Here is a 68,250-nt window from a genome sequence, read left to right on the forward strand (position 1 = left end):
TGGAACTATGGCTTTCATATTTCACAGATGTATTCTTCCTTGTTATAAGACCTTTCCGTGGACTACATTTTTTTAACCAGTGAGCTACATATCTTTTTCAAGTTTTCCCAAAGAGTACTCATTAATATGCTGTTTAGCACATTTTAAACTGGAAGTTTCGATAAAACTTTTATACTGAAATTAACTATCATACTGATTTTAATCACACTGCGTAAAGAAGATGGGTGAACAAGGCGTGTAGAATGCCTATAGCATCAGATGAAATATATTCAGCTTGTGAATTAAGTATTTAGAGTAAAGTTCTAATAGATTATGCTCAAAACTTTTTTCTGAGTAAAAAAAAAACAATTAAAGAAGCCTCTCTTTGATATTTTTTCCGCAGTCAAGAGTAGTCAAGAGTCCAACTCACCCTTGCTTACATGACAAAAGATAAAACACAAATAAAAGAGTTTCTTGTACTTTATTCCATTAAAATTCTCCTTGGAGAACCCGACATATTTACAAGTCTGTATTCTGGCGGATCCAGCTCAGATAGTTAGACACACGGGTGTAGACGGTGGGGCTAGAGGTGGGGCAGTTCTGAAGACCCCAGGAAGTGGCGCCCGCTAATTCCCAGACACCGTTGACGTCACAGACAAGGGGGCCACCAGAGTCGCCCTGAACAGAAAACACAACATTTAATTCACTCAACTCAGAAAGGTTTTAAAAAATTAACTCAAACATAAATAGAAAATAAATTGCAAACTTAAACACGTCCTAAATTTTTCTTGTATCGTTTCTGAATCTTAATTGTACACATGATATATATTTAAAATATATATATATATTATACTGAGGAAACATAGGAAACAATTAATATGTTCTGTTGGAAGCAATTTAAGGGAGACAACCAAACAATCGACATTTTTTGTCCCCCCGCCCAAAAAAAAAATATGTATGTTGGGGTGGGGTAAAACCTGAAACTGTACGTGATGACCCCTCCCCCCCCCAGTTACACACTTACATTACATGCTCCATTGCTACCGGTGTAGACGCAAACATGTGGTCCCTCCTGGAGGTAGAGGAGTCCCGACATACCAAGGGCGCTACGACAGTTACTGTGGGAGATAACTGTGGTCTGGGCTTCCTGCAGAGTGTCGGGGAGAGAGCCACCTTAAGATATAACATTCTGGATTAATTTATTTAATTTATTGCTAAATAATAAAATGTAATAAATCAGAGAAAAATATCGAGAAAAATTGCATGGACAATCACAGAAGTTCCCCATAACTGCTTATATGATATTTATCACACACTGTCTTTATCCCCTTAAAGTTTACTTTCCACGACCCCTCTCCCTCTTACAATGACAAATTCATGCGCGGATCTAGAAGGTGGGGGGGGGGGGGGGGGGGGCGGACCCCTCCTGGAATCTGCCGAGTTACAAAATACATACATGTATACTAAATCAATTAAAAAGTGACCTTGGACCCCCTCCCCACCCCAAAAAACGATGATCCCTGCTCTAAAAAAAGTGGATCCATGTGATTTTGGCATGAAAAGTCCTAGGTATGACGCTTTATGCAAGTCAATCAAAGTCAAATTCGAACCCCCCCCCCCCCCCACACACACACACACACAACCCCCGTAATAGGTTTTTGGCAAATGGGAAATAAGTACGTTTTTGTTCCTTTTTTGTCTGTTTTGGAAATATTATTGAACTGGGTGGAACCACCCCACCCTGGAAAAAAAATCCTTATATCAGCGCCTGAAATTGGTACCTCCGCTGAGACGTCCCCATCCGGTGATGTAACAAGTTCTTCCGTTGTAGAAGGAAGTACTGGTGGAGGTGGGTAGGGTGGCTACTTTCACGAATTCATTCAGTTTGGCGGGGGAGGACAGTCTAAGGATGGCAATGTCATGCGGGAATCCTCCGGCGCTATCACTGTATTGCGGATGCTAAGTGGAAGAAATGAATCCATCTATTATTGCACTGTGTTGAATTAACCAGCCGAGGACTAATTTATCATTTGTAAAGATATATATGCTTTAGAGTATTTCTGCAATGTTAAAGAATGTTTTCTTTTAGAATTTTACTTGTTTAGAATAAAATATTTTTGAGAGAGAGAGAGAGAGAGAGAGAGAGAGAGAGAGAGAGAGAGAGACCATTAAAATGTTGGACAGAGTAATTGTCTGTTCGGTTCCTGCAGTGACACTGAACTGGTGTTCCCCCAGAAGCAGTCTGTATTTGGAGACGGTGGGACTGAAATAAGAAAACGAGAATAATTTGATTCTTCTATAAACCTGGGTAACATCTAAATCCGCCAGTGATTCTGACAAATGCTAGTGATCAGTTGTATATATTTCAATTTCACCACTGGTTTATACCAATAATTTTTACCCAGAAGTAGAGGACTGTATATCTACACAAGCATTATACTTTGAACCTTAAGATTTTTTTTAATACTTCATACTGAATATGAAGTTATGTGCATTTAATTATTTGTATAGAAATAATATATTTTTTCAAAGAATCAATAGTAGGAAAGCAAAATTAACAGAGAATGATCAATCTTTAATCTTAGGGAAGCTGAGATTATAAAAACAAACTCAAGTTTGTGGTTTTTATTTCCTGATTAAAATTTTTAATATTTTTACGTTTTTTTTATTGGCATGCAGTCTGAAAGTAAAAGATAGAGAACGGATAAAAATGGAATTTGAAAATCTGTTTTTAAAAACTAAGATACTGATACGTACTCGTGAGACACGCAATGTGCGGCGGTCAAGGCGTAATTTTCGGAGATGAGGGAGGCGCCACAAATGTGTCCGTAGCCCCCAGTGGAACCCTGGAACTGCAGGGAAATCTGCCAGGGCCAGTCGTTAGGGGTAGCATTGGATCCCCCAACAATCTTGCTCATGGGTGCGGCGGAACAAACTAAAAAAGACGTTCTGACCCTTTGAAGAATATTTAGGATTCTTAATGGATGAATACAATTCATTTTATATATGGTACATTATGGGCCACTAAAATAAACGTATATGCCCCTTGACCGGGCCCTTGATTGGTGAATAAACAAACTATGGACCATTTAAATAATTGTCCAATTTTAGTAACTGGATTTAGAATATGAACATGCATGTATAATATTTGTGCATACTCGTAAAATGCAAATATAAATTTCATTTTTTTCTGGTTGAAAAAAAATCTTTACATTAATTTTATAAGTATGTTAAATCTAATTTTCAATAAACATAGGAAAATTAAATTAACCAACCTCCGACAAGAAGAAGAGCCAATGTCCACATGTCTGTCTGTGTACTGTCTCTAGAGGATAGCTAAATAGCGTTGCGGACCAGGCATTTTATAGTTCTCTGGTGAGCACAATATGCACCTTTTCTCATGCAATAATTACAAAAATACATCTTATACATTCTTTATCGTGTCAACTTGACCACTTTAATTGAGCAATATAAAAGTTTGTGAAGCGTCTACGTGTTATTCTTATTAGGGAGCGGATTATTTATAACCTATCAATAAAATTTGTAAACTTTTAAAACGTGTAATTTAATCGTTCTCAATATTGTTCATAAAAATTTACTGGATTATTATGATTATCATTTTTTTTTCTGAAATGGTACGTGGAAGCGGTACATATCAACCGGTTTCATTATGTAGCATCGATGGATGAAGAGAGGACAAAAAATATAGAACTTCAAATTCATGCTTCAAGCCTTTATCTGGATATATGGGGTCAGAATTATATAAAATCACACAGGACCACACTCAGAAATCATTCTATTCTTTCGGAAATTAAGCGGGCATACTGTTAACATGATAATGATGAGCAAGAAGCTATTAACCGAAATTGTTAACTTAATGTCCCGTGGATCTATAAGGTTTAGACCCTAAAGGGGGGGGGGGTCATCTAAAATATCCCAGTTAGGGCAGCTTAGGAAATGTTGGAAGGGTTGTCGGCCTCCAACTATTTGTTAAAACATAATTATCGAAACCAGAGACGTTATAGTAAATATATAATGAAAAAGGATATTTAATCGTTTTCTTTGTCAGAAAAGTTGAAACCTAATTACTATATTAACCTGAAATAGGATTTTTATATTTTAATTTGATAATTTATTTATTAATTTTGAGTGATATATATCTTTAAAAAATTTGGAATATACCAATATAAAAGGATTTCTTCGTATGACCTTTATCCAGGGACCATAGATATAAACATGTACCAACATATAGGTCCCAGGAGCTCTGCTTTATCTAAGTATTCATGTATTGTAAATTTATTAATATTTTTCTGTACAAATACAATATAACATAATCTTTATTTTATCTTAAAGCGTTAAAATGTAAAGATCAATATAATCAATATTAGAATAATGTTCTCAATAAACTAGAACTGAACTGAAAAAGGCACCGTAAACTCACACAAAAATAAAAATGAGCGAATTAGCGGGAAAAAAAGAAAGAAAAATGCTAGTAAGATCCAGTATCTGTTGTATATACATTTTGTCACCAGGTGAAAAAGAATGCGGATAGAACGCCACATTCAATGGAATAAGGCTATGAACGAACTATCTAAAATTTATTGCTGAATACTTTCACTTTCAGTTTCAACATGTGGCGACATTGTCGACAATCTCTTGTGTTATGCAATGCTTGTAGCAGATTTAACCAAGGTAATGTGATAAAAATGTTCTCAAGAGATAGTTGCAAAATATATACTTGTCAAACTTTTGTACTGAAAAGATGTTCATGTTGTATTGAAAGATATACCTGCATCCCGAATTACCTCAATCAGCGTAAAAATCTCATGTCATGTTCCTGACAGACTGAGAGTCATAAATAGAATGTTATTTATATTGATGAGGAGTTAAAACAATTTCTGTGTGTAATAATTTTTTTATTGATAGTTTCCCAACGCCATTTTCTATCCAGAGAATATGCAATGCAAGATATTTGGGAGAACAGGTGGCCATCTACAGTGGAAAATGTTCCATTTGGTAGGTTCTGAATCATTGTACAGTGTATGCGATTATTGTGCAAGACTATAATAACATTTATACAGATCAATAATCCCTTTAAAAAAAAAACATGTGTGTCATATCATGATTTCCCCTTCTTCTGTCTGTCTGTCTCTTCATATATCTGCTTAACTGTCATTTTTGTTGCAAGAAATTTTTTTAAAAATGCAATTGCATTATTTTTTAGGTCGATTATCAGTGAAAATGGTTGAAAACTTTGAGAAGTTTGGTCGAAGTAGCCTAATTGACATGGAAATGGTAAATAAAATAAAAGTCTGTCAAAAACATTTATATATTTTATTATTTTTGTATTAAGGAGATCATACAAAAGAGGAATTCAGTGTTATTTTTCATTAGATAAGAGATCTTATAAGTTGTTAATATACTTTTTTCAGTTTGTAAACAGCTTGAAGAATATATCTCAAGAAAATATGGAGCTTGTAGAAGACATCATGTACAGGTGGGTATGAGGGAGGGGAGAAGTGGGGGACAAAAGGGGGCAATCAAAGGAGACTGATTTTATTTGTTTGTTTTAATAGGTTAAAAATACTGTAAATCACTTTTTATTCTGGAGAACTTTATTTTCACGTAATTACGCGAGACAGTGTGCTTGCGAAAATTTAATTCTTGCATATAATAGTATTCCTTAGGATTATATAGAGCAAAAACACAATTGAAGAAAATTTTGTTTCGCTTATTAAGAGTCAATTACGCCAAAATAAGGTGTTGTGAAAGTTTAGTGATCTACAGTAAAGTAAGTTGTTAGGGTAATCATACATTATGCCAAAAATTACTGAAATTGAATTGCCCCAAGCTTATATGCACATGTATATATATATGCAATCCCCTCATTTCCGGGTCCTCGGAATCCATGGAAAATTACTCGGATGTAATAAATGTACCTTATTTATAAACAATAAACAATCTGTTTTAAAACGCAAAATGTTCATTGTGCTTGTAAACAAACATCATGGCTGTTATCGCCTTTGGCTGTGTATATAGTAATTATTGACCAAGCACCTGCTACCTGGCCTTTCAAATCACTTCCCATTATTTTTGATTTGCGTTGTTTGTTTTCATTGAACATCGTTTAAGGTAAATTGTGTTTAAAAAAAGCAACACAATTTTACATCAAAAGTTGTTTAAGTGCGATTGTTGATATGGTTTTGTTGAATTACACGCCAATACAAATGGTTGAAGGCAAAGGCTTTTAAAATCTTATGTCCATCCTTGCACTAAACTAAAAAATACCGTCCCGAAATAAAATATAATAATGGAGTAAAAAGGTGTGCGAAAATCGTAAATCCGCTCTGTTATGAGAACTCAAGGTCAAGTTGATACTGCTGCACGTAGCTCTGACGACTGATACCTGGACGTCAAACGCAACAAGGAGTTACAATTTACGGAACGAGTATTTTTTCAAAAACAAAAACAGTGTGAACCTCTTATGATTTTATTTCTTGTGTTTATCTGATATTTAAAAAAAATGTTATATTAAATTTCGTCGGACACTAAGTGCTTATCATTGTTACATCAGAAATATGTTACGGGTAAACCTCCTATCAAAGCATGTGGTTTTAACAAGAGTTTACAATGTTTTATATGTCATCAATTTACTTGTTTACTTTACCTCTCATTTTTGACATCCCTAATATATATATATTCAAAAAACTTTTTTAAAAATCCAATTGCATTATTTTTTAGGTCGATTATCAGTGAAAATGGTTGAAAACTTTGAGAAGTAAACATAATGACTGTGACGTAATAGTAATCACAGTTAATAGACATAAAGGAAAAGGTAAATAAAATAGACATTTTATATAAAATGTACATAAAAAATAATTTGATATATATTTTTGTCAATTTTGGTTTAAACAGATTTATAAAAAGAGAAATTGTTCATTTTCCTCTTTTATTTTGTAATAAACCAAGTTGTCTTGTTAATTGTAAATGTCATTTTTCTGTTCAGTTTGTAAACAGCTTGAAGAATATTTCACAAGAGAACATGGAGCTTGTAGAAGATATCATGTACAGGTGGGTATGAGGGAGATGGGCGGTAGGGGACAAAAGGGAGCAATCAAGAGATACTCAGAGGAGGATTTTATTATTTTGTTTTATAAGGTTTAATAAAATCTGTTGTTAGTATAATCATACATAGGAGTTACATGTATGCTCAAAGTCCTGAAATTGAAATCCTCCAAGCTGTTAAAAAATTTATATATTTCGAGAAAGGGTTAACTACTGATTAACAAAATAAATAAAGACAGAATCACCTGTGTAATGTTTAATCTGTAATTTGTCTCAGGTTTAGACATTCAGACGATGCTTTCCCAGTTCGAGACTCCATCGTCAATGCTATTGTAAGATCCTACATAGATTTAGACATTGCACAACGGCTCGTACCTCTGATCAAAGACAAGGTGAGAATCCTCTTTCAAGAAATATTGATTGTAATTTACCAAGAACCAAGGTTTTAAGATTACAATTTAAATTTGAGATAGGCTAATAGGTTAGGGAAGATATTGTGCTTTCATCAATATTCATTGAGCACCAGTTTTGAGGATTTTGTTATTAAGTAGATCAGAGGAATTAAATGTTCATTGAATTAACAAATATGATATTCATTTGTATCTATAGACAATGCTTTTGTCCACGAAATTATGTATCTTTGAAAAAGTCTGTTTTACAAAATACATGTATATGAAAATTGATGTCAACGAAAATTGATGAAACCACAGTATATGTTTAATTTGTGGGAGGAAGGGGTATTCATTCTATACAATAAATGTATTTTCCCTTTCTCTGACAGCTAGGCTATGGCTTACTTCTAGATTTCTACACAGCAAACCTGTTGATGAGCCATTTTCTTCAGAAGAATTTAATACAAGGTATTAAGGGCTTTATACATTTTTCTTCCAATAGAATTTCTTTCAACTTTGCAGTCAAATGCACTGATAGCCGAGAGAATTTGCTTCATAATAAATGTATTTCACAAATTTTCATTAAGTTAGCATGAACAATTTGATTTACAACCTTGGTAATAAAAATTATCACTTCATGGTAAAGGGCAATTCATTTTATGTGTATATTTTTCTGTAATCCGTGCACAAAAGAATTTTAAAAGATTCTAAGATATAATTTTTGTCGACAGAGGCAGCCGAAGTTGCTTATGAAATGATTTTCCAAGAAGACACGAGTCACACTCTTACAAACTGCCTGTCATTATACTGCTGTTTAAAACGTTTACAAGACATCACAAACATTCAACCAGAAGAAGACCCCCCAATTATCCCTGCTGAGGTAGTTAGAAACAGAAATATGTATGGTTTCTTATTTGTGATTCTACTGTTTGGTATTTTGGTTATCACTGACACTGTATGTCAGTTTTACTTAAGTCATGCGGATGGGATATAAAATAGTGCCCTCTTCTGTGTCAAAGATAACAACCTCCCTTGGTACAATTTTTAGCCGGGCTTATTGCTCAAAGAGCAATTGCCGGCTTATGTGATCCTGTTCAAGGCAGGATGTTGACCCCATAGTCGCCATTTTAAAGTTACGTGCAAAAATATAGTTCTATACTCTCAACCGCTTTTGAGATAATAAAAACGCTAAATAAAGCAACAAAAATAAAACGAAGTTTTATATATATAAATAAACATTAGTAGTAATGACTTTGAAAACTTCAGTACGAAGTCAAAGAACATAGTTCATTAGCGTAAGGATTTTTGATAATCACTGTTATCGTAGTTTTCTACACATACGAGGTAAAGCAGGAGAGGGAACCAGACTGGCCTGTTTGTTTACATTAAGCTGCGGTACCAGATTAATTCTGATTCTGACAAAATCGGACCGTGGTATTAGGATTGAAAAACTCACTGTCAATGTCTTATCATTTATATTGATGGTTTTAAAATAAATTTTTCATCAGAATATAAACGTGATTCGTGTAGGAAATTCATTCTACTCTGTAAATGAGCCCGGCTCTCTGTACTTCTGAGTACTTTGATTTTTCCAGGTATTTTAAAAAGAGGAGGCTTTTTTTCAAAACTGTTCATACAACATCAATTTTTAAGATACGAAAAAAGTCTGAGCATTGTTAGATTCAATCATTAATTATCCCAATATGCAAATTTGCTGGTGAAAAAAATTTGTATTACATGATGAACAGGAATATGAATATCCTTAACAAAGAATTTGAATACCTTAATTAACAAGGCATACAAATACCCTAAAATGTAAATGTGCTTAGAATATTTTTGTATAAAAAGATCACTTCTCTTTAGGATGAAGAATGGGTGAGAGTGAAAATTGTGCACTACCCTGTGTATGACGATCATTTTGATATCCAAAAAGAACATTTCAGACTAGGAAAATCTTTGTATTTTCTTGGAAAAGCAAATGTGATACGTGATGAAAACTCCACTAAGAAAGACTTAGTGAGTCGCTCTCTACAGTTCGTGGGTTTAGGTCTGTATAACAAGTTCAACAAAGCCCTGGATTTACTGGAAAGCTGGATAGCAGAGGGAAAATCATCTAAAGCACCTGTTTTATGCCAAAGTCAGGTAAATAAATTTCCTTGGCAATCATGGGAATTTAATACCGTAGCTTTTCAGATGACAAGATAATACAAATAAAGTAATGCATTTCATTTAATTTTAGATTAAGATATTTAGAAACCATTTTCTGAACTAATCTTGGTAAATAATTTTGTCATAGAAAGTCTAAGAAAAAAAATTTGATATGTATCAATTGTCTTCATATCAGATTGATATAGATTTAGAAACCATTTTCTATACAAATTAAGGCAAAAAATTATAGAAAGTGTGCAGAACAGCTTTGTTATAATTGACTTGATTTTAGAATGACACATTGAGAAACCATTTTCTAAACAAATTTAGGGAAATAATTTTGTAATAGAAAGTGGATGTAACAGCTGTATATTAATGTATAATACTTGGTTTTAGATTGAGACATTCAGAAATCACTTAAACTGGAGTCCCACCAGAGATCCAGAGGAGGAAGAATTAGATCTGGGACAACAGACCATGGAATACCAGGCCAGGAAACTTTACCTGACAGAGGACGAGAAGGCGGCCTGTATAGAGAGGTTTGAAGTAAGTCTTAGAATATAGCAAATTTATTACTGTAAATCAGCTTTTATTCATGACAACTTTATTTTGCGATTTACCACGGGTAAACTATTTTTCGCCGATTAATTTTGCAATCAAGCTTTTTTTTGATCTGTTGTTAATAGAAACAGAGACTTTAAGGACCGGTTCGCAGCGAGAACTATTCGCAATGACGAAGCTCTCAGGAACCTCACAAAAATATGTGGTATTCAAATAAAAGTTGGTTTACAGTCCATGTACGTGCTTTCAAGGTTATACATGTACACATGTTTTTATTTGATGTCAAAAATTGCAGAGTGTATACTGTATACTGGCAAATTATGACTAGTTTTTGCAATGAGTGTAATTTTTTGTGACATATAAAAAGTGCACCCTGGTGAATAGCCAACTGAACTAAAATTACATTTAATTATAAATTTGTTATTTCAAATATCAGGAAAATGATTTTACAGTCCCAACCCGCTTTGTTCATGACTTCTCTATTTCTTAATCTTGAAGTTTAATCTCAGTATCATCAATATGGAGATAATGTTTGACTGTACATCCTTTGATGAGCCTCACATACTAAAACGAGAATCTAACAACATTCTCTTTGGTTCAGCTCAGATAAGCCTTTTCCATCCTCTTGGGTAGTGATCTACATGCACCAATTCAAAGGATTTAATTTTATTATACTGCATGGTCAAAAGCTTTATTGTAAACTCAGTGAAGGACTTGGAGAATATTTATTTGATAAATTTTTTCATCCTTTCCAGAAACTTGTTGAGGAACTCAAATCCTTTAATGGGATAGCAGACGAAGATATATACACCTACACAATGGATAACATTAAAGCACAAATCCCAGATTTACAGAAGCAAGATATTGATACCCAGAAACAGAAATATCAGATATGGAAAACAGAGATGGCAGATCTGTATAAAAAAGAATTGAGGGAAGAAGAAAGAAGAAAAAAACAGGAGGAAATTCAGGTGAAGATGGCGGAATTAGCCGAGAAGGAGGAGTTGATATTGTCACATGAGAGGAAGAGGCATATACTGTTAGCTCGACACAGAGTTCCCAAGGAGAGGGTGCTGAAGAAGAAGGTGGAGCTAGATGAAGATGAATTAGAAGACAGGATGAAGGCCAGCAGGGCACTCATCAAGAAGAAGAAGTAAGCAAAGTCCTGTGGTCAGAAAATTGAAGAGGCTTGTGCAGAACTGGTAGGAAAATCTTTAGATGAAGTATTTCATCAACAGAGGAAACATATACAGAAGAGAGTGCTTGTGACATTTCACTTTAAATTTGAAAATACTATGTATCTCACGCCTAGGAAGAAAGTAAATGTTAACTTGTATGACACAATCAAGTTTCTGAAGAACTTAGTTTTTTTTACGGCATACACTAATAAATAAATGCCGGAAACTGGTTGTATTTTTAGTTATTTTGCACTGCATGGTGAATAAAAAGATTTGTAAATGAGATATGAATTGAAATTTTCAAAACTTCCTTAAACAGAAAACATGGAGGTGAATTGGATTCAGTTACAAGTGGTTGAAATCATTAACAATAATTATTGTTTGAAAGCTCAGAATTTTTATTCTTTAGTAATGTCAATTACAAAGCTTGATTGCACTAGGCTTCTTCTTTGAGCTCTCTGATTTGACTTAAAAATGTTGAACTTTTCTGCATGGTCATGTTGACTTTGGAACAAACATCCCCTTGTCAACCTCTTTAATGATTTTCTCGGTCTAAAAAAAAGCATAGGGTTAAAAATGTGATCAAATATGATGATTTTATGTAATGTAAAGACAACGAAAAGTAATCTTGCTCAAAAATCCAATTAAACCATACATATTATGAACAGGGCAAACGTGGACCTCTGAAAATTGAAGTAGGATAAGGTGCCATGGATAAAATAAATCCCTTTGCTCCTACACATACCCACTGATAAAAGACGGCAGCCCCAGCACTAGCGTTCCGCACGGCCTTGAAGCTGACCTTGGACAAAATCTTCTTGGCTTTGATGACGTTGCTGTGTTGTACGTCACCAGTATAGTCAGCAATCCTCGAAATGATGCTGTCTGCCTTCTGTTTATAAAGTAGCTTTTGGACTTCTGGCCAGTTCTAAAAGAAATTCCTTGCTTTATATAAAGAATGGATAATCAGTCCGTTTTAACTGAAAAAAGTTGTGGCTGCTTTAGAGAAAAATTCAACTAATTTTTGTGCATTTCTTTTAATTCCCCCAAATAATTCATTGTTGATTTTTATTAATGCAAAACATTTCAAATCCTCAGTATATGCCATGCTGACCTTAAGGTTTCTATGACTCTCCCCTAAAACAAGATACGTGGCCACCATTGTGTCATAAACCTCTTGTGGAGGATTGGCGTATGTATGTAGCTCAATTATTGTTGCTGGTTTTAATTCTAGCACGGCATGCCGAAACTGCTTCAGTTTGATGAGGTTATTTCTAAGCGCCTCTGCTCGCTTTAAATGGAGCGTCAATGCATGCCTATAATCACTGTTTTCTACTTCTTCTATAGCCTTTGTCAAGGTTTGTTGATGCCTTCTCAATATTGCATCGCGAAGAACTGAAATAAAAAAATCTAAAACCATCGAAGAAAAATAACAGACACCAGGATTCGTGTAAAGTGCATCTACTTTATATACATGTAGTTGTAATGGACTTTCAAAATCATAATGACGTCTTACTCGTGTGATTTCGGAGATATCCCAGTCGCCTGGTAGCTCTCTCCAAATCTTCGTCTGGGTCAGTTATTTTCTCTCTCTTGGCCTTTTCAATGGCATCCTCTAGATCGCCAATATTTGCAGAAAATGCGGATTTTACGAGTAAATCTCTAGCTTTTCTCTGTTGTACATTCTAAGAGGAAATACATTTCATATAATATACACAATACATGTATATAGAAAACTAAAAAATCGAACACTTCTCTAAAAAGCATTTCTTTATAATCTTACCTCTCTAACTCTTATTCCATCTTCGTAATTGCGAGGGTCTTTTGAAGTTAAAAGATAATTTACTGCGTTCACATAATATAATTTTTCTGGATCAAGAATATATATCTGTAATGCAAATTCAAAGTTAAACTCAGTCTCTTGACAGTCTGGAATAGCCACCGTTAGGTCAAGTTCCTCTCCATTTGCTTCATACTTCACCAACTTTGAGAGGTCGTCCTTTTGCATTTGTCGATGGCGGAGCCTCACTCGCATGTCAATTTTCCTGACTAGAATAAACTTTATCAGTTGAACACCTCCCTTTTTAATCAGAATTACTCCCCAACGGTGGGATGGCTCGGTTAAACCGAGTCGCTCTGTGTGAGCTTTTGGTCCCCATAGGTACACCCCAGGGAAGGTTGGAAGAGGGCAGCACCGGTCCCTTACTGAAGAACATTCTAATCTAAAATCTGCCATCCATTCAGAGTCTTCGCCATCTTGGCTTCCAAACAAAGAAAACCGGAAAGTTCCTGGCGAAGGAACCCGGATTTGGATGTACCACGTTTTGTAATACTTGTCAAGGTAAACAAAAGCACCATCTTCGTCATTATTTCGAGGAGTCCCCTTATACTGATACAAGTCGTAAGCCATGACAACATCGCGAGTTTCTTCCGGTTCTTGTATCTCTACGTGAAATATCCCGGAATCGGAACGAAGAACAGCGACCCGGTCTGTCGTAAGTTCAAATTTGTTCATGAAGAAATAAGGACGAAGATTCGGAAGATACCGAAATTGTTCGAAGGGAATTTCATCATTCACAAGTTGCCAGATATCTATCTCTGGAAAACATAAATTTAACATATCAGTTGGATATGGAAGAAAAAAGTTTTCGTTGAACACGCGAATCTCTGGTTTCTCGTGAATCCTCCTTTTATCGTTTTCTCTTTCTTTGCTTCCAAAATCTTTAGACTTCCTCTTGCCCAAAGGTAAAGATTTTTCGGGGGCTATTTCACGTTTAAATCTCATAGGTGTTAAGGACCTGGATTTCAAAGATTTGGGATTTCTCTTTTTGGGTTCATCACCTGGTCTAAACAAGGGCATCATCTGGCCTCCGGACTCAATCAAGGCCCATTCTGGATTCTCGGCGGGCCATTTGGCCACAGGTGTACATATCAGAAAGGGATGTACCAATCGCCATTGCTTTTCAATGTACACGGCATTCCAACTACATCGGCACTTTTCTCGGTCAATCTCATCTCCCGTTATGTAGTGAGCAGTTTTGTAAAAACCATGGATAATGACACAGTGTATGCCTGCTTGTCTGAAAAAATATTTATATGTATAAAAAATCTGTTTTTATAAAATGTTTTTTGATTTTCTTTAAATTTAATTCCTTCAGCGATACTGTTCTGTAAAAGTCAATTGGTTATGTTTGCTAATTCTCACCTGCACAAAAGAGCAAAGAATGCAGCGAAAGTCCCCTTTTTATTGTATATCAAATTCATGTATCCAGCCGGTGTGTTCGAAGATGTTGCAGGAAGTTTCTTGGTCCTCAACTTTTGTCCACTCATCCACACTAGAATAGAACGTACCTTCAAGATGGGGTCGTCGAAAGGTTTTGTCAGATACTTCACCAGACCAAGGTAGCTGATGAAGAGCTCAGATGGCGCCTATGATACAATTTGGAAAACGTTTCGGTAAACTTTTTTTCATCTATATTTATTCCTTTGCAGAAGATTATATAATTTGATCAATTTGTAACTTGCACTTATTGCACAGAGCATTTCTAAAATGTGTGTATACCTGAAGGGCGTATTCATCAACAGAAGCAAAATCATAAAGGCTAATGTCCAATGGTACCGGTTGAAATGGTGCTTCATAATTATCGAACGCCTCTGGTATGCCAAGCTTAAAATGTAAGAACTAGATACATGTATTTATCAGGTACATTTGTGTGGCATAAAGCATATCATGCTCTCACTAATGTGGATAAATTTTAAACACTCTAAAATTAGTAAAAAGAATCTCAAAATTTAAGAATTCAAGAATTATTTGACGTAGTACCTACAGAATCTGTATTGTCTTCGTGCTCCCAATCTCCTTCTAGATCTAGTCCCTCATAGACATTAGCCTCCTCCAAAGACGCAACGCATCCCATTTGAAGTGAGCTAGACCCGACAGGAAACAGCACACCGATAGAGTCATCAAACACGACTTACGAGTTCAAACTTGGCACATGTACTGGAACTACATGCATCCAATGGAAAGGATGCCCGAAAGGATACCGCGAGGATAACAAGTAAGGGAAGCGTTCAAATACAGAATTTTAATCATGTTTACAAAAGATTCTAAGATCATGCCAAAGTACTTTGCATCAGGTTTAAACGTATGGAACTGCAGCAAATTTTTGTGTTAAATTGTAACATTGTACCTTAATTAAGCGGAGATCTCTGCAAATGACCACTCGGTAGAATCAAAAAACCAACGTTAAACGTCACACATCTTTAAGATCACGCAGTTTTCAAAAGTTTAAAAAATCATAGTCGAGAAAGCAATACCGTTGTACGTTATTTCCAAAGACCATTTAGTTTCTTGTAAAAAATGGCCCGAGACGACCATTATTAAGAAATTTTATACCCGTAGAAGATCTGCATTTAAAAAATTAAATTGATAGACTTTTTTGTAAGAAATTGCCAAAAGTATTACTATACATGTATCTTTATGGATCAATTGAGTGTAAAAAGAACCGTTTTAAACTTTAATTCGATACGAACCTGTTATGACGATAGTCTGATCATACTGAAATTTGAGCGAAGGGAAACAATGAATGTATTAACCGCATCGAAGATTTTCTGTCCCAAAGTGTTTAAAAATAATTTTCTGTCACTTCTATTGTCTTTTGTAGTCAAGGAAAATTTAATGGATTAAGTTTAAATCTTCTATTATTGACACTCGACTTCTTCAATAATTAAGCGGTAAACATTCTCTGTCAAGCAGAGTTTTAAAGTTTTCCCGTAATGGTTTCACAATACAAGCAGTACCAAGAAATATTATTATGGGGGAAAATAGTAATGAAAACATATTTTAAAATATTTACATTTTCCAATGTCTTTCTCCGAGATTAAATTACAAATAGTTAATGTACTTTATTTCTTCATGAATGCACTCGTTCATCGATAGGCGCAGTTAAGAAAAATCACGTGCGGGGCGGGACAATGTAGAGACAGACGCTGGGCTTAGAGCACGTGGATTGGCGGAATCGATAGCATGCAAATATAAGGAATAACTGTAAGATTTTTCAATTTCATGAACAAGCCAATCGATTTATCACATCATGAAATCGAAAAATAAGACAGTTATTCCTTAAATAATCATTTCACTTAGGATACTACTAAGTAGTACATTTATTGGCTAGGTCCGAGGGCAACGTGATTCATCGGACCCAGGAACCAAACTGAAACTTCAACCAAAAACAAACAGTTTGGTTCCAAAGGTCAACAAATGTATTTTACCCGAGAACACAATTAGGCAATCAATTCTTTTTTCATGTTTCGTGATTTTTCCTTTTATACTCATTATAGATAATAACATTTATTTATTTTTAGGCCATCTTTAAAAAAAAATGTTTAGTTGCCCTTTCCTGACCTACTAAAATTGGCCGACTCTTAACTTTTTTTTTAACATTCTAGGACATGATTTTTTTTTATTACTCTTATTCCGTCAACAAATATGTTAAAAGTTTTCTGGAAAAAAGATTTTCTCACCTACCTACCAACCCAATAATTTTACCCTGAGTCGAGAGAGGGCAACCAAACATTATTTTAAAGATGGCCTTATGTACTGCAAAGTGAAATTTACTGAGATAATAATCAGTATTCATGCTCAAAAGTCCATTAAACATTACAAAATAGGAGCAGAGCAAACACGAACCTCCGAACCATCAGAGTTGGGAACAGGTGCCATTCAAATATGTACATGTATAATCATTTCACCTTTATTGTGAAATACTTATATGTAACTGTCAGCACTGTGTGTGATTAACTAGTTGCAATTAGATACTTTATTTAGTTTTAGTTTTATTGGTAACTGAAAAAAGTTTTGTAGTTAAATAACTAGAAGCAGTTTATGAATAACTAAATTAAGTTTTCTTGTTAATAACGTTTTCCTTTCCTCTTTTGAAGGGCGCGAAGTGTATCTCCCTCCTGTTCTCTGGCCATCTGCATGAGCGCTCTTTTCTCTTGAACGATACTGGTCGACTGAAATAGTAAATATAAGTCAAATTAAATCATAAGTATTTATTTGTTTTAGAAAATTTGAAAATCAAACTGTCCAAAACATGTGACAGGTTTAAATATGAAACGGAAATCATAAGAACAATCCACATTAAAGTCCATATTCACTGGTTAAGTGTTATACTTAAAGTGTGCTCTTTTTCCTTTGTTCAGTATGTCATTATTATTTACCAAAAATATAAAGAGTCATACCCATACATAGAAGGCAGCAACACCCGAGCTTTTATTGTGAATCATTTTGATGTCGTATTTCTCCAGAATAGATCCAACTTGTTCCGTTACTGTTTCCGTCAAGTCCACCATATTGAATGTCTTTATCCTGAACATCAAACTCTTTTTCTTCTCAGTTTTCCCCATTAAATAACGTATATCTTCCCAATCCTGCGTGTTTTAGTTTTAATTTAAGCAAATTCATTTGAATGCATATCATGAATAAAGAGGAATTTTATCGTGAACTAAGTTTACCTCCATGCTTTCGATTTTTTCACCCAGCAGCATGTAGGTAGCTGCCATGACGTCTTGAATTTCCGGTAAAACTTGTCGGTAGCCATGAATCTCGGCAATGGTTGACAAACTTAGCGAGAGAACTGGATGTGCAAATTCTTCCAACTTCTTTAAATTCTTCACAATCTTTTTTGCCTCCTTCACTAGCCTCTGGATGGTACTATTCGTTGCAAACTTAGATTGCTCAGCTTTCTGAATTACTGGATTCAAAACTTTGATAAACCTGCGGTTCATTGCGTCTCTTAGCTCTAGAATATAATGCATGATTAGATATATATGGTAGAGAGGTTGCTTTATAATAGTTAAATTAGACCATTTTCAGCAAGAACAGTAACGAAACTCTGATGTATCTCCACTTTTTCCAAAAATAATTAATCATCTTTGCCAACGAAATACGAATAAGTGAAGTGTATAACTTTTATAGCATCTGTGCTTATACTTACTAACGGGGATCACTTTCAGTGTAAACAGTGTATGAGTCTTTACTTTGGTATTCTTTTTGCATGTGCTCTATCTGACTAAAAAAGTTTAAGACCCTACCTGCTTGAAGTTTTAAGAAGTCTCGTTTATCCTGTGCTAAAGTCAGATCGCCATCATCTTCCAGACTCAGTTTGTTGAAGGCCTTGATGGCCTCGTCCAGTTCTTTGTGTGACGTCGCCACCTCAGTGACGTATTTTAGGTTGGTTCTCACCATGGTCTCGGTAGGATTCTACAAAATCACCAGATTATTATTCTATCGATTAAATTTTAGTGTAAATAAAATAAAATTTAAAAAAAATTTCCAACCTCTTTCGAACTTTCGTGGATATATTTCTTCTTGCTTTCTATGGACGTTAGAAGATAGTTGCATACGTTGTCTACTTTCGCTCCTTTCTTTAGATATATACAGAGTGCGTACTCGCTTTCATGTGGAACGGTCACCCAGATGTTCAGCTGATGGTTGGCAGCTCTGAAATTCATACAACCTTCCAGTTCACTTGGATTTATTGTTTTGTTCAACAGATCAACATGAATTTTTTCCTTAGTGTCTAAATCAAATCCTATTAAAGTTGGAATATGTATCTTGACTGAAATAATACCCGTTTTGTGTGTGGCATTAAGAAGACCTGATTTCACTGTATGTAGACTAGGTCCCCATCCTATAAAAGAGGGTTCAAAGGGCAGTTCTATAGGTTTTTTCACAACATTATCACATTGTATCTTGAAATCACAAAACTTAAGCATATAATTCTGAGATTTTCCACCTTTAATGCGCATTAGGTATGTTCCTGATGTTGGGAAACGAATGACGAATGTCCACGTGGTGCGATTACGACACATGATGACATATTTCGTAAACTGTGCGAAATCAGCGAGTAATTGACCTGTTTTCTCATCTAACGTGGACAACTCGAACATTAACAAACCGTCCCAAGCCTCATTCTTAGACTGGATCACAATTTCTGTCTTGCCTTGCAGTGCCTTAAGTTTGCCCCTAAAAGCGGAGACAATATGCATATTGTCACGAAAGAAGGGGTTGTACAAATAGGGAATCTTTACGAACTTCTCCAAACCGAAAGGCACATTAAGTAGCTGCCATTTTGGGTCATCTGGAAGGGCAAAGAAAGCAAACTTATTCGGATCGGTAAGGAACCAGAACTCATTGATAGTTCCTCCTCTTCTCTTCATTTTTACTTTTGGAAGTGTTATGTCCGTTTCCTCTAAGAAAGAAAGTGAAATGGAGTAGAGAATGCATTCTTAAGAGAAAACCCCTGTTTAAACATTACAAACCTGTATTTTTTTTTAGCAAAAGCTGATACCTTCTTCCCTTGTGCTGCCTCGTCTTGGGGTAAATGCCCATTTTGGGAAAATGATCCGCCAATCTCCTTCAACGTACACAGCAACCCATGCATTTCTTAAACGAATTATTTTCTCCATAGGATCACCGACCATATAAGCCTGACTTTTGGCAATCCCTCTGATGAAAACGCACTTCAGATCACACGCCCTGCAACAGAACTGACCACCGTTCTCATCAAAGTCAACTGTAAACGTTTCAGGAATTACATCATTTCTTAGACTTTATTACCTGCACAACTTCAGCAGGAACATAGCATAGGACATCTTTCCCCGTTGAATGTGCCTGATGTCGTTGTATGGTGTGTCTGGCTCCTTGCCTTCAATGGGAGGGAGAATTCGTTGTGGGATGTCCTGCGCACCCATCCATACAAACAAAGTTCTTAACTTGTCCATCGGGGATCGGAATCCCCATACAAGATACTGAATCAGTGTACCCCAACTGTAGCTAACATCTATAGGAGCCTGAACACATATACAAAAAAACAGATGTGGAACACGGGATAAAAACGTGTGCAAAACTAAAAAAAAATACATGTCCACTCTCTTACCAAACTGGAAGGACGGAGAGGAAATCAAACAAATTGATGATTCATCATATATGAAAATATGTAAAACATTTTTACAAGAAAACCTACCATATGCCCTCTCTCGTCACATTCATAGAACCCATCTGGGGCAAAGACATCCTCCTTCCTGTTGCGGGGAGGCCTTGGAGAAGGGTAACCAGGCTGTAAACACAAGAGTTCATTTTCATCCTCTTCCGGTTCACGTAGGGAGTCTGCCATCGACGATTTCTGTCGACTGCTGTGATTGGCGGACGCCCCGTTACCCATACTTTCAATGAGTTTTAATTACACGGCATATTCTCCTTCCAAATATTAGGCCAACAGTCCTTTATCGTCCATCTTCTGAAGATCCCGTTTCTCTTATGAATCTTTCTGAAACTTTTTTGAGGCCAAAAGTCAGAATTTTCATCATTAAGTTAAAAATAAAACTTAGGCTCTCACTCTCTTTGATCATTGTTTTTATTGACTGATAAAACAAATAAGGAATAGAAAGCCACCCTTGCATGACGCCATTAGAAACCATTGTAAACCTTTGTCTAAGTTAAATGTCTTTTTTCGCATTAATAGTTTTGCTGATTTCTACCTTTCGAATGCCTCATGCACTTTACATTAACTGTAGAAATTTTACAATTCTGAAAATATGTTTTCTAATCTCACAAATAGATAATATATCTTTTTCAATTAAATAATATAAAAACGACAACGATTGGAAAAAATATATTTTACTGTCAGGTTTACCTTAGTACAATGGACCCCAAGAATGACATCATTATTTTTTTTACAATAGAAAATTATTTCTAAACAGTCCTTTCTAAAACAGCATACCTACAGTTATTCAAATAAATACCATCTTTTCAAGCAATGCAAATTCAATTTAGTTCGTTTTGACCCCTAAATACGATGGAGGAAGGAGTGGCATTTACGTACATTTAGGACCAAATATCTTTGAAAACAAACAAGTACTAGTATCATTTACCGGTGGAGAGTTGCAAATTTTGTCTTACCATCGGCACTAAGAGCCATTGTGCAGTGGGGGAACTTTTTCGTGCCATCATTTACTGTGATACGAGACCTCGGTTTACATGGTCTCATCCGAAGGACTGGTCTCCACGTCCCAGAGTGGGATTCAAACCCACGACGTAAGGATCAACTCCAGAGCAGACGCTCTAATCACTGCGCCACGTGGGCGACAAGTAATAAGTAATTCAGTATTAAGATTACTTTGGAAATTTTCTAGGGATTATCCCCAATTAGTGTCTAAAAACTACTTAACAGATTGAAAAAAAATTCCTTAGACTTTGTTAATTTCATTAAAATCAAGAAATGAGTTTAATAAATTTGACCTTTTTTGAAAAACAAAGATAGAGATAATTGTCAGAATGGTAAGTTTTTTGTTAAAAACTTATTTTACCTTTTCATCAAAATAAACGGCCACTCATTTCAATATTTATTATAAATAAAAAGAAAAGAAAAAAATATGAGTATTTATTTGTTTATTCTATTAGCTCATAATTTTGATAATATTAAACCACCTACATGTACAATTGTACATAATTTTCAAAGCTTTTTTTGGGATATATTGACAGTCTTTATTAACACAGATCTACATTGTAAAATAAACGTTTTATTTCTTGACTTTCTGTGGCTTTCCGGCTCCTGATTTGTTGCTAGCTTTGGATACCGTGCTTTTACTCTTCTTGTTTCCAATAATTTGTGTAGCTATATTCTTTGCCTTCAAAAACAAAAGAAAAATAAAATAAAATAAATATGATTTATTTGTTCTTTTACCATTTTAAACATTACCTTATATGAGTATATAATAAACATTACCCAATTATAAAAGGTTCCGGCACCAGCGCTGGCAGTGGACACTTGTTCAGCCGTGTACGGTTCTAAAATTTCTAGAACTTCCGTGGCTAATTCCTTATCCGTACCCAGCGTATCAAACTTCCGGACTCTGTATAATAAACTTTGTCTTCCGGTCTGTCTCATAAGGGTCTGAATGTCCTCCCATATCTGTAAACATTAAACGATGAAACTGTTCTTTTTGGGAGAATTCAATATATGACGTTATAAAATAAAATTTAGAATTACAAAGGATAGACAACATGCACTTTGAAGAAATCGTTATATTTCTTCGTAAAAAATAAAACAAAAACGATTGATGGATTCATACCTGAAGATTACGGGAGGGTTCGCCAAGGAGAAGATATGTCGCCTTCATGATACTGAAAACCAGTGGAGGTGGTATAGCATAACGATGAAGCTCCGATATCGTCGTCTGTCTCATCTCAAGCACATCGTGAGCAAATCTTTTCAAGGTCAGGAGGTGTTCTCGGAGCTCCTCGGCCTCTTTTATGCGATCCATTAATTTGTATTCATGCTCTGAAGATTTGGCTGCATTTATAGCTGGTATAAGGACGTCTATATTCCTTCTGTTAATTCCATCAAGCAGTCCTGGAATAGAAGATTTATGTTTTTAATTTGTTGCTCTCTAAAACATCTTAATCAGTCAACAGCAAGTGTAAGAAAAGGCTTTTTACCCTTTTGTAACTGGAGAAAGTCCAAGCGTTCATGAGCGACCTTAATATCCCCCTTGTCCAACAGACAGAGCGTGTCGGCCTTTTCAATCGCATGCTGAAGTTCCTCGGCATTTTTGGAAGTCGCTGAAAACGTCTTTGTTCTAAGGTCCAGTCTTGCAACTTTTTCTCGTGCATTCTAAAGCATGAAAAGAAAGTATTGGAGTTTGTAATACTAGTGTTCTTGATTATAAACAGGCTGCAGACATAAAGTCCTACCTCCCAAGTTCTCATTCTCTTAATATCCGTATTTAGAAGGTAGTTGCAGACATTTTTGAATCCACCGGTCGATCCCTTTTCTTTACAGTTGATGTGAAGTGTGTATTCACCTTCTTCCGGTGGTGTGACGTAGATACGCAGATTGTCATTTTGTACATGTTGTGTGACGTACTTCGCAAGACTGTCGCTGGAAATGACAAAACTGTAAAGCGTGGTTTGAACTGTGACAAATTTTGTCAATGCAAATTCTATTCCACAAGCCCTATTTCTGTGAACTTGTACCAAACCAGATTTATGAGATATTGGTTGTAAACCCGCATCCTGGGTCAGTTTCTGTGGTCCAAATCCAATCTCTGGTACACTGGGGTATGGATTAGTTTGCTCCTTTACATCTGTGCACGTGATTCTACTTGAAAGTAGCCATTGATTCATGCCATTGACTACTCCATTTATCCTAAGTTTATAGATCCCTTGAACAGGAAATCTCATGACAAACGTAACCTTACAATCTTGGTGAACCATTGCAACGTAATTTTGAAGTTGTATATTCGAGGGCAGAGTAGAACCCGATTCCTTACTATTAAAAAATAAGTCATAAGACAACGTTATTGACAGATCTTCTGGAATTTTTATGGCCACATCACACTCTCCTTGTAAAGATTCGAGTCTACACGAGTAAGTGCTCAGTAACTTTAATTTATTTTTGAAGAAGTCTTGTCTAAGATACGGAAGATCAAGAAATCTTTCTTTGGAAATGACCTTTGGTATTAGCTGCCATTTTGGTTCATTTGGAAAACAATGGTAAAGAAAAACATCCGGGTCAGTCAGAAAGTAAAATTCATTCAACTGGTTTATCACAGTTCCACCCGAAACCTTCGACTCTTGTCGTTTTCCAGCACCTTGTAATAAAAATGGAAACGATATTCACAAGCTGGTAAAACACTTTATAATGATACGTATATGTTGCCCATATTAAGATATATTTCATCATTACCTGTCGACTCTATCAAGGTCCACTTGCCCGTACTGTGGCCCACAACACATCTACACGCCCACAATGGAAAGATTATGCGCCATGATCCCCCTACATAGACGGCATTCCAGGAATTGGTCAGATTCTCAGTTTTCTTATCCCCGACCTCATAAGCAACACTTTTAGCAATGCCCTGTATTGTGACACACTGAATATCAACAGCCCTGTAAAAAGCGATTAAGACTGCTCAAGTCAAAGCTTAATGAAGTAGACATTCGAACACTAGAGTTTGAAATTTCTCATATGCCTGAGTTTTTAATCAATTTTAATTCAGTAGCAAAGTAACATACCTACACAGCATGGCAAAAAGCGTAGTGTATGACGTCTCTCCCCTTTTCATCATTCCAAGGATCCCTTCTGGGGAATCAGCAGCGGCTTTAGGGGACCACTTCCGGCTGAAAATTGGCTGAGCTGACATCCATACGAACAAAGCACGGACCTTAAGCAGCGCCTTTGGATATGCTACCGTAAGCCGCTCGGCCAACTCTTTTATTGTCTTATAATCATCGGGAAGGACCTAAAATATGTTTAATGTCAATTTGAAAGTTTTTTTTAAATCTTACAAATGTTTGATCAATATACATACGCGCTAGCTGAATATAAAGCATGAATGAATTACGGTTTTGGCTTCGGCGTCCACTGCATCGAAGTCAAAGAACTGTAGAAGTTCCAACGTCCGGTTGTGCGGCGGCTTAGGGACGTGGTATTCTGGTAAAGTGTGTGGGATCGGGTTCTGTGGATAAAAGCCACAAATATATGGGCACAATTTTAAATGCATTGCAACTCATAGCCAGATCGAGACGCTTCAATGTTTTAGCACAGATTTAAGTCCTTTGCTTTTTGTAGATCAAATCTTGAAATAAAGGAAACCTAACATGAAGGTGAATATGATAAAAGAATTCAATTAATGAAATGATATATTATTATACTTTCATGTTAAATACTAGAATCTGATTGGTTTAGACGCAGTTAACAATCCGTTCTATTACCCTCAGGCTTAGCAACACACGTGACAACGGTTAACACAACAGTAATGTTACATGCGTGGAAATTATGCGCGTACGGTTCACCGTAGAATTCTCAAAACGTCAGTTGTGCGTTTGAAAGAACCGGAATAAACTTGACGTCAATGAAAGCTTGCGTCCGATGTAGCTTACTTGAAAACAACAAACGACAGACGAAACATGCTTATGCAGAAATAACGAAACTTTAGATGATAAAGGACTCTTAGAGTATCAAATAAACAATAAAGAGGTCAGTAAATCTTTTTCGAAGTAGCGTGGAGTTTGAAAGCTATCTAAACGTGAACGTAACGACGATTTTTTTTTCTGACATCCTAAATCAAGAAGACATTCAGTATAATAAAATAAATAGTGCCTGTTTTGGAGGGTAACAGTTGAAATTGACACCCCTCGGAAAACCATTGCCAACCTCCGCTGACGCGTCGGTTGACAAATGAATGGTTTTCCTTGGGGTGTCAATTTCAACTGTTACCCTCCAAAACAGGCACCATTTATATAATATTAAATCTGGGTCACACTCAAAACAGTTATAAGAACTTGCTCTAAGCAGTGCATCTTACAAGTTCTACCGCGGGCTCCTGGAGGGGGTCAGCTGTACGTATTATTGGGTCCACGTGTACAGAGGAGGATCCGCACCCCATCCTTATACTCAAGGGACGTCACTCCATCGAGAAGCTACCTTAAATTTTATTAAAAAGAAGACATTGATTGAAACCTTACAATAATTTAATAATATAATATTTTAAAGAAATTAAGTTCTGCATATACTAGTAGGCAGTGCAAATGATTTCTACGAATTCTGGCAGAATTACATTTCATGGTAATTAATTTTACTGTAAAGAATAATCTCTATTCATGGACATATGTTACTCATTTGCATTTGATAGATAAATCAATTTGAAGTGATTAGTTAAGAATTTTTTGAATTATATTATAGCTAATAAAAGAAAACTTACGATTTGTTACATGTTTTGATTTTCTTCTTTTTATGTGGAAGTTCTCCATTGTGTTGAAATTAAATGTTTGTGTAGTTATTTTTACTTGGTTTCCATACTAAAACAAAGGCAAATAAAAACGAAGGTAAGTATTCATAAGCATTCATGCAGTTCGTTCTATTTAAAGAGGATAAAAATAGACAGTGATAGGGGACAAAACAATAGAGGGCTTTAATTAAACCTAAACTGAGAATTCGCTCTTAAACTAGAGTTAACTTTCCTTTATCGTAAAGTTCATTTTACGATAATGCTAATTTGTAATTTCACTTGATCAAACTTATTTATCAATACAAGAGACATTTCAAGGACCATCTATATACAGTGATGATTTTTTTTATAGTCAGGAAATATTGTATAGGCTAATTATGTAAATATTGAGTATATTTATTTTCATTCTGATAGTAATCAGTTACCCCCCCCCTTTTTTTTTCTTATACATATGCACACACGCTCCTAACCGAAAACAAAATGGTCAAAGAGAACAAAGAATAGATGAACAAAGATCACTAATGCTTACTTGAAGTTAAGGGGGGGGGGGGTAATATGCAAATAAAGTTTAATTAGCAATACACCTCAAATTTGATCTAGACCTGTACATGTGTGCTGTGTATATCTCCGGGACCATAAAACTAAGATGAGCTCACTTTTGATCTAAGTCTCACTTTTCCACAACGAATCTCTTTTGAAAAAGTGAGACTGAGACCAAAAAAGTGAAAAACTATTGAAATTGACATAGGAGGACTCGTTTATACATTTCATCTATTAGACATCTTTTTTTAAAATTTATATATAATTTTTTTTTTGAACATATAGACTAAATGTAAATATATGTATTCACTGTCTAGTCTGTTGGATATGCCAGGTACAGATGCGTGCCAAAAATGAAGATACTTTTATTTTTTCTCTATGTATTTCATTGAAAACAACGTTTTGTAAAATCACTGGCGAATGGTAAATTTTTGTCCAATTTCATTATTTATTTTCAAAATTGTCTCTCTCCCAAGCAAGTACCACATAAAAAAATTACAGTGCGATGTAAAATTTCGGCATGATTCCAAAACTATATATTCAGAGTTTGAAGCACAATTATTATAAAATCCGCAAAATGAAGGCATCTATAACGTGAAAAAAGACAAACAGGTTGTTCCCCGTAATCTGAAAAAAACTTACCTTTAGTTAAAGTTCCAAGTAAAGCAAAATCCAGAATAATTATGATGTGTTATAAAACAACCGAATTAATTTCAGAAATTATGACGTCATAAAAAGCGTTTGGTGTCAATGACGTCACAATTTTTCCGAATGAAAAAAAAATTTTCTTCGTTCCTTATAATATTCATTTATTTACATTACACAGTATATCTTGGTATTTATATAGCACAGACACTTAAAAATTTTTTTTACCTAATAGTAATATTGGTAAAAAAAAATATTACCAAACACAAGTGCCTGTACTAAATAGGCCAATATTACTTAAGAGTATCTAAACTTAAAATCAGAGGAATTGTGAGTTGTTATGAACAGAAAACTCATAAACTTATTGTTTACCGAGTGGTGAATTTTAATTCATACGTTGGTGATCAACTTTGTTATCATAAAAGACCGCTTTATATTCAACAGATATATATTGATAAACTGCGAAAGTCTTTTTTTCTATTATATATATGTATTAATTTTTTATGACTAAATTGTAATCAATTATTTGGTGGAAAATATCTTTATCAAATAAAAAATGACAGTGGTGAAATTTTAGTTTTTATTAAAAGATTTTTTGTGAAAGGGGTCACAGATTTGTTTCTAGAGGAAAAGAAGGATTTCTTTTTCAATGTACAAGTATGATTTTATACCCCGAGAATATTCTTGACCATCAAACCCTAAATGGAACAATAAAGCTCGCCATTTGAACCTTCAGTTTTATCTGCTGCATCACAAAGCCAAGTTAGTAAGTATTTTACCTTTCTAAGAAAACCATATGCAAATCAAATCTGGGACAATATATTTTCATGGGTATATATAATAAAAAGCTTAGTTTTAAAATGTTTATTGTTTTCACTATTTAATGTATCAGTAAAAAATCATGAATGCATCATAGATGTATATTTGTACATGAATATATATTGCAAAAGAAAATATCACAGTATAAAACATATAAATAAAGGTATCTTAAGTAATAAAAAAAATCATTTTTCCCCTTGGACTGCCATGGAAACATTCGATCCAACGATGTTTGAAAATCTGCCTAGGTCGAGTCTGTTACAATATTTGATGCCTGGAATGTAGAATTCAAACAAAATAACAAATTACTTACGATATTCAAATATGATATTTTTCATATATTTGTTAAATCCATTCGTTAACATTTTTGACTACTCACCCATTTGTAGAAGGTCCCAAGGCCTGCGCTTGCTGTCGCCGCTGTTTCCTTGTCGTAGGGACGTAGAAGTTGTGCTGCATTGTTCACCATGTTTTCCGTCACGTGGATCGTGTCAAACTCGCGCACGCGCCGTAAGAGCCCCTGTTTCCCCGTTTTCCTCATCAGACCTTGAATTTGCTCCCATTCCTACAAAGTTCATTATGATCAAATTCATTTGTTACAGCTGATTTTAAGTTTTTTTTTTTACATGCGATTATAATGATTCAAAATATTTTTCGATCTATTTATTTTTGATTAATAAAGTAGTAAAATTTAGATCATGTACACAAAAAACCATTGTGCATTAATAAAAATATAGGTGTACGCTGTGAAATTGCCTCATAAACTGTATACGTACCTCTAAATGACTTTCTTTTTCTCCTAGAAGAACATATGTGGCCTTCATAATATCGTAAGCCAGGGGCTTGGGGTGTTTGTAGGTGTGGATCTCGGAAATTGTTGACTGCTTCATCTGCAGAACTTCGTGTGCAAACCTTTTGATTTTCCTTAGCTCTGCTAATAGTTGCTCCCCTTCCTTTATCTGATTTTGTAAGTTAGACGAAAATTCGGACGACTTAGCATTATCTAGTGCAGTCTCTAATATATCTACATTTCTTCTTGCAATAGCCTCCTTCAATTCTAGAAAAAAGATTGAAAGAACTTTATTTTGTAATAAGCAATATTTGCCCCCAAAAATCAAACTTTGACGGAGAAATATTTAATTATGTTCTTAAACAGGGGAATATATGCTGACTTCAAAACAGTGAATATATTTTCATTAGCAATGACGTCACATGTTTGAAATGACGTAACGAAAATGACGTAAATTTAAAATTTCCGATTTGCACAAAAAATGTATATTTTACGTCGATATTTTGGGTAAAAGTCACCGAGCGCAGATCTGATCAGGCTCAATATTTTGATATTATGTGAAGAATGATAATATAAATGAAATATGTAAACATTGTTCCTGAGCAAACTTGCGCTCTATAAATTTTAAAGCTAATATTGTTGAAATTTTGTCCATTTTGTCTTCTTTCTAAAAAATGATGTAAAATCGAACTAGTTTGTGACGTCAAAAAAATAAAAATTGTCAATAAACTGCTTTGAAACTATAATATGACCTGTCAATTTATATTTCTCATACAATATATAAAATTCAGCACATTTCAAGAATTTTTCAATTTGACTTTTGTAGGGGCAAAGATATGCAATATACGGCATATAGTTCTTTCATGTAAATGCTTTATTATCATGTACTGAAAACAGACGTAAGTACATAGTTCAACAGAAATGGTGAATACTCCGTAGATTTTAACAATGTTTGAAAATAGTCCTTAATAATTTGATGAACTAGTACAGTAACTATCTGATTAAAGATTTATGAATCAATATATTGACGAAAGTTTGTTCTTGCAGACTCTCAATGAAGTTAATTTTTCTTTTTAAGGTGTACTTTGTCATTGTCGTTAAAATGCATTATAATAAATGTTAAAATAAATAAATAAATATGGCCATTAACCTTTTTGCAATACAAGGAAATTCTTTTTTCTTTCTGCCTTTTCTCTCTTTCCATTGTCGTCCAAATCGAATTGGTCAAACTTGTCTAAAGCTTTCTGAATCGACTCTGGGTCGTTCGACTTGAGACATTCGTTCAGATTGTTTCGAGCCTTCTTTTCTGCTGCGTTCTGGCAAGATACATACATTATACATATATAAACATTGATTTCACATGTACTTCCTAAATATTTTAGAGGAAGATTTTTTTCAAGAAAATATTTAGATAAGAAATTACTTTTCTTAGTCCCACGCCAAATTCAAAAGCAAATTGAATGTTCAAAGTAAAAATTAATAGAAAGATTACAATTTTCAAAATTACCGATGAAAAAAATTACCTCGTATGATCTTTTCTTTTTATTCATGTCTTCCGATGCTAATAAATAATTACAGGTGTTTTTAAAGGGCTCTGACGACCCCTTTGTTTTTGTGTTGATTTGTAGTGCGTATTCGCCTTGTTGTGGGACGTTCACATTAATGTCGAGTTCTTTACCTTTGACCTTATGCGTGACGTGTTGGCTTAGCACTTCCTCCTTAATATTATTGTGAACCAAGACTGTCTGCACTGTAACATTTTTAGAAAGATTAAATTTAATATTAACGTTTTTGCTCTTTTTTATGTTGATGAATCCTGATTTGTGAGATTCTGCTTCTAATCCCGCGGACGTTGTAACTAAATTTGGTCCAAACCCTGCCTCTGGGTTACACGGGAACGGCTTCACATTACTCACATCTTCATTACAATCCAATCGAAAAGAACAAATTAGAGGAAACCCGGTCGGTGATCCGCCATAGAGTTCCATTTTGTATATCCCTGCGCCCGGAAATCGAATCCGAAAGTTTACAGCAGATTTATTGTTCATAACTGCGACATACCTATCTAACTGAATTTCTTTCGATAATTTAGTGTTTGATTTTTCATGATTAAAGTAAAGTTTGTACAAGTGTTTAAATTCTTCTCCATTTGTCTTCTTTATACCAATATCGCAAACACCGTTTTCAGACGTGTACAGACATTCGAGCTTAGTTGTGATTTGGATATGATTTTCGAAGTAAGCTTGTTCACAATTGGCTATTTCAATGAATTTCTGCTTTGTAAAAGGTTTTGCAAGTAACTGCCACTCGGGGTCTCGAGGTAAACAAAAATAGATGAACTCTTCTGGGTCAGTGAGGAAATAATAGTCATTGAAGTTACTGACGGTTGTTCCCGAAGACTTCTCTGCCGTTTCTCTCGCTCCTTTACCTAATAAGAAAGTTACAGGGTATTAGATATAATATTTATCAAAAGCATAATAATTATGTTCTACCATAAACAATTTATTTTTAAAACTAGGCCAGTTTTTGACAAAGAACTTGATAAAACAAGAACATCAGGCGTCTTCTATAATATTTTTAAGTCAACAGTTCGAAATTTCTGTATGGTCAATACAATAACCGTATGATAAAATCTATCATTCAACTGAATGTTTGCGGTCATTTTTCATACAAATTGTTAGTCCATTATTCTCACACTGAATTGGCTACGGATTTTTTCGTTTGTTTGGCCGATCATGACGGGGAGCATTCCGCTAGTGTTACAGGTCGACAGGGGATGCTCTCTCCTCCATGACCCCTGATCCAACCTCTTATATTTAAGAGTTTCGTGTTTGCTCAGATTTTTTTTTTATGTTTCAAAGAAATGAAAAATATCTTTCATCAACATTGCAGAGTTAACACGAGATATAGAATATTTTTATATTTTAATTTTGTTATTTCTCATGATCAAGTTAAAGTTGTTTTAGATATTTATTTATTATCTCAAAATCCCACCATCAGATTCCACAAGTGTCCATGTTCCGGTGCTGTGACCAACAATAGCTGAAAACGCCCACAGCGGAAACACTAAGCGCCACCCACCGGACACAAACACGGCAGTCCAGGAATTACCCAGTTTGTCTACTGTTCTATCACCAACTTCGTAGGCCGCACTCTTCGCAAAGCCACGGATGAAAACACAGGGTATTTTTACAGCTCTAAAAAATAGAAAATCAGAATATGTTTGTTATGATTCAATTACAATGAAATGTGTCCCTAAATTTCAATTTAAAAATACGTGTACATGTACATGTATATATATTAGGGATGTCAAATCGGTCAATTTTCAATACTCGGTTACTCGGACGTTTTTCGATCGAGTACGGTAAAAGTGTAAATAAATATGAACAAGTAAATTGAAACTGTAAAACATTGTAAACTCTTGTAGAAATAAAACCAGATGCACTGATGGAGGCTTATCCGTAAATGTATTTCTGTTGTAATAATAATGATGAAAGCGAAATTTAACATACCGGTACCAATTTTTAAATTCAATTCATTTATCAGATAAACACAAGAAATAAAATCATAAGTTGTTCACATTGTTTTTGTTTAAAAAAAAAAAAAAATTGCTCCGTAATTGTAATGTAACTCTTTGTCGCGTTTGACGACCAGGTATCAGTCGTCAGAGCTATGTACGGTATCAACTTGAACAAGTGCAGATACACGATTTTGTTCAATCCGAGATTTATATGTCTTACGGGACGGTATTTTGTACATGAAGTTTGATGCAACGATGGACAGCAGTTTTTTTAAAGCCTTTTTCAAAGTTGTATTGGCATGTAATCAAACACAAACATATCAACAATCGCACGTGTAATCAGAGACATATATATATATGTCTCTGGTGTAATAACAGAATTTACGGCTTCTCGGAGAATTGACAAAATTAGTTAATTTATCTAAACATAATGGATCTTAAACGATGTTCAGTGAAAACAAATAATTAAAGCCAAACAAAAAATAAGGAAGAAGGCAGCCGAAGGTGAGAAAAGCCAGGTACCCCAGGTCACGATAATTACTGTAACGTATAAACACTGCCACAGGCGATCACGGTCATTTAGAGTCGTAGTAAACCCTAATTACTGTATGTACAAGTGCAATGAGCATTTTACGTTTTTAAACAGATTGTTTAATGCATTAATAAATAAGATTAGAAATATTCCAAAATATACATCCGAGTTACCGATTTTAGTATTCGATACTCGGAGCGAGTACCCGGTTAACCGGGTACTCGTTGACATCCCTAATATATATTATAGTTTTAATAACAGTATGGAAGGTTTTGTATTTTGTGAAGAGCATACCGTGGACAACGTTATCACTAGGATGGGAGAATTTTAAATTGATTGAGCTGAAGGCTGACTGTGACTATGATCTTTTTTTCAATTAAATTTTCAATCTTTTTTCCCTTTAAAAAATCTTGAAAATTTAGGAACAGTTTTTGTCTTCAAATTGGAATCGTTTACGAAAAATGTTTTAAATCAAAGCAGTTAAAATATTTTACTTTATATACCCGTATAACAGTCTTTTCTGAAGGGTACTTGATGTGGTTTACTGCTTGAATAATGCTAGATATTACCTTTTTAGTATCAATGTCGATAGATCTGTGTTTACAATGTGTTTCATATCACTATTTATTCTGAAATATGTTCAGTATAAATCGATCAACTGCCTTTTATTTAAAGCTCTACCTGCAGAGTTCTGTTTTTTAGAGATACAGAAAAAGGCGACACTTTGAGAGAACGATAATAATAATATAACAATTTTCGAAAGAGACATGTACAGTGTGTATATGAAAAACGCGAAAAATCTATTTGATGAAGTGAGGTGTTATGGCGAGAAAAGTGCCACCATTCGCGTTTGAGCTTTGTATACCCTCTTCTTTGCTTTCGTTCGCCATGTCACATTGAAACCTTCCTAAGAAGTAAACATACATGTAGATATAGTGACTGTTCCCGCTTCACGGTACATGTAAGCGTTTGGCACCTTAAGGAGGCTAGGGGGTCAACAAATTATTTTTTTATTAACCACCAGATATAACTTAAATTTAAGGGATATGATAACTTAAGGTAAGACACAATAGATAGGCCAAATTTTTCCTTTAATTCAATTTTTCTGAAACTTTGATATTTTGTTCTAGGATACAAAATCTCTCTTAATATATAATATGAAAGAAATTCAACCACACATATTTTGCCCACATAGTCTTAAATATGGCCTATCAGACCCCTGTAAGAAGATAGTGAAATCAGACACTCGACTTAAGAATGAGCCTTATTTTAGAATTATCCGTTGATCTATTGCAAGTTTGTGCTATAATTTTGATAAAGATAACCTTTTTGTTACTTTAACTTAGTAAGTCATATTGATACTGGACCATTTGAGAAAAATATTAAGTAAAAATAGAACATACATAGCGTCGGAATTGAAAATACACATGTAAATATCCTACACTTAAAGTTTTCTAAAGAAAAAATGTATGATTCAATTTTTGCAAAAAATTAACAGAATGATTAAAATGGGTCCCAAAATAAAATGTGTAAAAATAAAGAAAATTGAACCAGTAGTTTCTGATATTTTGGCGATTAAAAAAATTTAAATGGCAAAAAAAAATAAAAGATTCAGTAGGTGACGTCACAATATTTGACCTTTGACCTCTTAATATGACCTTGACCTTTAAAGTAGACTCCTTATATGTGTGTCCAAATATCAGCCCTCTACTATTTATTAAATAAAAGTTACACTGCATTATATATCAGACTGTTACATGCTTGTTTATTGCACTTAGATAGTGTAAACACATTCCAAAATGTAAGCTCACAAGTGACAAATATATAGGATTCTCTGATTTTTTCACAAAATATGACGCAATCGTGCAAAAACTTGTTATTTTTCTTACAGGGGTTATTCATTGTTGTCAATATAGTAATATTATTCTTTTTGCTCCAGTATTTTTCAAGAAATTAGTAAAAATAGAATCCAGGGGTGTTTTGTACTACCTTAAGCTGTCAACTATCATTTGACAAAGAAAAATTTCATAAATTTTAGTTTTAAAATTTTATCATTTTATTATATCTTTATATGGAGCTCTTCTTCTAAAGGAGATCAAAATAGTCTAAAAATGGCCATAAGCACCCAGCCCCTTTAAAGAACCCTCACTCCTCAATTGCCAAGACTGCCGAATAAAGGTCTAATTTGTAGCCCTTCACCGGTATATGGTGACGTCTTTATGTGAGTGAAAATTCAAGTCAAATGGGACGTTAAACAATATACAATTTTTACTTTTTTCCTCTCACGATCTCCCTGTTACGCCTTTAGAATGATGTAATGAGTAACCCTATTTTGTTAATAGTGAACTGTTTTATTTTATTTTACCTTACCTACATAACGAAACAAATAAAAGGTTGTAGGAGGCTTTTCTCTGGGTAACTAATTGCACAATATGTTGAGGTGACAGGGGCTCTACGTTGTTCTTTGAATTATGTCCCTTTGATCCTTGAAGGCCGATCCATGTAAAGAGCGCGCGCACTTTTTGCACGTCCTTCCATAATCCCTCAGTAAGCGCACGAGACAGCGCCTCAAAGGACTGATAATCCTCTACTCTTATCTAAAGTTTAAAGAGAAATAAAGTTCATTTAACAGTTTTATCTACTACAGAGGTCTAATACCTGCTATTCGCAGTCAGAGCAAAGCGCACCATCTGGTGAAGACTAGGGGGTGTTCTACATGTATTGGTGTCACAAAGAATTTTATTATTAAAATCCAGCTTTTATCGTATGTGGGTCAAGGAGTTCAATGGGGTATGGTCAAAACCGTACAAATTTTTGAAATTTAACTAGATTTTAGATAAAAATACAGGTACAATTGTTTTTCATTCTTCTTTTTTGTTCGGACTTGGGGTGCTACTTACTTGACTGGCCCTGCTATCAGCCACCGCTTTATCCTCTGTAGTAAAAATATGTCTCTTTTTGTCCAGGACCGGTTTCGGAGGCGGGTATCCCTCAACAAAATCGTCCAAATTCATCTGAAATAGAATTTTTGATTTTAAAAAAGCGTATCAAATGTGAAGGTTTTTAAGTATAAATATCTAGCGTCATTACAGGATGGGAACATTTAGTCTATGTAGTTTTAAAAATGTATCAAATGTCAAAGTGTTCATTAGTTTAAATATCTCATGTTTCTTACAAGATTCCGTCATTGCAAGATTGAATATTCATTACCATATAGTTTACATACTTACACTGAAAACTCTGAATATATGTAAAGTATTATTTTTTTGGGGGGGGGGGGGGGTAAAAAATATATTATTTTCTTACTGGATCCTCGTCCGTTTCTTTCAGAATGTCTGTTTTTGGGCCGCTGGAAGCTTTGGCCTTGGAACCCCCGCTCCCCATTTTTGATCACCGAATCAGTTCTGCAATATACAATTATAATGGCCTGATTAAAAACTGAATTAGGAAATAGATCAACTACGATATCGAAACTACGTTTATTCCCAAATATGAAAATAAAACATACCTCTATTTCAAACCTCAGCTACAATGTCCATTTAGAAACAGATATTGAGTTTATCGAATTTAAAAATGGACAAACTCCGAGTAAATTCGATAATTCATTTATTGCAGAATTAAAATATTAAATGATCAAAGAAAGCGATAAATTCGCATCAAAAGTATATCGCCTGTGTAAGATCGTAAAATAAAAGTCTGTAATGGATTTGTAAACAAGAGAACTTTTGAAATCTAGTTCTGGGATAATGAAACCTAAGGATTGTTCCTGATCTGTGAACTATCTTTAACAAAGCACATGTCTGTACTCTGCGCGCGTTAAATAACCCAATAAAATTATATTTGCTCAATCCCATAACTAAATCAATACACACGAATCGTTAATTTTTGCAGTTTTACGTGCCACTACTGGATTGGTCTTGAAAGTTTTATATGAAGGCGCATTCTCTTTTATGTTGAGCTTTTCACCAGTTTAGATTTCCAAGGGATAGAACAATATCGACTAATTATAATTATCTAAAATTCATCGTTTAAAAATGTTCATTGAAATTCAATATACTTTTCACTACAAGAAAAATTTTAATTCCAGTTATTGTTCTTCTATAAAAAGAACTTGCCTGACAATTAAACAATCGTTAAAACTTGCCTCTATTTCATGGCTCTGTTTTTGTCCGAAGAACACAGCTTTTAGCTGATAACGAAAAAAAAACCCATTGTTAAATGTTCAGTAAACGTGCATAGGACAAAATGATCTGATTGGGTAGCAAACAAAACTCTTTTTACTTGGGTGTATCCTTTTTTCTGGTTAATAAGTTGATCTAGATTTTCATAATAAATATGACTTTTGTTTGCATTATTTTATACTTTTCATTTTGATAGATAGACCTTGCATTTCCTATGCATACATTATAGACGATACATTGTACAAAATTAAAAAAGTACGTTTTTTTAAATCTACAGAGGAATATACATTCGAGAAAATAAGAATCGTGGAATTGCTTTGAGATTTTCTTCTTCGGTCACCACAGAAATTAAAATGTTCTATAATACAGAATTGTGTTTAACACATCGAAGGCAAGCTAAAACATAATCTTTTTTTTTTTTAGTTTTGCAAAAAATATATTTAGAGAAAACGCAAATCATTATTACACTCGTTTATGTAACATTCAATTTTTTTTAAAATCTCAAATCTTGCTTCTTGCTTGAAAATTGATGCAATATTAAAAACAATTTACCTGTTCGAATTTTTGCTCCCAACCACTCAAGTCTTTACATGGTTTTGCTAAAATTCCTTGAATTTGTTTAAAACACACTCTGATCTGTTTAACCAAATACGAGTAGGCGAAGCTACCATTGAAAATCGAATTCCAAGAATCATCTACACCAGGCTGATGTTCACTTCCTTATTAAGGAATGACAAATGGCTCTGAACTTTCGCAAACATCTTCGGTGCGTTCATAACGATTTCAGAATATGATTTAAAAGTTTGGTGGTTTACTTAATGAGAGAAATCGATGTCAGATTTTGATATGTTTTTATCTTGAATGGCGGTCTTTGTCGCGCGCCGTTTCCCGGAGTCTAAATTGCCTGCTCTTTTGTACCTAGTATGTACACACACTGATACATTACAGGCACTATCAGCGCACAAACAAATTGAAAAATTTAATCTTCTGCGTTTATGAACAGACAACATTTAGCCTCCACGTGATGGCATTTATATCTGTATTTTCTTCAAATAATATTTCAGAATATAATTTTTTTTTTAAAAGTCTGCAAAAGGATAAAATTGCAAAAGGAAACGTTTTTAATACTCTTCTACACTTGCTATTATCACTATATCATAAAGCATATTTATTTTAGGAGGGAGGCAGATTATTACACTGACTATTCGGCTCTCTGCTTACCAAATTACCCACACAAATTAAACGACAGGAACTATAAAGAACTTTTAAAAAAATAGTCAACAAAAATATAGAACTAATTTTGTTATGTAGTATTCTATATTATTTGAAGAAGAACAGATAAGAAAATAAACTGAGTTTAATAACATTTTAAAATCATATATTAAATAAAATGTATGAAATTTGATATCCAAGTAATAATGTATAAAGACAAAGATTTTAAGATTGAATAAAACAACCGGTTTATTTGAGTGCATACTTTGAACTCACAGTTATATCACGTGCACAAAAATATTTTGTGACAAGCAAATTATTAATGGGTTTAGTAAAATTAAACATCGAACATTTGGTTTTCCTTATCTATGAATATTTAAATTTTCCAAAATAAATACCATAAAATTTTGACTTTTCAATACTCTGTATATTCCCCAAGATGAATGAAAGACCAGGCGTATTGAAATTATAGACAGTTACTTTTTTTTTTATCTCTGATTTCTCTGGTTCTGCTTACAAGTATTCTGAAAATTATATCATCTAGATTTTCAATGTCATTATGTACTCTTTTGAGACCAACAATCAGTTCAGTAGGAATTCCCATGGGTACCACATGAGCCTCTTTTCTAGTTTACCAATTGGTATCCTACAGAGGCAAATATTAATAAAAATATTTTTATATGAAATGAGATATGCTATTATGGCCTTTAATTTTACATTAAGACCACGTTTTAACATGAATTCAAGATCATTCAGTACGCCATTGTACTCGAAATAAACCTGCAGTAAGGGCTGGGCAAATATATCATTATTTCGGTTCATTGCAATACATTGACAAAAATGTATTGCAATACAGTTTTTGTAATACCGATATATAGCAAATTGCTAGGACTTAGGAATTCTATCATCAATCAAAAGAAAGCTGTTAGAAAAGTTTGTACTTGTAATGAAGCCAAAAAGTAAACAGGTTTATTTCCATTTATAACTGTAATGAAATCAACATTTCTTTTATCTTTTTATTACTTATCATGGTTGTGCGGATTCCGCATGTAAATTAAAGTTAATATAATGAGAAAAAAAAATCATTTTAATAGCATAGAAAGTATTGCAATACATATCACAATACAGTTAAAAATATCACAATATATCGCAATACGAAATCTTTGGCCAATACCCAGTCCTACCGGCAGGAGATGTTTGCTCCTATACGGCACCTGATTCCATCTCTGATGTTTTCAGGGGTCTGTGGTGGCTTTTCTCTCAGTTTTTCTTTGTTTGGTTGGTTCTTTACGTTTGTTTGTTTTTAACTTTGGGCATGATAACTTTGTTATGTTCCCCAAACGAAGTTGGGGAACATATTGTTTTTACTCTGTTTCTTATTAAGGTCTTCCGTCTTCACGGAAGACCTTATAGTGATTGTATTGTTTCTTATTATTCTTATTATTCTTTTTTTTGACAAAATTTTGTGCAGGCGATTTCTCGAAAACTATTCAGCAATTTTTCATGAAACTTTCAAAAAATATGTGTCATTATATGAAGTTGTTACATCCGAAGAGAAATTTGGAAAATTCGCTTCTGGTGCTAAGTTATGGACGATTTCCTGATTTTAAAATGCGATTTTGTCGCCCCTTTTTTTCGAAAATGGCTAACGATATGATATGGAGACTTACTGAAGACGATAGTACATGACTTTGTGGTTTGCAGAATCACCTTTTCGTTCGCCGTCAGTACTTCCGGTCGTTACCAGATGCGAATTTTAAAAAATCGTTTTTTCTAACTTTTTTGTTTTCCAATATTTTTCATTTATTTTTGGAATGCTAACAGTAACCCTTCTCATAATGCTTACTATATGATTTGTTTGTAAATTGATAAATCCAAACTCTAAATATAAGCATTTAAAAATCTGAAGCGGGTCCAATATGGCGGCTGTCTCTGTCAACTCCGACATTTCGCAATGGGGGTTTACGGATGCAGCCGAGCGTTTGCTTGAACGAAGGTAACATAAGGATAAATGAAATGTAAAGGAATACTTGGATTGCCACGTCGTATTTACGTTGCAATTCTGTGTCAAACTAAGTTCTTCTTAAACGTCTTCTATAATTGGTTTTGGCTGGTTCTCAAAGTAGAAAAAGAAAAGACTAAATGTGCAAATGAAATTCGATACCTATTATCTTCTGATTTGCACCACGGAAAAACAGATCTTAAATCATAGTTATAAATAATAGTTTTTCAAGAAAGAATATCAATGAATACAGTTAGTATAAAACTTGTGTCATAATACAAAATAAGATAACTATTTTTAAAAGGTCGCTTAATGGGGTTTATATGAAAATTATTGTCTCGAAGATCTGATTCAAGTTATTGAGCACAAATGGTATCCAATTCCCTGACTGTCGAAAGGCGAGACATGTTTTTCGGCGAAACAGTACAACTTTTTCATGAAAGTTTAACTAATCGGGAGAGTTCACTTTGGGGATAAAAAGGAAATTAAAAAAAGTCAAAAATCCATAGCCGTATCACTGCTTTAGTCTTACTTGCTTACATACGATATGGAATTTGTAAAATTAAATGTGTTGAATATGCTTTCTTATCCTCGACTTTAAGGCTATAGGAACATTTTTTTATTTCATTGAAGCTATCATACCTATTAGATAAAACATTCCAAAGAAAAGGCGCTAAGATTAATTTGTGGCGTTTCGCGCGAAATTATGAATAGTGACTCGCCTTTCATCATTCTAAGACAAAATCACTGTTATACAGAGGTATATAAAAGAAAATTGAGCAGAGGTCACAAAAGCGTAATATTTGGATTTTCATGCTGGATTTTGATGCTGACGACTCAATCCCCCTTATGTGCAATTTTTGTTTACTTTTTCAGCTCGATTTAACGTTTTCTTTCCGGAATCGGACGGAAGACCTCTCGTTGCTCGCAACGAGCTTCACATCTAGTTATTATTATTATTTTTCTTCTTCTTCCTGGGTACTTTTTTGTCCGGGAGTGATCTTGTAAACTGTTCATCCGATGTAGGTAAAACCTTTTTAGGGTCAGTAGACATGTTATGTAGATTTGCGGAATCAAGGTCATTTTGCGTGCACGTGCTTGCAAGAGCGTGCACGTGCAACACGTGAAATGGCCAATATAATAGATATAGCCGTAACTTTTCTATTTTTTGATGAAATGATTTGAAACTTATAATAAGAAGATATATTAGTTGTATAGACATGCTGACATGGTCAAAATAGCAAGATCTCGCGCGCATGCACGTGCGCTTCGCTCTGATTGGCTGAAACTAAAGTCTCAATATCTTTCTTGTTTTTTGACAAAATCCTTTGAAATTTTGAAATTAGTCATACACTATGAAGATCTACAGCATGATATATAAGAATTATCATAAAAGCATGCGCATGCACATGTGCTGCAATCTGATTGGCTGAAACTTTAAATGGCTATAACTCCTCTGGTTATCAACCAAACAGGATGGGATTTAGAACATAGATAGACATAATGGATCCTTACAAGAAGGTATGGTCATCATGCACATGCATGCACGTGCGTGCACGTGAAATGAGTATATTTAAAATTACTTTTGAATTAGCGTATTTTTAAAAAAACTTTTGAATTAAATGCTATAATATTTAGTATATTGAAATATATAGATAGTGTAGACAAGTTGATATGGTCATTACGCACATGCATTCACATGCACACGCATGCAAAGCTGAAATTTGAAGATACTTGGTATACTTCTGGGAAAACGTTGTTAAAGTCTAAAATGCATAGAGTTTGTCTTATTTAATGAAGCTTACAGGGAATGTGGCACCAAAAGGAAGTTGGGGAGCGTTTGGGGAACATCTGTAACGGTCCCCGTTACAATTAGCACTAGTTATCTTTAGTTTTCCTTCACCATCATAAAGAAATAAAGAAAGTGGTCCGAAAATGGGATGGAACATTGAAAAATGTTTGTTTTTTAATTTATTATATTGATATTACTGAGAGTACGAATTTAGGAATGTGTGTTAAAAAGAATTATACAAGTTGAATACAGATAGATAGCATACTGATTGCAGTTCTTTATCTCTAGGAGGAATGATCATTAATCAAGACCTGCATGGTGGTGACAAATATTCATAAAATTTAATGAAAAGTAAGTCCTCAAAACTCCCCGTTCGCTTTTATTAAATATCGGGAGAAATAATATCTATGTAGACTAGAAGTTTAAATTTATTGATGTGTCGCGATTATGTTTATTGTTGCATTTTTATTTATACACCTTTTTATCAAATAATCGTGCATACCTTGCTTCTTGAATGTGTACCCATGTGGCTTTAAGAAAATATGCTAAATTGTGCTCTCATTGAAAACCTCCAGTCAATAAAGTTTAAAGAGATCACCATTGATGGAAACCAACAAATGCGCCGAAATCACTCAACGCATTTTAATGAACTTCCATAAGATAAGAAGAATCCATTGAACACACTTCAATCTTAATATAAAATCTTTTTTTATTTCTAAGAAGAAAAAGGAGAAATGATTTTATTTAAAAAAGAATACAAATCAGCGTTAATAAATTGAAAGATAAAAAAAATAAAAAGATTTGTAGAGAAAGTTTTTTTCACACTGAATTGTCTCCGGACAAGGCTCACAAGGCATGCGTGACAGGTATGCTTACTTCTCAATGTCACCTGATCCTACTTCTGATGTTGTAGATGTCCGAGTTTTCTCTTAGTTATGTTCCCCAAACGGAGTTTGGGAACATATTGTTTTTACTCGGTTTCTTATTATTATGTTCCCCAAACGGAGTTTGGGAACATATTGTTTTTACTCGGTTTCTTATTATTATGTTCCCCAAACGGAGTTTGGGAACATATTGTTTTTACTCTGTTTCTTATTATTATTATTATTCTTTTTTCTTCTTATTTCTTCTCCGGTACTTTTTTGTCCGGAAGTGTTCTCAGAAACTGTTCACCAAACTAAGTTAAAACCTTTTTAGGGTTAATGGGTGTGTAGTGTAGGTGTGCGGAACTAAGGTCATTTTGCGCGCATACGCCTGCACGTGCGGGCGCGTGAAGTGAGTGAAATGACTGATATACTTATTATGGCCATAACTTTTACATTTTTTGATAAAATGCTTTGAAATTCATTACATAAAGATATATTAATAGTGTTAAGTATAATGACACTGTCAAATTAGCACGAACTCACGCGCATGCACGTGAGCTTCGCTCTGATTGGCTGAAATAAAAATCTCAATATCTCTTTTGTTTTTTGACGAAATGCTTTGAAAGTTTAAACATAGTAATGAACTAGGATATTCTACAATATGATATCAAAAAAAAATTCAAAAAATCACGCGCATGCACGTGTGCTGCAATCTGATTGGCTGAAACTTTAAAAGGCTATATCTCCTTTGTTTTTTGATGAAATGCTTTGAAATTTAAAACATAGCCATACTTTAGAATACCCTGCAATATGATATACAGAAAAATTAAAGAAATCACGCGCATGCACGTGTGCTGCATTCTGATTGGCTGAAACTTTAAATGGCTAAATCACCTTTGTTTTTTGACGAAATGCTTTGAAATTTAAAACACAGTTTTACATTAGGATATCCTGCAATATGATAAACAAAAAAAATTCATGAAATCACGAGCATGCACGTGTGCTGCAATCTGATTGGCTGAAACTTGAAATGGCTATAACTCTCTTGTTTTTCAACCAAACAGGATGGGATTCAGAACATAGATAAGTATAAGGAACTCCTACAAGAAGGTATGGTCATCATGCACGTGCACGCACGTGCGTGCATTTGGAACGATTGAAATAAAAAAGTACACTTAAATGAGTGATTTTTAATACTTTTGGACTGAATTCTTTGATATGTAGTATATTTAAATATATAGATAGTGTAGACAAGATGATATGGTCATAACGCACATGCATTCACATGCGCACGGGTGCAATGCTAAAATTTGAATATAATTGGTATCCTTCTGGGTAAATTTTGTTAAATTCTAAATTACCAGAATTTGTCTTATTTAATGAAGCTTACAGGGAATATGGCACCAAAAGGGAGTTGGGGAGCGTTTGGGGAACATCTGTAACGGTTCCCGTTACAATTAGCACTAGTTATTAAGGTCTTCCGTCTTCAGCGGAAGACCTTATTGTTTTTCTTAGGTTTCTTTTCCACTATTTTTCTTATTATTATTTTTTTTCTTACCGATTTTGTGCACGCGAGTTCTCGGAAACGGCTGGATGGATTTTCATGAAACTTTCAGGTCTGATAGAACATCAAAAAATCTAGAAATAAAATTTTTTATTTTGATGACGTCACTTCCGGTTCGGAGATTTTCGCGATTTTGTCATTTTTAGAGGGTCACTTTGTCCGGCAATGTTCTCAAAAACTGCTGAAGATAGAAGTATGAAATTTTCAGTGATGATAGAGCAACCTTTGGAGAAGTGAATTGAGTATATTACAACTTCCGGAAATACGAAGCGCCGACGCTCGCTATGGCGCGAAAATAGTCCTATGAAGAATTTCAAAAATTTTGACACCTTTTCAAAGATAACTTTTTACCTAGAAATATTTTGTTAAGACATGTAGAACAAAAGAAAAGTAGAATTACAAGATCTTTCAAATGATATCTCGAAAAAAGGGCTGGCCCCTAACATTAAGGGCCTAGAGGGGCCAAAAGTATTTTCTTTATATCTCAAAAAGTATTGAGAATTTGTAATACTTCAAAGAAGCAAAGTTGTTCAAAATATCAAGCTTCATCTAATGGCGTCGTCAAAAAACGTCCGGCGACGTCACTTCCGGTCAAACCGGAAGTAGTCATAAATTGCATATTTTGCTGTTCTTGACTGGTTTTTGGATATTATATGTCACTGGAAGCTTAAATCTTAATTTCCCGTCCGTCGTCGTCACTTCCGGTCAAACCGGAAGTTGCCGAAAATGGCTTAATTTTGCAATAATTAACGTAGATTTGAAGGATTAAACCATTTTGTGACTTCATCACTCTTTTTTTTAAAAATGAAAGTTACTTCCGGTCAAACAGGACGGAAGACCTACTCGTTGCTTTGCAACGAGCTCGGCTCTAGTTATTATTATTATTATTCTTTTTTTTCTTATTTGTTCTCCGGTACTTTTTTGTCCGGAAGTGTTCTCAGAAACTGTTCACCCAACTGACCTAAAACCTTTTTAGGGTTAATGGGTGTGTAGTGTAGGTGTGCGGAACGAAGGTCATTTTGCGCGCATACGCGTGCACGTGCGTGCGCGTGATATTAGTGAAATGACTGATATACTTATTATAGCTATAACTTTTACATTTTTGAATGAATTGACTTGAAACTCATTATATAATGATATATTAATAGTGTAGATAAGATGACACTGTCAAATTAGCACTAACTCACGCGCATGCACGTGCGCTTTGCTCTGATTGGCTGAAACAAAAATCTCAATATCTTCTCTGTTTTTTGACGAAATGCTTTGAAATTTAAAACTTAGGCATGCTTTAGGATGTACTACAAAATGATATATAACAATTGTCATGAAAGCACGCGCATGCACATGCGCTGCAATCTGATTGGCTAAAACTTTAAATAGCGATAACTCCCTTGTTTTTAAACCAAACAGGATGGGATTCAGAACATAGATAGACATTATAGACTCCTACAAAAGGGTATGGTCATCATGCACATGCATGTACGTGCATGAACGTGCGCTTTGCTCTGATTGGCTGAAACAAAATTTTCAATATCTTTATTGTTTTTTGAAGAAATGCTTTGAAATTTAAATCATAGGCATGCTTTAGGATGTCCTACAATATGATATATAATAATTTTCATGAAATCACGCGCATGCACGTTCGCTGCAATTTGATTGGCTGAAACTTTAAATGGCTATAATTCCCTTATTTTTCAACCAAAAAGGATGGGATTCAGAACATAGATAGACATTATGGGCTCCTACAATAGTGTATGATCATGATGCACATGCATGCACGTGCGTGCACGTGAAATGAGTAAAATTACAAATACACTGGATTAAACATATTTTTAAATACGTATGGAATAAATGTTGTAATATTTAGTATATCAAAATATACGAAGAGTGTAGACAAGATGATATGGTCATTACGCACATGCATTCAAATGCGCATGCGTGCAATGCTGAAATTTGAATAAACTTGATATACTTCTGGGTAAATAATGTTAAAGTCTAAAATGCATCGTGTTTGTCTTATTTAATGAAGCGCACAGAGAATGTGCCACAAAAGGGAGTTGGGGAGCGTTTGGGGAACATCTGTAACGGTTCCCGTTACAATTAGCCCTAGTTATTATTATTATTATGTTCCCCAAACGAAGTTGGGGAACATATTGTTTTTACTCTGTTTCTTATTATTATTATTATTATTATTTTTCTTCTTCTTCCTGGGTACTTTTTTGTCCGGGAATGATCTCGTAAACTATACATCCGACTAAGGTGAAATGTTTTTAGGGTCAGTAGACATGTTATATAGATTTGCGGAACGAAGGTCATTTTGCGCGCACGTGCTTGCAAGAGCGTGCACGTGCAACACGTGAAATGACCGATTTAATTGATATAGGCGTAACTTTTAAAATTTTTGATGAAATGCTTTGAAACTTATAATATAAGGATATATTTGAAGCATAGACAATATGACATGGTCAAAATACCAAGATCTCAAGCGCATGCACGTGCGCTTTGTTCTGATTGGCTGAAACTAAAGTCTCAATATCATTCTTGTTTTTTGACGAAATCCTTTGAAATTTTTAAAATAGCCATGCATTAGTATATCCTACAACATGATATATAGCAATTATCATGAAAACACGTGCATGCACGTGCGCTGCAATCTGATTGGCTTAAACTTTAAATAGCTATAACTCCCTTGTATTTCAACCAAACAAGATGGGATTTGGAACATAGATAGATATACTGGACTACTACAAGAAAATATGGTCACCATGCACATGCATACACGTGCATGTACGTGCGCTGCAATCTGATTGGCTGAAACTTTAACAACTATAACTCCCTTGGTTTTCAACCAAACGGGGTGAGATTTAGAACATAGATAGATGTAACGGACATCTACAAGAAGATATGATTACCATGCTCATGTATGCACGTGCGTGCATGTGAAATGAGCAAAATCAAAAAAACACTTGAATGAGCGTATCTTTTTAATACTTTTGGATTAAATACTTTAATATTTAGTATATTTAAATATATAGACTGTGTAGACAAGATGATATGGTCATTACGCACATGCATTCACATGCGCACGCGTGCAATGCTAAAATTTGAATGAACTTTGTACACTTCTGGGTAAACGTTGTTAAAGTCTCAAATGCATCGAGTTTGTCTTATTTAATGAAGCTTACAGGGAATATGGCACCAAAAGGGAGTTGGGGAGCGTTTGGGGAACATCTGTAACGGTCCCCGTTACAATTAGCACTAGTTATTCTTTTTTTTCTTATTTGTTCTCCGGTACTTTTTTGTCCGGAAGTGTTCTCAGAAACTGTTCACCCAACTGACCTAAAACCTTTTTAGGGTTAATGGGTGTGTAGTTTAGGTGTGCGGAACGAAGGTCATTTTGCGCGCATACGCCTGCACGTGCGTGCGCGTGCAACACGTGAAATGACTGATATACTTAATATAGCTATAACTTTTACATTTTTTAATGAAATGATTTGAAACTCATTATATAAAGATATATTAATAATGTAGATAATGTAACACTGTCAAATTAGCACGAACTCACGCGCATGCACGTGCGCTTCGCTCTGATTGGCTGAAACAAAAATCTCGGTATCTTCTCTGTTTTTTGACGAAATGCTTTGAAATTTAAAACATAGTCATGACTTAGGATATCCTACAATATAATATAGAAAAAATTTCATGAAATCACGTGCATGCACGTGTGCTGCAATCTGATTGGCTGACACTTTAAATGACTATATCGCCTTTGTTTTTTGACGAAATGCTTTGAAATTTAAAACATAATCATACATTAGGATGTCCTGCAATATTATATACAAAAAATTTCAAGAAATTACGCGCATGCACGTGTGCTGCGATCTGATTGGCTGAAACTTAAAATGACTATATCTCCTTTGTTTTTTTGACGAAATGCTTTGAAATTTAAAACATAGTCATTCATTAGGATATTCTACAATGCGATTTAGAAAAAAAATCATGAAATCACGCGCATGCACGTGTGCTGCAATCTGATTGGCTGAAACTTGAAATGGCTATAACTCCCTTGTTTTTCAACCAAACAGGATGGGATTCAGAACATAGATAAATATAAGGGACTCCTACAAGAAGGTATGGTCATCATGCACGTGCACGCACGTGCGTGCATTTGGAACGAATGAAATAAGAAATACACTTGAATGAGTGATTTTTAATACTTTTGGACTGAATGCTTTCCTATATAGTATATTACAGGGAATATGGCACTAAAAGGGAGTTGGGGAGCATTTGGGGAACATCTGTAACGGTTCCCGTTACAATTAGCTCTAGTTTGTATTGTTTTGATCGACTTGTGGGACTGATAACTGTTTTATTGAGTGCATTTATTTAGAAAAAAAAAATCATAGCATTTAAATTGAGAGAAAAGGATGCATTATCATCAACAATTTATTCAAGAATGATTTTTTAAAAATCAGGTAAATTATATTCAAAATTCCTTATCATAAATGTACAGATATATATGAAAATTAAAATTTGCAGAAACTTTCGACGTGGTAAGATCTTTGTTATCTGATAATGTCCATGTATTGAGAAACAAACAATGTGTAATTCAAACAAAATATCCAATTTTAACCATTACTTAATTTTTGTTCTTTAAGTCACAAGGAGTAGTTTATATAATTTATATTCTACACCTCTGTTCTGGATACTACTTCAGGTAAAATCATGTATTGACAATAAATAATAAAAAAATTTTTTAAAGAAAAAAGTATACAATTTCATATAAAGCCATTTAAAAAAATCCATAAAGTTTATGTACAAAATCAACGAGAAATTATTCAATCTTCTCCTTCCATGTGTACTTTTTAATATAATTGCTCCTGATGTCGAAATTGTATGAAAGGATAAATGTTATGTAATTCAGTTCTGAAGACTAAAGGTAAATGTTTCAAAAACAAGCTTACATGCTTGTGTATATCTCAAATGATTCTGAACATTTATTCTTTTTCTATGGAATAGTTCTTAGATACGTTGCCTCACAAGAAAAGTGTCATCGAACAAAGCTTTCACTATCTAAATCTCTAAATCTAGTCTACATGTATGCCTTTGTCAGTAGATCATTAGACTTTGGATTTTCATTTGTTCCCTTTCTTGGAAGTAAATAGGTTTAATGCGTATTCCTAGATTCATTAGCATGCTTTTAAACTCCTCATAAATTCTAAGTAGTGTAGTTAAACAGTTTTTAAAAAGTAAATTCAACTCTGTTTTGCGATTATGTTCCTAAGCGTTTGGGACTCTAGCAAAAATCTTCTGATTTTGTCGTTTCTTCGATAACATGTGTTGCCTGCAATTGTGATAAAAACATAAAACATTAATTATAATTAATAAATCCATGACCAAAAAAGAAAAAAGAAAAAAGAAAAAAAAAACCAAGATGATAAATCTTTTAAAATAAAAAAAAATCATTGCAAAGATCCCCAAAAGAGTCCTAGTTACCCATTTGTAAAATGTACCGAGACCCACACTGGATGCTCGTATCGTCTCTTCATCGTAAAGTCGAAGTATTTGAGAGGAGTGATTAACCATTTCTTTGGTCACGTGGGTAATGTTGAACTGACGCACGCGCCTCAACAGACCTTCTTTTCCAGTCCTTCGCATCAATGCCTGTATCTGTTCCCAGTTCTATAAGACAATATTACATTTTAAAAACCTTTAAAAACATACCTCTATCAATATTTTATGCAGAAAGCAAAAGAAGTATATTTTGTTTATTGCTCCGACCTCGACCCGCGTTTCTTCTTCCCCTAGAAGAATATATGTAGCTCTCATGACGTCATAAGCCATATGATTTGGGTGTTTATAGGTTTGGATTTCAGCGACTGTCGTTTGTTGCATTTGAAGTATATCGTGAGTAAATCCCCTTAGCCTTTGCAACTGTAATAACAACTCTTCTGCTGTTTCAATAAAATTCTCAAGATTGGACTTGTACGAGGAGATTTCGCATTTTGTATTGCTTCCTTTAGTTTCTCACCATGTCTTCTTGCAATTGCATCTTTCAGTTCTGAAGATATGAAAAGTAACGGTTTACATAAACATTTTGGCTTTTAGATTTAAAAAAAAAGAATTGTTGACTTTTTTGTTTAAAACACTATCCTTAGTAATTTTTTTTATCAATTTGTACGTCTGATCATAGTAATGCAATTCAGAAAAGGAGAAGGTACGGATTTAGCTTTATTGCCCCCTAAAAATTTAATGTTTTCAAAAAGTTTTGAAACTGGCTTAAATATTAGTTGAGGTTATGACTATGATAGATCAAGAAAGAATATGGCATGAAGGATTTCCATTCCGGAAATTTGAAGTAATTAATGAGATGCATTTCTCTATTATAATCAGAAAAAGCCTCAAAATGACCCATTTCAAGGGGTTATTTTTCCTTTAGAAAATATTGTCCACAGCTGTTGCGCACTTTAATTTTTGGATATTTTGTGCAATATTCAATGAAAAATCACATATCTCAAAATCTTTGTGGATGATGCATGTGGACAATATTATCTGAAAGAAAATTCTTCTCCAACTTTTTAAGAAAATACTGGAAAATACACATGTTTAGGACGTCACAATTAATTAGCATTTAGAAACATGTCAGACAATGGTTTTTATGAATTTTCAGCATGACATTTCAATGATTAAGAAAGCATTACTTTTCATTTTTTACATCAGTTTTTTTTTAAAGAAAATCACAGGGCAATATTTCCATGGAAACTGTACCTTGTGCTTTATCAAAGCAATGTATTTGGCAATTTAATAAAAATTACGTCAGAGGTCAAATTCTATCAACCAATCAAATCGTCGCCTGCAAATACATCGGATATTTGTTGAAGCAAATAAGTCTAGAGCTGTTTCGAATTTGACCTCTGACGTGATCCTCTAAGGGATGGTGTTATATGTTAGTGTAGCTAGTGTGCGAGCGGATCTAACATCTAATTTTAATTAGATTGTGTATTTGGTACCTTTTAGTAGGGTAAGGTACGCCAACCTTTCTTCTGCCTGTTGACGATCCCCTTTGTCGTCTAGATCTACCTTATCAAAGTCATCCAGGGCTTTTTGAAGAGCTTCTACGTCATTGGAGCAAGTTTGGTCCTGTAAGGCCTTCCTGATTCTTTTTTCTATCGGATTCTAGAAAATATAAGATCAGAAAAATCAAAACTAATTTATCAAGTATCTTTCCATAATTATCACAGGTCCACATACCTCGTAGGGCTTCCGCTTTTTGTTAATGTTTTCTGAGGTCAAAAGGTAGTTGCAGGCATTCTTGAATGAGCCATCTGAATCTTTGTCCTTTGCGTTGATCTGAAGCGCATATTCTCCTTTTTGAGGCAAATTTACATTGATATCAAGCTCCTGACCTTTAATCTTATTGGTCACGTGTTTATTCAACGTCTCCTGTTCGATATCATTGTGTATCAAGCTTGTTTGGACAAACACTGTCTTTTTGATATCAAATATCACGGTGATATTCGTCGTCTTTCTGATATTAATGAAGCCACACTTGTGTGACTGCGGACGGAGCCCGGCTTTTTTCGTTAGTGAGTTAGGACCAAATCCACACTCTGGATTATAAGGAAATGGTTTTATAAAGTTAATATTCTCATTACACTCAAGTTTGAATTCACATAGAGGGGAATGGTCACCAAAGATCTCCATCTTATATATGCCTTCACAGGGAAACCGAACAAAAAACTTAACGGAGGGCCCTTCATTGAACATGGCTACGTATCTCTCTAGCTGTATTTCAGAGGACAAGGTTGTCTTCGATTCCTTGTGGTTGAAATACAGCTTATATGTATAAGAACTTTCTTTTTTATCTAACTTCTTTATCCCAATATCACATACCCCGCCAGCAGATGTATAGAGGCATTTATTTGGTGTTGTGATTTTGAAGTGATTCTCAAAATAGTCTTGACTACAATATGCGATATCTATGAAGTCCTCTTTGCTGAATGGCCGAGTAAGCAGTTGCCATTTTGAGTCATAGGGGTAACAAGTATAGATGAACTCTTCTGCATCCGTAAAGAAGTAATAGTCGTTTATATGGCTGATTGTTTGACCTGATGATTCTTCTTCTTTTTCTCTTGTACCTTTTCCTATATTATTCAATCAATAGATTGTTTTTAAAATGCACTTTTTAAAAAACATTTCTGAAACGATAATTATTTACTAAAATGTGACAGAGAAATTTTTTTCTAAATATTATACAAAATATTAAGTTAAGTACACACATAATCATGTGCCATTTATAAACCAATGATTATTATACCTTTGTCTTCTATTAGCGTCCATGTTCCCTTGGAGTGACCAACCACTGCTGAGAAAGCCCAAAGCGGAAACACAAAGCGCCACCCTCCGGCTACATACACAGCTGTCCATGAGTTGTTAAGATTATCTACATCTCTGTCACCTACTTCGTAGGACGCACTTTTCCCTAGTCCCCGAATGAGTACAGACGGGATTTTAGCAGCCCTTGAAGATTAAAGGCAACAAAATCAAATTAACAGTCATGTATTTATATCCTGCATACTGTTAACGTCTTCAATTCCACATGTTTAATATTTCACGATATTCTATGTTGATACATTTTGGATTGGTTTTAGTTTCACAATTGTAATTTAAAATACCCATATGTTGTTATTCATGACAAATATTTCCATTAATTAACTAATATACAATAGTTTTTAACTTCAGGTTTTCTAATTTGAATGTCTTACTACTTTTCTTTACTTTAAATGATTTACTACTTTACTATTACTGAGTAGGAAAACAGGGATTATACATACTTTATAACTGAAAACTACTCTGATATATCAACAATATTCACAATAGCTTCAAGTTTATATTAGGACGGTTCTTAATTGATTACAAGCATAGTAAAACTAAAACCGTCTGAATGAAATAAACGTTTACCGTATAATTTACACGTACTTCTTAAATTTAACTTTCCCTTTTCTATTCCTGTGCTTTTCTTACCTACAAAGGCTAATAAATAAGTAATTGTACGAGCGTTTTCTTTGTGTAATTTGTTGTACAATGGTTTTTGGCAAAGTGACATCTCGGCTTTTATTGTCTCCCTTTTTAGATTTATTTTTCTTTGACCCCTGTAATCCAATCCAAGTGAAAATCGTGCGCACCTTTTGGACGTCATTTATTAATCCGTCCGTCAGAGCATGCGCCAAGTCATCCAGGGTTCGATAGTCTTCAACTTTAATCTAAAAACAATTATTGTGAATTTCACAACCATATTAATGACAATACCCTATTCGTCTCTGATTCCAATCGATATTAGACTATTTCTGCAGAAATGTTAAATCACAGGGAGCACGGAAGTTAAAAACTATTGGCTGCTATTTTGGGTGCTAATCACGTATAATTCGTGTCTCTAAAATTTTAAGAAATTGTAGGCTTTTTCTGATATTCAATTTATTTCCATGTATAAATCTATCCAAATTTTATAACTTTGTAGGATATTTTTAAGAAAATTTGAATGAAAATTAAAACTTATTTATTGCATTTATATGAACAAAAATTTAACTGTAATTTTTTTTAAGCTTGCTCTTATAATATGTCCTTAAATCTTTAATGAGACATCTACAGGTAGTTTTTATCATTTAACTAGTACATGGTGATATATGAATTGAAATTTAATTTAATATTTTCATATAGTTATAGATTTATATTATAGTAATGTATTTATGCCTTCAAATTTTAGTTCAGTTCCTTGTTTCAAGCTTAATAAGTTATGGAGAACAATATTACTTGTCTGGCTTTATCATCCGCCGTAGTTTTATCTTGTTCTGTAAAAATTTGCTTCTTTCCTTTTAAGCTCGGCTTTGGAGGTGGGTACCCCACAATGGATTCTTCTAAATCTACCTATTAGATGAAGAAAATACATGTATTAGGGTGAGGCAAGGCTGGTATAAAAAACTTATCAAAATACATTTTCTTTTAGTGTGTTAACCTCTGATTAAAATAAATCTTTGATTTTTGATTTTGAATCTTTGATTTAAGTCTTGATATATTTATATATTAATACACCACATCACACCCCATATTTCTTAAGTATTTAAAAAATAGTTTAAGTACGTGCGAGTGCAAGGATATATGACATGAAACACGCCTCAAATTTCAGTTAAAAGAAGTTTTCAACAAAGTTTTATTATTTATCTCGATTTTTAATTCTCGAATCAGCCCGCGTAGCGCAGTTGTTAGAGCGTCTGCTCTAGAGTCGCGAAGTAAGGAGTTGATCCTTACGTCGTGGGTTCGAATCCCACTGTTGGACCTGGAGACCGGTCCTTCGGATGAGACCGTATAACCGAGGTCCCGTATGTAGGTGTTGGCACGAAAAGATCCCTCCCTGCTCTATGGCCGTAAGTGCCGAGCATAGGTCTAATTTTGCAGCTCTCCACCGGTAAGTGGTGGCGTCTCATTATGAGTGAAAAATTCTCGAGAAGGACGTTAAACAATATACAATCAATCAATCGAAATGTCAAGACCTGAAATTCTACAATAAATTGATTTTCAAATTTGGGTCTAATCTCCTTCCAGATCATTTCCTTTCAAATGAATAACTGTGCTCTTTTTTCATAAAAACGCTTTCATGAATAAATCTTACATAACCCCAAACTTTGTTTGAAACATCGACAATTTGACCTAATTCATTTTATTTCTGACAGACAAATTTTCAAACATAATATCAAGTTACTGATCAATAAAATTACCAAGTCATTTTCTGGTTCTCTCAAATAATCCTCTTTCTCTTGACTATTCTGGGTTGATCCTCCACAACCCATGATGCGAAAAATTCTTCAGAAAAAAAATCTTTGCCCAGGATGTGTCATCAAAACTAAATGGGAGACAACTCTTTAAATTGCCATTAGCTTTATATCGCTGTAACTTTCAATCCTGATGACAGACAGAGAATTTTTTAATATAATAGAATATAATAAAATATTGGTGCGTCAATATTAACAGAATTTTTTTTAAATTAGAGTGTAAAAAACAGCTTAAATCGGATTTCATAAGCTGTTTTTTCCTTACCTAGATTCTGATGTGGATTAGAGATGAAGTGTCAATTCCAGCTATCCAGTGACGAGTATTTGTTTGAATCTGACATATCAAGGGTTGAACGGTAATCAACAAGACTAACTAATATTGAATAACAATTCACGACAAAGAACTAGTATTTAAGTTTTTTTCGTTATTCAGCCTGCAAATCACTTCCCCTTTCCCCTTCATTACACACTTATTGAATTTAAAAAGCATATTTGTGGATTGCATAATTGTAATTATATACATATAAACAGAAACCATATCTGAAATATGATAAAAAACAAGATAACAACAAGCTTCATCTCTTGATATTTTTCCTCACACATTTTTTTAGTCTTTTGATATTTTGATTATTTTGGTAGGAATGAAATCTGGATTTTGCCAATAGAGGGAAACCAAAGAGTTCAATGGGCCACAGCGTTCCTTTGATGCATATCCCTATTATTATCAAGATAAATTTTTTTTGTAATTAACACTATATGGAATGATTGCATATAATGAAAATTTAGTTGGACCCTGCTACTTTTGAAAATAATTTTAGATACATTTCTTGTGTATCCCATTATTAAAAAGTCATTGATCTCCTATTGCAATCCTACCCTACGCTGGCGTCCTTAAATAAATTAAACCTTCACTACGTGATGAGTTTGCTGGCATATTGTTACGAGTTGTTTCTGAAGATTTTTATAAACTATACCGTGTAAATTCATATGTCAAACTTTGATGTCCTAACGTTCCCCTAGGAATTATATATGATTTGAACAAATTTGAATCTGCACTTCCTGATGATTCTTTCGTAGTAGTATGACTTGGTCCTGCTGCTCTTTATTAAATCTTTTAAGGATATTTTTACTGCTGAGTATGTATTCCCCTTTAACATCTCATTTCCTATCATATCTCCTTACTTATCCTAGGGACTATGATTAAAACAAACTCAAACACACCTTGTTTTTGCATATAATAATAATTCAGTGTGGCCCTGCTACTTTTGAAAAGAAAATTTAGACATATATTAATGTATCCCATTATTAAAAGATTTTTTTTTTCTACCCTACGCTGGTGTCCTTTGAACAAATTATTCACTACTTTTTATTTAAATGATTGCCTTTTGAGTTTTAAAAACCATATCATGTAAATTGAATAAAAATTGATGTCCATTTAAGGCTCATTTTAAGGATTATGATTTGAACAGACAACACACAATAGTCTTTCGTATTAATATGACTTGGTCCTGCTGCTGTTTAGAATATTTTTGAAAGATATTTTGTCTTAGATGATTCCCCTTTAAAATGTCCATTTGTTTTTAGTTCAGAAACTTAATTTAAAGGCATTTGTTAATAGACAATATTGAAAGTTTAAATATTGCCAATGCTAAAAGTAATTATATTTATCTCGTATGATCTTTTCTTTTTATCTTTGTTCTCCTTGCCAAAAGTGGTATACTAGGTATTTTTGAAAGGTTCGGATGACCTTTCATTTTATGTTTAATTAAGAGCATATCTTATTGTTTTTGTATATTGAATATACTGTTGTAATCTTTGACTTTGTGACTAAGTGTTAACTTGGCATTCTTTTTCATTTAGGTGTGAACAAAAAACAAAAACAAAAACAAACAAAATTTCAAAAGTAATTACATTTATCTCGTATGATCTTTTCTTTTAATCATTGTTCTCCTATGCCAAAAGTGGTATAGATATTTTTGAAAGGTTTGGATGGCCCTTTCAATTTATTTTGGTCTTTAGGGCATATCTTCTTGTTTTGGTATATTGAATATACTGTTGTAACATTGGACTTTGTGATCGACGTGTTAACTTGGCCCCTTTTTTTTCATTAAGATGTAAACAAAGAAAACTGCTCTGAAGGAAAATTCTCTTCATACAGAAGATTTTTCGCAGATTTAATCCTTTTAATTATTTGTTAATTACCCTGTTTAAAACATCTCTATTTTAATATGCTGGTCGCTGCTACTTCAAAGTAGAACTGAAATTTTTTTGTTGCACTCTCGCGAAAAGCTTTGTATATTCAAACAAATTTTCTATTTCTGCTAAATTTTTATCTTTTTTTCCATCTTTAATTGATAGTCGCCCGTATTTTTAATGAATCAGTTAGATCATAGTGTCAGATAGTATAATTGCAATTAAAACTTAAGTTGTACAAAGATAGCCCACCTAAAAATCATTCAAATTCCTATAACATGTCTTGCACAGTCAAAGGATAATAATTACATTTTTAAAAAGAAGTTTATAAAATTCCAATGGTTTTACACGGTTTGATATAATGTGTCTTTCTCCCAACTCATGTTAAAGTAAGGGATAAATAACACAACAAACATTTCCAGAAATCAGCAATATTTCAAAAAGTTTTTTTTTCAAATAGGTATATCCTGATGAAACATTTAAATACTGAGTGAAAAAGTGGAGTTAGGGACGTTTTTTATCACAATATTAAAATCGTGTGCAATCTTTTTTGAAACACAGAAAACGAATAAAACAATGAGCTTTGCGTATTTTTACAAAATTGTCTATGTGCCAAATTTTCACTTTTTACCTTCTTTAATTAATATTTGTAAATTCACAATAATTTCTTAATTATATATCTGTATGATTCATGTAAAAAAATTGAAAAGATAATAGGCGAAAAAAGAAAAATAACACAAATATGATTTAATAAAAAAATGTTTTAAAACATTTCATTAATAAATTCATGAATATTATCAATAAAAAATTATTCTATATAATCCATTCTCCGTGTGTACTTGTAACATTGCCGATAATATAAATCAGTGGATAACTGTCCATGTGTCACTCGCTTCTTCACACTTTTCTTTGAATTATCTTCATTATCTTCAGATACAGTCTCGCAACAAACGTGAACAAAGATTTTACTAAACTATGTATCTACGCTTTATGTTGATCGTTAACCCCTGTAGCTTTAGTCATTCTGTATCGTGAGAGTAAATAGAAGTTTAATGAATTCATGTCAATTTATTTTGATGAAATTAAAAAAAAACTCAATACATTCAATCAGTGTTGTTTATTTTTTTTTCGAGAAGTTTATCTATTGAACGTCTTTCATATATTTTTTCCTAAATCTTTCAGTCTCCCGATGGATCTTCTGATTTCGTCATTTCTTCAATTACATTCGACGCCTGAAATTGTGATGATACATTTATATGTAGTTTGAATAATTATCAAAATATTTACTATCAAAAACAAACTAAATAATCTTCTTAAGGAAGAAATTATTGCAAGGGTCTCAATTTAAGCGATTTATTTACCCATTTGTAAAATGTAGCAAGGCCCGCACTGAAATCTCGAATGGTCTCTTCGTCGTAAAGTCGAAGTATTTGAGAAGATTGATGAATCATGTTTTTAGTCACGTGTGTGGAGTTGAACTGACGCACGCGCCTTAACAGTCCTTCTTTTCCTGTCCTTCGCATCAATGCTTGTATCTGCTCCCATTCCTAACACACAATTTAAATTTACTCATTAACTGTTTTTGAAGAATACTCTAGTAAACATAAAAAATATACTAATAGCTCTTACCTCAAGTCGCCATTCATCTTCCCCTAGGAGGATATATGTTGCTTTCATGACGTCATAAGCTAACGATTTGGGGTGTTTATAGGTCTGAATTTCAGAGATTGTCGTCTGCTTCATTTGGAGAATTTCGTGAGAAAATATCTTTAGCTTTTGCAACTGTGATAACAAATCATCTGCTTCCTCGATAAGATTCTCAAGATCGGACGCATACTCAGATGATTTCGCATTTTCTATTGCTTCTTCTAGTTTCTCACCATTCCTTCTTGCAATTGCATCTTTCAGTTCTGATGATGCAAAAATATCAATATAGAAATAATATTGCGTATATTATTTTGATTTAAAAAAAAAAGAATTGGCATTTTTATTTATTACGAAGGTTATACCTTCCTTCAAACACTCTGAAACCATCCTGCATTGAACAGAATTCGGTAAAACATATATTTACTACCTTTTCGCAGAGTCAGGTACGCCAATCTATCTTCTGCATTTTGCCGATCTCCTTTGTCTTCTAAATCCATTTTATCGAAGTCATCAAGAGCCTTTTGGAGAGCCTCTAAATTATTGGAACAGGTGAAATCCTGTAATGCCTTCCTAATTCGTTTTTCTATCGGATTCTTGAAAAACAAAAGTCAAGAAAAATTAAACTCATTGCTGAAAAATATATCAAAAAATGATCACAGTCCAACCTACCTCGTAGGGTTTTCGCTTTTTGTTGATATTTTCCGATGTCAAAAGGTAGTTGCAGGCATTCTTAAATGAACCATCGGAATCTCTGTCTTTAGCGTTGATCTGAAGCGCATATTCTCTTTTTTGAGGCAAATGAACATTAATATCCAGCTTATGGCTTTTTATCTTATGAGTGACATGTCTAGTCTCTTGTTCCATATTATCGTGTATCAAGATTGTTTGGACTACCACTTTCTTTGTTATATTAAATATAACGTTGAAATTCATTGTTTGTTTGATATCGATGAAACCCGTCTTGTGAGACTCCGCTCGGAGCCCCGCCTCTTCCGTTATGGAGTTGGGACCAAATCCATAATCTGGATTATAAGGAAATGGTTTTATATAGTTAACATCCTCGTTACACTCAAGTTTGAAATCACAAAGGGGAGAGTCATCACCAAAGACCTCTAACTTATATATCCCTTCATTCGGAAATCGAACTCGGAATCTAGTTGAGGACCCTTCATTAAATATTGCTACGTATCTCTCTAGCTGGATTTCAGAAGACATGACTGAATTTGATTCCTCATCATTGAAATACAAGTTGTATGCGTACAAACTTTCCTCCTTGTCTAGCCTTTTTATTCCAATTTCGCATACTCCACGAATAGATGTATGGAGACATTTATTCGGTGTTGTTAATTTGTAGTGATTCTGAAAAAAGTTTCTTCTACAATGTGCAATGTCTATGAAGTCCTGTTTGGAGAATGGCCTAGTAAGAAGCTGCCATTTCGAGTCATTGGGATAACAATTGTAGATAAACTCTTCTGCCTCCGTAAGGAAGAAATAGTCGTTTGTACGGATGATTGTTAGACCTGATTTCTCTAACACCTTTTCCTATATTATTTTTCAATCAATAGAATGTAGATTGATTGTTTTTAAATTCTATGAATTATTCTTGAAGGATATCTACATAAAAATGTGACAGGGCAAATATTCTTTAAAGATTATGCAAAATATTCAGGTTCATACACACATCATTCTGTTTTAATTTTATATACCATTAAAATTTATACCTTCGGTTTCAACTAGAGTCCATGTACCCTTAGAGTGACCAACCACTGCTGAGAAAGCCCAAAGCGGAAACACGAAGCGCCACCCTCCGGCTACATACACTGCTGTCCATGAGTTGTAAAGATCGTCAACATCTCTGTCACCTACTTCGTAGGACGCACTTTTTGCAAGACCCCGAATAAGTACGCATGGGATTTTAACAGCCCTTGAAGATAAGAAAAGATAAGAAATTTATTAAATAAAATGTTTTGCACACACATATATATATATATTGTACTTTTTTGTTCTTTTTTGTATTATATGATTTTCTGCACCTTACCTACAAAGACTTATGAATAAGTAATTGTACGAGCGTTTTCTTTGTGTAACTTGTTGTAAAATGGCTTTTGGCGAAGTAACAAGTTGATTTTTATCGTCCTGTTCAGATTTTTTTTTCATTGATCCCTGTAAACCAATCCAAGTGAAGATCGCGCGCACTTTTTGCACGTCATTTGTTAATTCATCGGTCAGAGCATGCGCCAAGTCATCCAAGGACTGATAATCTTCAACGTTAATCTAAATATAATAAATATAAATTCCACCATATACAAAACAATGCCCCCCTCTGCTCTGAAAGCAGTCGGTACATGAGTACTTCTGTAATTATGTAAACCACGGGGAACCAGGAAGTTTTGGTTTTTGGTAGTCCAAAAAATGATAGCTTTGAAATATTAAAGGTGCATGGACACTGATTTGAAGTTAATATTTTCTGTATAATGTCACGACTTAAATATTTTGGTAGCATTTCACACAAAAATATATTAAAAATTTTACTTCATCTAAAAGTAAATGAAACTTGAAATTTTTTGACGAGTTTCAAAAATCGAAAAAAAGCCATTTGTACGCTTTAATTAACTTATTAGTCTGAATTAAAAACCTTACATTATATTATTATATTTTATTCCTATTTACTAAGGAAAACTGACAAATTAAACATATTTATACTAATTTTTTTTTTGATGCAGATTATTGAAATTATGAAGTGTTACTTGTTTAGCCTTCGTATCTGCTGAAGATTTATCTTGTTCTGTGAAGATTTGCTCCTTTCTTTTAACGTTTGGCTTGGGTGGAGGGTATTCCTCTACTATGTCTTCTAAATCTCCCTATTAGGCAGAAAAACAAAGCGAGGCAAGATTAGGATACACCAATTATTTATTTCTTTTCATGCACAAACATTTCCTTACTTTTGATACCACAGAAATAAAGCAGTGGAAGAGAGTTTGGTTTTAGAATTCATTTTCTAGTACATAGGAAGTACAAGAGAAAAGCAATATTCATGAGACTTTTTTAAGTTTGATTATTCTATACAATTCATGCGTTTTAAGCTAAAGGTCTTGTAAAAAAAAATCTGAAAAAAATATATGCAATCCCCAAATATTAATAAAACTGATAATTCGGCTTAATTCAATATTTTTTTATAACACAGAGGTAAAATCACGATATGCAACCCCAAAACTATTATCCAAACATCGGCAATTTGATCTAACTCAAGAACTTATTTTGACTGAATATAAAAAAAATTACCGAGTCATTTTCTGGTTCTCGTAAATAATCCTCTTCCTCGTCTGTGTTCTCGTCTTCTATTTCGTCTTTCGGCTCCTCGGAGATCTCTTCTTCTTTGATCCCGAGTTGACCATCCTGCCTATCATTGTCTTTCGTTGGCTTTGACCCCCCGCTCCCCATTTGGCAAAATCCTTTATGTGTATTAATCCTACCAATGGTTTATTTTTTGATGAAGGGATGAAATATGTTTTGCCTTGATGTATCGCTTTCAGATATCACATATTTTTTATTCTTTGTAGAATATGATTTACAACTGAGATTTTATTAAATTAAGACAAATTGAAAATCTATTTTAATCGTATACCGTTATAAAATCAGAATTAATTATAATTTCAAAGAAAAAAAAACTTTCACTTTCAGATATTTGAATTTTCTTACCAACAATGGAAATTAACTTGTAACTATCCAATGTGGTAGTTTTCGTTTGAAACTAACGACTCAAAAGGAGTGAACATGACCAAAGACTTAAATTAAATAACTATTCATCACCAATATCTAGTATTTAAGTGTTATGCCAAATTTTTCAGTCTTCTAATCTCTTCCTTTTTCCCCTTCAATAAACATTTATTGAATTTTAAATGCATAATACATGTATGTATTTGTTTAAGTCCAAAATAACAACACAAAAACAATTATCTAAAATATGATTAAAGATAAAATTATGCCCACCACGTGCACACTGTTTTATTCTCAACTGGTATAATTAAGTCTCAATCTGGTTTTGCTGAGAGGACCTTATGAAGATTTTTTCATACATACATGTAAAATGTGATATCCAAACTTAGTCGTACAATAGCACCAGGGTTCAAAAATTGATAGACATGTTCAAAATTAAAGGGAAATAATTAACGCAATCGCGTGACATTTTTGTTACACTCCAGTCAAAAGAAAAAAAAGATTTTTGAGGGGGAGGGGGAGCGAAACTTTTAATCGGTAAAATAACAGTGCATCCCGAAATTTTTCGGTTGCTTTTTTAATTCAATGAAAGAAAGCAAGAGATTGATTCATTGTATATAATGCGACAATGTGTATATTTATAATACAATTTAATTTCCGATGATGGTCCATTCTCCTGTACTAGTAGGCCTACTAACGATTGCTGAAAACGACCAAAGTGAAAATACCAAACAGGCATAAACGAGAATAAAATAAGAAAGCAATCACAGCTGTAAATTCTTGTTCATTTTCTAGGTAATGCATTTTCATTTTCTCTCCTATCCCATTTCACATTTTTTTTTCTTTCTCGCCTTAGAAGAAGTGTTGTCAAAGTTATTTAAAAAATTTAATTGAATATTATAAAATCAATGTAATAAGTATTTTAGAGCATGGGTGTCAAGCATTATTACGAGATTGAGCGTTCACTGACATTTTAAAGTTAGATGCCTTTTAAGGCAAAGGTTCCTCTGTAAAAGGAACATGTTCTAAAAATGTTCTGAAATGTATATTTTTTATAATTAACTTTATTATTAATATTTTTTTTATAATTTAAGTATTTTCAGCTTTAAAAAGTTCTCGAATGTATATAGTAATTTGAAGAGGTTTTTTAAAACACTTCACGACTATTTTTTTCAAACAAAATACAATCAATCAATCAATCTATTTTTTACCAAAAGTTCTAATTTTGTGTTGTCGATATGTTTGAACATGGAGCCAATGATTTCACTTTTTGGACAATACTGCAATATATATTTACAATGGCTGCTCGACTAAAATTTGAATTTTTCATTCATAAATAGTTAAAAGGGGTTAGTTCCTGACGTGAACACAAACAATAAAGAAGTGTCCATTAAAATTCTGCAATTTATAATCGAGTAATTCATTTTTGCGTAGTCTCATATTTTAAATCAGAACACAAATTAGTTTATTCATCACGAAGACTTTTGCTCCACCTTTGAAGTGAATGTAATTATTGAAGTAATGTGGATGTCAGGGATTTTCCCGGAATTGATAAATTTCTTTCAATTTTTTAGGATATTTAAAACTTTAAATTTGAATAAAAGTAAAACGCTTTCAAAAGAACCAAGTGCATTAACAACAAACATTTATTTACAAAATAATGGACAAGGATATATAACCCTATAAAGCTAATAAACTCATGTTAGAATTATTGAAATTCTGCACGTCGCTCCAGGTTTGAATATACTTATTTGAAATCTGAGAAATAATTCAATGAAATTCTTCACTTACACATACAAAACTTTACATCAGGTGAGTTGATTGGTACCATTTTTTTGCTTTTATCTGAAGTTCTCTCTGGTTTGTATAAACAAATCGGTGAATTAAAGCTTAATTTAAATCAATTCCAGGAATCATGTACCAAGTCCACCGCCCACTTCTTCATTAAACGCCACTCGGCCTTGGACTTTTGCAAAGATCTATTCTGTGTCGCTACATTTTTAGAATATGTTTAAAAACTGGGATTTTCTTTTTGAGAAAGAATTTGACTTAAGTTGTTTATTTTGATGAAAACGATCCTTGACCCTGTTTTCTGGAGTTACACTACTCCCTCTGTCCCTGTGGTTTTATATAATTAGTGAAACGCAATGCCTTGGAATGACAGTACTAGTTCTTTTACCCTACAAATTAAATAAGACTTGAAATAAAAAGAAAGTCAAATTATCATAAAGGTTTATTTTTTAGAATTCAATTTCTCCGAATGCTTCGCCCCTAAAAAAATTACTATATACATGTATACTTGTAACTTGCAAATATCTACTTTGTGTCATTGCAATTTCAAAATATGCTTTAAACCTGGGATTTTCTTTCCGAGAATAAAATTGACCTATGTTTCAATGAAAAACGGTCCTTGGCCCTGTTTTCTGGAGTTGAGCACCACTCCTTCTGTACCTTGTGGTTTTATATAATTAGTGATTTGTAATGCCTTGGTGCTCGTAGTAATTCGTAGTAGTTCTTTTTACCCTTAATATAATATAGCAATTGAAATAAAAAGAAAAAAAAATTAAATTTTCAGAAAATTTATCAACGTAAAAATATTTTACTCATGTTCCATGAAAACAGAATGATTCCAAATTTATTTATATTTTAATAGCAAAAGGGAAAAATTTTTTTTTTTAATTCCTGAATTCGATGTACACATGTGAATTTTCACAACTTTTCATTAATAAAAAAAAGTCAACTCATTTTCGAACATCAGTAAAACGGTCGTGTTTAGAGTTACTCCTTATTCACGAATTTTATTTTGTGTCTCAACACTTTCTTCTGAAGTAACATAAAACTGTACATTAAAATTAAGCCAGGCTTTCCTTCCAGTATCTTTATCTAAACTGCACTTTGTCTTTTTTTTTCTGTATCACATGACCGTATATGTTCACTTGTGTATTAGTGAGTAGATAAAATTCAAATGGATTCAAAGTTCGATGATGTTTTTGTTGATTTCCTTCACATTTCACAGAGTTGGTGTTGCTACTGATGTCTTTTTTTTGTTTGTTTGTTTTTAGGAATACTTCATTTACCTCTCTTTTATTCTTTTATTTTTCCATTTCTTCAATGATATTCGTCGCCTGAAAGTGGAATCAACATAAAAACGTATAGTATGAATCAAAACAAATTCTAGAGTTCTTTTAAAAGTAATATGTCGTGAAAGTAGACATAATGAAGGTTTAAAGGTTTGTAATTTCTACGTTTTCAAAAATGACGAATTTTTTTTTCAAAAATGACAATTAGAGTGGAAATTTGACGATTACAAACTCTAGTTTTTGTATAAACAGATTTTTAAACAGTAATTTAAGAATTGGTTATTGGAAACGTTCACAATAATTTTAAAAAATTCGTCAATTTTGCTGAACGTTTCTACGTCGACCGAATTTCCACCTAAACGGTATTCTTTTTGTTTAACATAATTTTTCTTTGAGTTATTACTAAAAGCTGTGTTGTTTCTATAATTTTTTTTGTGGTTTTAGATATAAAACCGATTAACTAGTTTAGATCAAGAATTCCTAATAAAAATTTTAATTAGTAATCTTTCAAGAAAAAAAAAAAAACGTAAACAATGTTTTTTTTTTTTTACACTTCAATGGCCATCATATAGAGTTTTAAACCCATGGAAAAATTCAGAAATTTGTTTAAAATAAGAAATACTTCATTAAATTCATGCCAATAAAAAATCTATGAATCTTTTCAATGACAAAGAAAAAACCCACTGACCCATTTGTAAAATGTACCGAGATTGCACTGGAAACTCGATTTACTTTTCTCTTCGTCGAAAATTATACGAAAAGTCGATTTTCAAGATTATATATGAGAGGAGTGGTTTATCATATTCTCAGTCACCTTGACAATGTCGAACTGACGCACGCGCCTCAACAGACCTTCTTTTCTCATTGCAATACATTGACAAAAATGTATTGCAATACAGTTTTTGTAATACCGTTATAGCAAATTGCTTGGACTTAGGAATTCTATCATCAATCCAAAAAAAAGTTGTAAGAAAAGTTTGAACATGTAATGAAGCCAAAAAGTAAACAGGTTTATTTCCATTTATAACTGTAATGAAATCAACATTTCTTTTATCTTTTTATTACTTATCATGGTTGTGTGGATTCCGCATGTAAATTAAAGTTAATATAATGAAAAAAAATTCATTTTAATAGCATCGAAAGTATTTTAATACATATCACAATACAGTTAAAAATATCACAATATATCGCAATACGAAATCTTTGGCCAATACCCAGTCCTACCGGCAGGAGATGCTTGCTCCTAGACGGCACCTGATTCCACCTCTGATGTTTTCAGGGGTCAGTGTTAGCTTTTCTCTCAGTTTTTCTTTGTTTGGTTGGTTCTTTACGTTTGCTTGTTTTTAACTTTGGGCATGATAACTTTGTTATCTTTAGTTTTCCTTCACCATCATAAAGAAATAAAGAAAGTGGTCCGAAAATGGGATGGAACATTGAAAAATGTTTGTTTTTTAATTTATTATATTGATATTACCGAGAGTACGAATTTAGGAATGTGTTTTAAAAAGAATTATACAAGTTGAATACAGATAGATAGCATACTGATTACAGTTCTTTATCTCTAGGAGGAATGATCATTAATCAAGACCTGCATGGTGGTGACAAATATTCATAAAATTTAATGAAAAGTAAGCCCTCAAAACTCCCCGTTCGCTTTTATTAAATGTCGGGAGAAATAATATCTATGTAGACTAGAAGTTTAAATTTATTGATGTGCATGTCGCGATTATGTTTATTGTTGCATTTTTATTTATACACCTTTTTATCACATAATCGTGCATACCTTGCTTCATGAATGTGTACCCATGTGGCTTTAAGAAAATATGCTAAATTGTGCTCTCATTGAAAACATCCAGTCAATAAATTTTAAAGAGATCACCATTGATGGAAACCAACAAATGTGCCGAAATCACTGTACGCATTTTAATGAACTTCCATAAGATAAGAAGAATCCATTGAACACACTTCAATCTTAATATAAAATCTTTTTTTATTTCTAAAAAGAAAAAAGGAGAAATGATTTTATTTAAAAAAGAATACAAATCAGCGTTAATAAATTGAAAGATAAAAAAAATTAAAAGATTTGTAGAGAAAGTTTTTTTTCACACTGAATTGTCTCCGGACAAGGCTCACAAGGCATGCGTGACAGGTATGCTTACTTCTACATGTCACCTGATCCTACTTCTGATATTGTAGATGTCCGAG

General features: G+C 33.6%; 7 protein-coding genes across 8 annotated transcripts; 1 reads left to right on the plus strand and 6 right to left on the minus strand.

Moving 5' to 3' along the window:
• Positions 1-454: 454 nt before the first annotated feature.
• Positions 455-3,396, minus strand: LOC134259191 (elastase-1-like). Its single transcript, XM_062741787.1, has 6 exons — positions 3,255-3,396; positions 2,737-2,914; positions 2,146-2,242; positions 1,761-1,938; positions 1,004-1,152; positions 455-657 (listed from the first exon to the last, which is right to left on the minus strand). Exons 1-6 carry the CDS (start codon positions 3,283-3,285, stop codon positions 499-501), a joined length of 792 nt encoding a protein of 263 aa, XP_062597771.1. The 5' UTR covers positions 3,286-3,396; the 3' UTR covers positions 455-498.
• A 1,145-nt stretch (positions 3,397-4,541) lies between these two features.
• Positions 4,542-11,507, plus strand: LOC134259192 (small ribosomal subunit protein mS27-like). 2 transcript variants are annotated; one of them, XM_062741788.1, is made up of 10 exons: positions 4,542-4,671; positions 4,906-4,995; positions 5,204-5,274; positions 5,412-5,476; positions 7,322-7,436; positions 7,826-7,904; positions 8,168-8,316; positions 9,300-9,578; positions 9,981-10,130; positions 10,901-11,507. In XM_062741788.1, exons 1-10 carry the CDS (start codon positions 4,611-4,613, stop codon positions 11,300-11,302), a joined length of 1,461 nt encoding a protein of 486 aa, XP_062597772.1. In that variant the 5' UTR covers positions 4,542-4,610; the 3' UTR covers positions 11,303-11,507. The 2 variants fall into 2 exon arrangements, with proteins under 2 accessions (XP_062597772.1, XP_062597773.1); XM_062741789.1 differs by lacking the exon at positions 5,412-5,476 and adding an exon at positions 6,986-7,050.
• A 255-nt stretch (positions 11,508-11,762) lies between these two features.
• Positions 11,763-15,240, minus strand: LOC134259196 (uncharacterized). The gene is made up of 8 exons (XM_062741792.1): positions 15,151-15,240; positions 14,886-14,990; positions 14,529-14,752; positions 13,107-14,403; positions 12,840-13,008; positions 12,438-12,718; positions 12,069-12,251; positions 11,763-11,875 (listed from the first exon to the last, which is right to left on the minus strand). The coding sequence occupies exons 1-8, from the start codon at positions 15,238-15,240 to the stop codon at positions 11,819-11,821; spliced, it is 2,406 nt and encodes an 801-aa protein (XP_062597776.1). The 3' UTR covers positions 11,763-11,818.
• A 1,911-nt stretch (positions 15,241-17,151) lies between these two features.
• Positions 17,152-20,671, minus strand: LOC134259193 (lim and transglutaminase domain protein ltd-1-like). Its single transcript, XM_062741790.1, has 8 exons — positions 20,353-20,671; positions 19,947-20,179; positions 19,678-19,865; positions 18,665-19,578; positions 18,419-18,587; positions 17,840-18,126; positions 17,567-17,755; positions 17,152-17,338 (listed from the first exon to the last, which is right to left on the minus strand). Exons 1-8 carry the CDS (start codon positions 20,548-20,550, stop codon positions 17,234-17,236), a joined length of 2,283 nt encoding a protein of 760 aa, XP_062597774.1. The 5' UTR covers positions 20,551-20,671; the 3' UTR covers positions 17,152-17,233.
• Positions 20,672-21,759: 1,088 nt separating this feature from the next.
• LOC134259203 (uncharacterized) lies at positions 21,760-36,365 on the minus strand. Its single transcript, XM_062741804.1, has 16 exons — positions 36,272-36,365; positions 35,866-35,979; positions 35,336-35,562; positions 31,908-32,110; positions 30,437-31,341; positions 30,064-30,229; positions 28,900-29,180; positions 28,503-28,688; positions 24,734-24,847; positions 24,405-24,631; positions 24,076-24,278; positions 23,082-23,980; positions 22,827-23,001; positions 22,460-22,740; positions 22,114-22,299; positions 21,760-22,015 (listed from the first exon to the last, which is right to left on the minus strand). The coding sequence occupies exons 1-16, from the start codon at positions 36,347-36,349 to the stop codon at positions 21,908-21,910; spliced, it is 4,353 nt and encodes a 1,450-aa protein (XP_062597788.1). The 5' UTR covers positions 36,350-36,365; the 3' UTR covers positions 21,760-21,907.
• A 15,207-nt stretch (positions 36,366-51,572) lies between these two features.
• On the minus strand, positions 51,573-55,763 carry LOC134259197 (hillarin-like). Its single transcript, XM_062741793.1, has 7 exons — positions 55,674-55,763; positions 55,355-55,538; positions 54,393-54,506; positions 53,607-53,845; positions 52,900-53,102; positions 51,834-52,726; positions 51,573-51,758 (listed from the first exon to the last, which is right to left on the minus strand). Exons 2-7 carry the CDS (start codon positions 55,424-55,426, stop codon positions 51,573-51,575), a joined length of 1,707 nt encoding a protein of 568 aa, XP_062597777.1. The 5' UTR covers positions 55,427-55,538; positions 55,674-55,763.
• Positions 55,764-58,779: 3,016 nt separating this feature from the next.
• Positions 58,780-60,772, minus strand: LOC134259198 (lim and transglutaminase domain protein ltd-1-like; the record flags this gene model as incomplete). Its single annotated transcript, XM_062741795.1, has 5 exons — positions 58,780-58,833; positions 58,963-59,148; positions 59,231-59,511; positions 59,676-59,841; positions 59,918-60,772. Coding segments are annotated over 5 exons (1,542 nt in total), but the record flags the coding sequence as incomplete, so codon positions are not given.
• Positions 60,773-68,250: the final 7,478 nt, after the last annotated feature.

This window comes from Saccostrea cucullata, unplaced genomic scaffold (assembly GCF_032062105.1).
Source record: "Saccostrea cucullata isolate Sc308-1 unplaced genomic scaffold, CSIRO_AGI_Scuc_v1 ctg1365, whole genome shotgun sequence".
Taxonomy (NCBI): Eukaryota; Metazoa; Mollusca; class Bivalvia; order Ostreida; family Ostreidae; genus Saccostrea; species Saccostrea cuccullata.

Excerpts from the sequence above, each read along its gene's own strand:
- LOC134259191 (XM_062741787.1), bottom strand. The coding sequence starts at position 3,285 with ATGTGGACATTGGCTCTTCTTCTTGTCGGAG. Across the intron at positions 1,153-1,760 it reads ATGGGGACGTCTCAGCGGAG|GTGGCTCTCTCCCCGACACT; the intron begins GTACCAATTTCA and ends TTATATCTTAAG. Across the intron at positions 658-1,003 it reads GTAGCAATGGAGCATGTAAT|GGCGACTCTGGTGGCCCCCT; the intron begins GTAAGTGTGTAA and ends TTTTCTGTTCAG.
- LOC134259192 (XM_062741788.1), top strand. The coding sequence starts at position 4,611 with ATGTGGCGACATTGTCGACAATCTCTTGTGTTATGCAATGCTTGTAGC. Across the intron at positions 5,477-7,321 it reads GTAGAAGACATCATGTACAG|GTTTAGACATTCAGACGATG; the intron begins GTGGGTATGAGG and ends AATTTGTCTCAG. Across the intron at positions 7,905-8,167 it reads TCAGAAGAATTTAATACAAG|AGGCAGCCGAAGTTGCTTAT; the intron begins GTATTAAGGGCT and ends TTTTGTCGACAG.
- LOC134259196 (XM_062741792.1), bottom strand. The coding sequence starts at position 15,240 with ATGGGATGCGTTGCGTCTTTGGAGGAGGCTAATGTCTATGAGGGACTA. Across the intron at positions 14,404-14,528 it reads TTCTTTGCTCTTTTGTGCAG|ACAAGCAGGCATACACTGTG; the intron begins GTGAGAATTAGC and ends ATATTTTTTCAG. Across the intron at positions 12,252-12,437 it reads AGAGTCATAGAAACCTTAAG|AACTGGCCAGAAGTCCAAAA; the intron begins GTCAGCATGGCA and ends AATTTCTTTTAG.
- LOC134259193 (XM_062741790.1), bottom strand. The coding sequence starts at position 20,550 with ATGGGTAACGGGGCGTCCGCCAATCACAGCAGTCGACAGAAATCGTCG. Across the intron at positions 20,180-20,352 it reads GTGACGAGAGAGGGCATATG|GCTCCTATAGATGTTAGCTA; the intron begins GTAGGTTTTCTT and ends ATATGTGTTCAG. Across the intron at positions 19,866-19,946 it reads TTCCTGCTGAAGTTGTGCAG|GGCGTGTGATCTGAAGTGCG; the intron begins GTAATAAAGTCT and ends GTTCTGTTGCAG.
- LOC134259203 (XM_062741804.1), bottom strand. The coding sequence starts at position 36,349 with ATGGGGAGCGGGGGTTCCAAGGCCAAAGCTTCCAGCGGCCCAAAAACA. Across the intron at positions 35,980-36,271 it reads AAGAAACGGACGAGGATCCA|ATGAATTTGGACGATTTTGT; the intron begins GTAAGAAAATAA and ends ATTCTATTTCAG. Across the intron at positions 29,181-30,063 it reads TTTCCTTGTATTGCAAAAAG|AATTGAAGGAGGCTATTGCA; the intron begins GTTAATGGCCAT and ends TCTTTTTTCTAG.
- LOC134259197 (XM_062741793.1), bottom strand. The coding sequence starts at position 55,426 with ATGGGTTGTGGAGGATCAACCCAGAATAGTCAAGAGAAAGAGGATTAT. Across the intron at positions 53,846-54,392 it reads CGGATGATAAAGCCAGACAA|ATTAAAGTTGAAGACTATCG; the intron begins GTAATATTGTTC and ends AATTGTTTTTAG. Across the intron at positions 52,727-52,899 it reads GACGCTAATAGAAGACAAAG|GAAAAGGTACAAGAGAAAAA; the intron begins GTATAATAATCA and ends TGAATAATATAG.